Source organism: Nesoenas mayeri (genome assembly GCF_963082525.1).
Source record: "Nesoenas mayeri genome assembly, chromosome: 4".
Taxonomy (NCBI): Eukaryota; Metazoa; Chordata; class Aves; order Columbiformes; family Columbidae; genus Nesoenas; species Nesoenas mayeri.
In genome coordinates, this window is record NC_137540.1 from 18,810,878 (window position 1) to 18,878,191 (window position 67,314).

The following is a 67,314-nucleotide window of genomic DNA, read 5'->3' on the forward strand; positions in this document are numbered from 1 at the left end:
CTGCCCAGCTTACAAGAACTGGATTCTTCCTCTGAGAGGAAAACAAAGCCAGGATGCCTGGGACTCCCATCACCTGCAGACCACAAAAGGAGTTCATAACAAGTATCGGATTCAGAAGATAAGCTAATACAGAGCAGATGAAAGGCCCTCATTTTCAAGGCTTGGATCAGACTAACTGCTGGGTCAGAAATGAAAAGAGAAATGCTGATTTCTTCTGTTTTTCTCCGCAGCATCTCCTGTGGCAGGACACTGCCTGAAATGCATCTTGCCCACTTGCTACCCTCATGGCAAGACTCTGACTGGCTTTATGGTTCTGGCCAAACAATAAAATTTATTAAATAAGTCTCATTAAAAGTGTTGAAAATGTGCACTGCTTTTCCAAGTCCTTACATATCTTGCAGATGGAAGGAAGTTATAAAAGAGATGGGCAGCCTCTGGATGAAGGAGCGTGCTCCAGTAAATCCCCTGTGTGGGTGCGGGCAGTAGCGTCAGGGTCATGAATGCCAGGGAGGGATGGTGCCGCTGCCAGCTGGGGGTAGCGCTGCTCCTCGCTGGGTACAGAGAATTAGTGGCTCTGTACTGGGGGACACTGATCACCACCCAGCCCTTCATCTCTCTGATGTGAGGATGAAGTAGTTCTCAACGCCCTGAAGAAGTGTTCCCCTCCTCAATTTCACTAGCCCCTCTGTGGCCACTATGCTTCTGCAAAAGACCCTGTCAACTGCTACCATACCCCCTTTTTTCTATGCACCATTATCCAGTAGAAATGTATTTTGTTTAGCACCTTGAGAGGGAAGTTGGCTTGCACTCTCCTGCCTCTACCACAATAAGGCAACTTTTATTATCTGGATTCAAAGCAGGAAACCAGGGAAGAGCTGGCAAGGAGTCCTGGCCTCCCTCCCACCCCCAATCTGAGTGCTAGTAGGTAGCAGTGGGGAAAAAAAAAAAACAAACCACAAAACAAAGCGTAAAGAATGTAGTGCAACTTTACCATCCCAGCCCAAATTGGAGCTCTGGTTTCGCCCAGCTGAGTCTCTGTTCTGAAAAAGGCATCAATGAACCCACTGACAACGCACACTGTGCTGAAGGCTATCTGGAACAGACCCAGCACGACCATATTCCTCTGGTTAAAGATGAAATATCGATAGCGATCCATTCTGATTTGATCCACACATAAATCCCCACACAGGGAGGCTGGAAAGCAGCGCCGTGGCACTCGAGCGACGGGGAAAACGGCCTGTCCTGTGCAGGGAACAGAAGGGACAGGAGCATCAGCACTCAGCGAGCACAGGCTGACATCAGCTGGTGTGGTATGACAGGACCACACGCTCACCGGGGAGTACAGAGTTCATCTGCAGCAGCCAAAGCGAACAAAGGTGAGCGTCCTTGGAGAAACCCCTCATGCTGCTGCCAGGCAGGTGCCCAGGGCAACGTTTCTGCATAGAGCCATGTGATCTTCACTTCAGACCCCACCACTAACCTTTTTTTCTACCCAGAAAGGTGCTGGAGTTTGCTTGGATTTTGTTCCTTTTAGGGGACAAACTCGTACCTCCCTAGGAAACACCTGCTCCCCTGTGCGGTCACCAGGCAAACGGCTGGTACCTCCTGGGGCAGGACGCGCCCGCAGCGCGGCTGTCGGGGGTCTCGGTACCGAGACCCAGCTCTCCCCCTCGCTGCTGCCGTTCCCCAGGGAGCTGCCACAACCTCACAGGCCGAACCCCTCGGAGGCACCGAGGAGACAGGCCCGGGCCCCCGTCCCCGCCGCCGGCGGAACGCAGGAAGCGCCGCGGCAGAAACCCCCGCGGCCGCCGCCGGCTCCTCACCTGCGGCCGGGGCTCCTCTCCGCTCCTGTCCCGTCCTCTCCTGGCCTGCGGCGGGGGCCCGACCCGACCCGGCCCGGCCGGCACTCACCGGCGCTGCTCCGCGGCGGCTCCGGCCGCGCCACTCGGACCTGCGGAGGCAGTGCCGCCCGGCGGTGCGGAGCAGGTACGGGGAAGGGTGCGGAGCAGGTACGGGGAAGGGTGCGGAGCAGGTACGGGGGAAGCTGCGGAGCAGGTACGGAGAAAGCTGCGGAGCAGGTACGGGAGAAGCTGCGGAGCCGGTACGGGGAAAGGTGCGGAGCAGGTACGGGGGAAGCGGCGGAGCACGTACGGAAAAAGCGGCGGAGCAGGTACGGGGGAAGCTGCGGCCCCGCCTCCGAGGGGAAAAGAAAAAGTTCCGCGTTGCTGCCAAAAAAAACCCCAACGAAACAAAACGGCAAAACTGAACCAAAACCCGAAACAAACAAAAACCCCCACAAACACACCCCCAAAACAAACAAACAACAACAAACGAACAACACCTGCAAAGACTGGGAACTTTTGTCCTTTTTTGCTTCAGACTTAAGTGCTGCTTTGCACAACAGGTGTGGACAACACCTTACGTTGGGGAAACCCTCTCTGTCCGGACCATTAATGTCTTGTGTGATCATTTTATTTAGATTGATTGACAATGGCTCCTCTGACACATAGGAGTCCTCTCTGCCTTGGAAAGAAAGCACAAGTACCCACAAATCTGGTCCTAACAAGCACTGTACTCCTATTTTTTTTTTTTTTTAATCAATTCATAAGTTCTCTATCTTTAAAAAAACCCACAGCTTCTCCATGGTGTGGGTAAAGGATTGCACCACCAGTCTAGGACTGGAACACAACCACGCTGGGTGAAGCGAGCCCCCACAAACCCAGTGTCACCCTCCACACAGCCTGATGTGGAGATATGGCCAACACAAAGCAAGCACTCATGTTTGCAGCTTTAGGGCCACGGAGGTGCAACTGGCAATGCCAAGGCCAGGCATAACAGGGAGCAAAAAAGTCCCCTCCGCGCCCTTGTGGAGGGGGAAAGCGCAGCCTTTGCCCACCCACACGTGACACAAGGCGCCCTGAGGCACCACAGCAATGGCAGTGATCACAGAGGGCAGGGAGGGCACCCAGGTGCTGCCCCTTTCCTCGCAGCTCACCCAGCAGGAGGGTACAGTGAATTACGAGAGGAGGTTACCTGCCTGGAAGACACTGCTGCAGCTTGCTGCCATGCCTTCCTGCTGCCTGAGAGAAAAATACACCCGTGCACACTCATGTTTTAAAGTACAACTGTTAAAGACACTTTGGGACAAACATGCAGGATGTTCTTCCATATTACAACACAACTAAAGCCCATGTTATAGGCACTGAGAAGAGAGAAGCGAATAGGAAAAGCGGCAAAGTTGCCAGGAAAAAAACAAGGCAGTAGTGTCAGGAGTGTTCTGTTGTTAGTTCACTATTGATACAGTGCGGCCTAAATGTGTGTTAACTGTGCACCAAATCCCACTCCCACACACCAGCAATAAATGGCCACAAAGCACCCACAGAGTACACAAGCAAGGGGGAGAAATCAAAGGATGACCCACACCAAGACACACAAAAACAAGAACAGGCGATGGTTCTGTTGAATATTTTAATATCTGCATTGCCTTCATAGCGCAATTAAAGCAATCTTTAAAATTCACTTATTACAAATGTTTGTCAAGTCTATTTTTCCCCAGAAACATTTTTCTTACTTCCTTGCACATACACCCAAACACACTATAAAAACCTCATTCATAACATCAAAGGAAGGGCAATCATCATTCATGTAAACATCTTTCTTAGAGTTATCCATTTTTTAAAATTCATGAATAAACCTACAGATGTTCAGTAAGGCTCATAGTTCGAGTACAAATGTCATAAAACACCTATCAAGTACTGTATACAAGTTAAATACTCCGGGGTTAACTGTTAACACACGTGTAAGCTCACCCCAAGGATTATTCTTTAGCACTTAGTTCTTCAGAACAGACACCCAGTAATTATGGGCTAAAGAGTATTAAAACAGCAGAAGGCCCAGCGGAAATTGTTAAGTAATACACAATTTTAGTCTGGATCTGAGCTCAAGAGTTAAATTCAGTACAGTTACAGTAGGAAAAGTTTTCTAGGAGGAAATCTGCAGAAAGGAAGGATGGGTCCGTTTGTACAGTATCATGGAGGGACAAGTTGAGAGGTATGTCCTGAAGATGTGACCGGCCTTGCTACTGCAATTATTTATGACAGTCATGTATAATGCTGCATACATACTTTCCCAAACAGCAGAAATGACCATTTGTAATTGTAAAGATCATCTGTTGCATCCCCGCTTCAAAAATAAAATTGATCTACTCATTACATCTTACAAAAAGACATCCTTTTAAATTTGCTTTAGATCTTAGTGGAAGGTTTGTTGTTTTTTTTTAATATTCATTCTACCATGAAAATATTTCATACAAACATCATTTCACATACAAATATGTTAAAACTTGTGAAGAGGGTCTTTCCACACTCATGATTTTATGGCTTCAACACTTAATTGCTTAGAATTTTTGTGTATATATTTGTCCTGGAAAAAAAAAAGTAGTTACAGTCAAACTGGTAGAGAAATAGGGCAGGAGCTTCAGTTGCCTGAAGACAGAAGAGCGCCAAGAGGAGGGTCCATTCAACAGATAGCGACCCTAGTGTTCAAAACCTTTGATCTGGGGCAAGTAAACATGCACTCAATCTTGCACCTTTTAAAAAGAAAAAAAAAATCCCTTATAAGACTGCTTAGAAATGCTTTGTCCAAAAAAATATATTTCTCATGTTTCCAGTATACAAAGCAAAAGGAAGAAGTTCTCCCCAGGGTGCAGATGAGCACGAAGCCCACTTACATCCACAGGTAAAGCTGCTCCCACGCCTGCGTTCCTCGCCCAAATGCTCTCAGTGTATGTCAGCGGGTGTAAGTGAGGAAGAGGTGTGTAATGCAGCACCTCAGCATATAAGGAGACACTTCAGCAACATGGTTTTCAAAGCAACTGGGGTTTTTTTGTTGTTTTTCTGTTTTTTTAAGTGCTTGGAGGTGAATTCCTCAGGCACCCACAGCTGCAGCGATTCTGCTGTGCCAGAGGAAAAGCAAGCAGCAGGTCACCAGCTCTGTACAAGTTCTCACCTCACCGCAATGTCAGCGCTTTCCAAAAGGCTGTCAAATCGAGCAAAAGGATTAAAAAAAACAAATCGCAGAGGTCTCTGGGACAGAAGCGACACTGTACAGTTCCTGGCACAACCGAAGTGGTGAGCACCGGTTTTGACTGAAGGACAAGGGCACCCACAAACAGCAACAGGGACAGCTCACCCACAGCCGGGGCTCCCCCAGGGCTTGCTGCCGACTGGGAAGGAAACAGAAAAGTGACCATTTCCACCACCTCTCAGTTCCTTCCACCAGGAGACAGATGCTGGCTACTCTTCTCCTCCAGTGCCTGGCAGAGAGCAAGAAACCCCTGGCAGCGCTCTGGCTTCCACACCAGCGATGTGCTACAACAGCCCCGGGGAAGAAACCACAGCTGCTGCCAACCGTGTGCAACACGGAAAGGCTGGATTAAGGAGAAGGCTACCTCGTCACCCCTGAAATACACAGCCAAGCAAGGCTGAGCAACAGGCCTCCCAAACACCTCGACACCTGTGCCAGTCACCCAGCAAAAAGCACAGGCCATCCTAGGGGGTACTGTTGCAACTGTGTTTATGTAGGTTAATCTTTTTTAATTACTGAAAAAAAATAATCTTTTCCAGATTTGTAAAGGAAAATCAGGTAGATCCCAGAGAGTCAAATAATAGCACGAGACTCAACCTGAGATACCCCCCCCCAGGCCTAACCCCTTTTCCCTCTTATCCAGAGGAGTGACACAGCAGCAGGCAGCTCTCACCTGTAACTTCTCATGCTCCCTTGTCTCCAAGATTAACCACTTCTCCAGAAAACTAAGCTTCTGTATTCTCGGTGGCAAAACACAGTGCTGCTGTAGCAGGAAGATCCATTTATCTTTTTTTTTTTTTTAAAAAAAAAAGAGGCAGCAGCCTCTAACACAGGCTGACATAGGCTCTGTCTCATAAAAGAGCTCAGGTAACAAGCCTCTCATCACAGAGGAGCCTCATGCAGCACTGTAGACCAAAGGCAGATGCTGGGAACTGACCTGTACCTGAAAAAAGCAGCAATTCCACCTTCTCCTACGCCATTCTTTAGTCACAACAGGCACTCTGAGAGCCAGCTGCTCATCCAGGCTCATCTGATAGGCATCAGCTCTTCTTCCAGTTTCTGTGCCGACAGGACAGGTCTTTGCCCAGGCTCTAAGAAGCAGAGCTTCTTTACTTATTGCACATTCACCAATAATCAGCTGCATTCAACAAGCTCAAATGGATTGCTTTGCAAAATGACTACTTCACCTGCTCCAAAATGAAAACCATATTTTGGTGTGGGTCTCCTTTTACTATTGATAAATAGTTTTGCTAAGCTGGTCTTGCTACCTAGTGAGCCCCAGAAGCTGAGCTGCAATATGTTGACCAAGTTAAGGCATTATTTGGAGTTCTGTAACTAACCTGTGTTTGAACCTGTGGTTGCCAACACACACCTCTCAAAAGCCTCTGAAGAACACAAAAAGCCCTGAGCCCTTTCACTACCCAATGGTAAAAAACATCCCAACCATCCCCACTCTAATAGACCACAAAGAAAAAGAAAACAAAAGAAGAATTAAAAGGCCTGGTCCTGAATCAAGCCAAAGCAGCTTCATAATCACAACTTCTATAGAAGGTTGGTCACTGAAGAAGGGATCTGTAGGAGGACCAATAGATTTTAACAGAGCAGAGAGAAAAAGGACAGCAGAGCTAACAGGGACAATAGCCACAGCTGTGGCATACTACCAGGCTACAAGCATACACAGGAGTATCTGCTTGACTGCCACCAAATTAATGGCTTTTGAGAACACACAGAGAATACCTCAGTGCCTTTATTTTTTTCCCTAGAATTACCCGATTTTAGGATGCAACCATCTAACCTGAATACACAAAGAGCACCTATCTTGTATTTATCTCAAAAATCAGGAAATATGAACACTGACAAGTGTATTAACACATCAGCAACTCCACATGAGGAGGAGATAGCAGAGGAATTGGAGACTGATCGGGAATGAAGCTGAAAGAGCTCTAGAGATCAGAACATTTGAAGCACAATTCACTAGCAGGCACAAAGAGGCAAGCAGTCCAAAGACTGTGGAAGGAGCTACCACCCATTCACAGCAAGGTTCAGTCACATATCTTCCCTCTCCTCTTCCCTGCACATAAACATAAGCCTCCGCTTCGCAAACATCATGGTCCTGCCAGAGGAATCCACCAGAAGCACACAACAGCCTCCTGCCAGAGAGGCAGGTCTTCCTGCCAGGGCCTGAAACAGCCATGATCTCAGGGAAAGATGAGGACACGCATGTTTCTTTTTGAGGTCGATTTGCTGACGCCGTGCTGCCAACTGGCCTTCGATACCTTCCTCACCCAGGAGGCTCAGTTGTGTCTCTGCTGGCCCAGCCGGGTCCCTGAGCTGTCCCTTCTGCCGGCCACCTGCCCTGGACGAGAAGCGGAGTGTGAGGAGACGGGTGGCGTCGAAGCCCACGTTCGGATCACTGCTGAAGGGCGTCAAAAAGCCCTGAGCCTACTGCTCCCCAGCACAACCATGGAGCTTTTGCACCAGCTCAAATGGCAAGGTGCTGGGAAAAGTTTGTGATCAGCCAAAGGGACTAAATGGAGCCCCAGGTTAGAGAGGTTCTTATTTACCATTTCTAGCCCTGTGCAGGTAGCAAAGCGAGGATTCTGGGACTGCCCACCACAGCAACCTCACCCTTCTGCTTGTAGGTACCAACCCAACACACTCTCCGTGTCCAGCTCCACATGCAGCTGGACACCTCCGGCCCTTCAAGCAACCAACCGAAGTGTGTTGCCACAGAAATGTAGGTTTGATTCCCAAATAATTTATGTTACATATATACAAACTTTTTAAAACTACAGACATCTAAAGAAAGTGTTGCAAATGCATTTGAGTTTTTCCTAGGCTGCTAAACTCAAAAGAGAACATTGGAGTCCCAAAAGGGCTCCAGTATCCAGACCAAGATGATACACTATTTCTCTTTTATACAGCATTAGGCAAGACCAGTACAGTATCTGAAAAAATGCACAACTCCCCTACCCCTGAAAAAAACCCCAGAACACAGTCCTGCAGGTGAATATTCACAAGCCTCCCACTGTTGACTGCAACAAAGCTATGGATTGACTGCTGTTTCTAAATATGAGCAGTGAGTGATGTTTTTACATTCATTGTTTGTCTTTCAAAAACAATCTTTTCACATATATATTTTTAAAATCTTATTTTGATACCTCGTACTATATTAATTTACTGTCTCTCAAACCAATACTACTAAAAGACGGCTACAAGGCTATATTCTTTGTCAACTGAACACATACAAAAGATACAGCTCTCCTCAACCAAGTGCTACAGCCTGCCCTCAAATACAGACACCTCCCGTAGAGAGAATTCATGCGAGATTCAAGCATCGCACTGCTACGATTTTTTGCCTCGAGAACCGGCTGCTTTGACACAAAACAACTCACGGACACCAATGCAAGTAACGTGCCCGCCTTCCAGAACACGTGCTTCTGAAAGCCCTTCAAAAAGTGAATCTGTTTCTCCTTCCAGGAAATCTTCATGCAAAGAACAGCATCATCTGCATGTCATAATTATAAATTAAATAAGCCAGCCATAAAGGCTAGATAAATATTAGGTTTGAACATGTTGCTATGCTATTTAGAGAGCCACAGAGACTAACACACAGCACTCTCACATACACATACAAGCCTTTCCACTAGTTAGAAAGGATTTTCTCCTGCAAAAGAGGATTTGTAGAAAGAACAACGTTCAGACAAGAGGAAAGGGGAATTAAAACCCAGCCTCCTATATGCTAATAAATTAACTGCTCTATTGCAAGATTCAGATCAAAGGTTTAAAAAGGCAAAATTATGCTACTATTAGAGAATATCAAAATATTACTGTTATCATCACAAGTGGCATATATGCAAAATGCAGTTGCACAATAATGCCTAGGCAGATAGAGAGCAACACTAAGTCTGCCGACTAAAAGTGAACGATATACCCATTTTAGTTTCCTGTCTAGTCTTTTGGCATCTTTGCATATGGTGCAAAAGCATAAGCTACCAAAGAATATCACGTCTCGTATAGAATATTAAATAATTTCTCCAGATAAGTCTGGTGCAACTCTAGCTAATTTTAAATCTGCTATGAGTAACACAGTCAAACCTAGTTAGTATGCAAGAAACTTATCTCTTAACACAGAATGCAAAGTTATGATGCAACAGCATGAACAATCCCTGGTTGTCCAGTTTTCAGTATAAAGGTAGTGCATAGATCCAAGTTTCTATTTCAGTTTGCTGAACAGAGAAGCAGCTTCTGTTTCACTTTTGCTGGGCAGCCTGGAAAGCTTTCAGTTCCAGCTGGTACCACTCCGGTGCCTCCGGCCCGTTTTGCCCAACGGGGTTGTGATCGTATCCATAAGCCACTGTTAATTCTTCATCCTTCTCCACAGCCCTGATGGTACGGATACACTTGATAGGCCCAAAGCGAGGATGAACAAACCTAGACAAAGAAGAAACACTTTTGCTAGGCTTAGCTGTCAATTCACAGACCCTGTTAGCCCCTTTTTATTGCTCTAGAAGTCACTCACAGCTCACAGTAGGATCATAGAATCTGACAGCAGATTGCTTTGAGTCAGCCTTATGAAGGCATAAATAGGCAAAAATATCAACGTATTAAAATAGCTTTGTGTAGCTCTATTACTGGAAGTTTTTCAACAGTCCTGCAACATTGCTTGTTTGAAATAAATAAGCAAAACAAAGTTAATCACTGCCACATGCCTTGGGCTTGCGGTGGTAAACATCTGCGTGACAGAGAAACAGTATAGATTATGAGAGACTGGAGAGCGTGGAAAATCAGTCATCTCAATTTCCTCTGTACAGGTTACCTACCAAACAATCACAACATACTTCTGCACATCTTCTACCCCAGGGTCACACAGTAAAGGAAACTGGTTTATTTAAAGAAGGAAAACTATTTTCTAAATACATATCTTCACAGGTCTGTCTATTTATACATTGGTATGAAAATATTTATACCCTTGAGCGTATGTATACATCAAAAGTTTCCTAGTGCTCTGCACCAACTGCAGAGCAGCAAGATGCTTCAGAAATGACAGCACATTTGATGGTGCTGGTCAAGCATCTGTAGCCCAGCAAATACTGTGCGGTCCTAGCCAAGCTACTTACAAGCCCAGTTACAGCCTCCAAGCCCCCACTGCTGGGCTACAGCTTCCCCTCCCGAACACGGGACCCTACTTACGGGTCATAGATGCAGTTGGGAGTGAAAGAATGGTTGGCCTTGTGCCCCAGCGAAGCGCAGTACTTGGCGGCGTGGTTGTAGGGCTCTGGCACGTCTATGACTGTTTCGTCATCCAGGGATATTGTATTTCCATTGAGGGACCAGTCTCTGCTGTCTACCTAGTTTGCAAGGCAAAAATCCAGTGTGTGCATGGAGGGGTCAACTTTGACAGCAGTTTGAAAGCAAAAGTTCAAATATATGCAACTAAACCTGTCTATAAGTCATTAAAAAACCCACCACTTTTTAATAGAGACTTAGGTGAAAATGTACTTTCTTTCAATAAACTCATCATATGAAATCCTAAGGGTGGGTGTAAGATCCTACTATAAGAAGAGGATTTCAGAAGGAGCAGTGAAAATTCAGACTGACTTTTTTCTCTCCTTTACCTCCTGGTGTGTAATTCGCACTCCATTGTAGAAGGACATCACTGTACTGGCTTCTGCTGCTATTTTGGAAAATAATCCTTCTCCAGCACTGGAAATGAGAGAGACATCAACATACACCCTACAAGGAGAAACGGACATGGAATTAGTGATTTGCTACAGTTTTCATTTTCAAGAAGTATTATCACTACACTACTGGCATAAAGACTAATACTTCAGCATAATAATAAAATTAAACAATTCAAAACCTCCAAACACAACTCCTTCTCCTTCCTCTTCTCCATACATTCTCTGGATTTTGGCAAAGTAGAGATGGTGGGGATGACTTTATCTGTTAGTTTGGAAATTCATTTTTTCTAAGTGCCAATCACTCAGTGATGGGTTCAGCTCAATAACTCTCTCAATAACATACCAGAATCCCAGATGTTCCCACTAAGCTGAAGCTGTTGGTGTACATGCACTGATTATTACTCTACCCAGCAAGAGTTCTCAAGGTGAAGACTCAGATCTTCAAATACTTGGTGCAAATTAATGCCAGCATTTCACTAATTGCTTATTTAGGTATTTCCAAGTATCAGAAAAGGGCTATAACCGAGATAGTTACAGCGCAAGGTGTCTTAAAATCTAGGGAAAAAGTGTAACTGTGGAATAGCCATGGAGGAAGTAGAAATGTATCACTGACTGACTACAACAGGACGATTGCTGAGGAACGTGTTTTGACATCTCAGCGTTATCACAAACAGTATCTCACTTTCCTTCAGCTTGATGATTTAGTTTTGCCACTTTGCTACACCTGTAGGGATGGGAGAAAACTCTGTACAAGGCATGTCATCCAGTGAAACACACTGAATGCACCACACTGCAAACTGAAGCCAGTTACACATCTAGAAAATATGGAACAGCATACTTATTTGTTCAGAATGTTGCAGATGTGGCCTATTAGTAGTGTCCAGGACTTGACTGAACATGCCTTTTAAATGCTAAGAAGTTATCCTCATTTAATCTTTTAAAAAGGATTGGTGTGTTCTAATCACTAGAGTGCAATTTTATTGTGCAAATCAGAAAGACATTTGATTAAGTCAAATGCTGACTGATGTAGAGTACAAGTTCCATTTCACAAACCCTTACACAATTCTTTTACATTTTAAATGAGGAACGGTTTGCAAAATTAGGCCCTAAATATGTAACAGCAAAGAAACATGGACAATATTCAAAGAGAGACGAAAAAAAAGCCTACCTCTCTGACTCGTAAGGATCAGGAAGAAGTGCATTTGTAGAAATGCAGGATGAAGTAGATTTGTCAAAACTGTATACTGGGCCTAAAAAAAACCAGAATCAATAAAGCAAATAAACGGACTGGCAGTACTGAAAGCATGCAACCCTTAATGTAATCAAGACATTCAATAATTAAATTTTAAAGACTGCAAGAAATAAAAGTTATGCTTCCAAAAAAAAGGTATTAAATAGAACACACCTGGGAGAGGTTTTCAGGGAGATACCATTTCTTGATTATTTTTCCCTTTGACACACTAGAGTAGCACAGCAGACTATGACAAAAAGGTGATTTATATGTTCTTCAAGCTACCAACTTTTAAAGGAGGACAGGACAGACTTTCAAAATGGACTCTCCCAGAATCTCTGATTCAAAAGTAAAGCAAAATTTAAAAGGATGTAGTTAACACCGCATTAATTACAAAAAATCTTGGACTATTTCAAATATGAAATGTTTTCTACTTCAAATCCTGAAGAGACTTCGACCAGTAGATGATGTTCAGTAATCACAAAGTACACTTGCTACAGTAATTTATTTCCTGCCATTAATAAGCAACTCAGTGGTACAGCTCTAATGATAACATTACATCCCTTTGCAATCAGCTGCTTGGACTGCCCGAGAGATGGGTTAAGATGCAGAGGGAAATAAGATGGAGGGAAAAAAAAAACCAACCCAAACCAAACAAAAAAACAAACCAAACAAATGCAAAACCCAAACCAGAACAACACCAAAACCGAACAAACAAAAACACCAAAGAAACCCAACCAAAACCAAAACCAAACCTCAACAAACAGAATATTGCAAAGTTTGATAAGAGGCCATTGTCTCTGGTGTCAAAGATCTGTTCTGGCTGAAGGCAGCTTCATCCAGAGTGCAAATGAATCCTATTTACAAAGCACAACTGTACCCTCTCAGAAGATATGTTTTAAGTTAAATTTTGGTTTGCTATCACAACTGAGAGATTTAAATTAAAAAGTCACATGCATTTGACTCTCAAGCCCTTTTCACTGTTGTTGTTTCCTGTTAAGTGAGACAATCTCTGCTGGCTCAACAGTAAAGGTGTTGGTATAGTTCCTGTTGATTACTTAATGGCCCTGTCCACAGCTTAACCCACTCACCTCCAAAACATCACATACACCTCAGAGCAACAAAACCACTCCAGAAGCACCAGCCCTGGAGAAGGAGCATGGGCTATGTAGGTCAAGGGCACCACCCTGACACTAACCATTCCATAGCCACTTTATATCAACAGGTCTAGAGAGACTAAAAGGGGCTGGACAACCAGACTTATACAACAACTCAATCCAGTTCACTAATTCCAACCCCTGTGTCCTTTCAGCCCCACCATGCAGGTGCCAGAATACTCACTGTGCTAACACTCACTTGCACAAACCCAACTGACAGAGCCACAACCAAACCACAGCCTCCCTTTCCGCTTTTTGTTATTTTACTAACAAAACAAAGCCTGTAGCTGTGCCAGCGTTACCGTGTTGAGCAGGTTTTCCTGCTGGCACGCATGGCAGTGGCCATGGTGTGTGTGACAAGCAGGACCGTGCCCATCAGCGCAGGAGGGAAGGGTTACATACAGAACACGGTTCAGCAGCACCACCGCATGGGCCACTTCCCACTCGTTCCCAGAGCAAAGGAATCGCTCCACCTGCCTTTCTGTCCAACCCCATAATTTAGAAAAAGGGCTTCTCGCTAACAGACTTATTATCACATCTCATTGCAGCCAGACCTTAGAGCCTCTAATGGGAAAAACTGTAGAAAGAGTTGTTTGTGGCAAAGAGCTGACAGCAAGAACACAGGTTTCTGTGTTAGCTGAACTTACTGCCTGGTACTACTTCAAACTGAGGTTTCCCATCCTCCACAGAGGTCAGAGTTGCCAGTTTTGCTTCTATCATTTCTCCATCTATGAACCTTCCAGAATACGCAGTCTTTCCATCAGGATACACATAGGCTATTTTCTCTCCAGTCATCTCCCCTTCTTCATTCACTTCTCCCACAAGGCTGCCTCCATCCTGAAAGTATGGGCAAGAAACAAAAGGCAGAGCACTTAGTTATACTTCACTATCTTCAGTAAATTAAACAGACTTTCCCCGACTTTTTAAAAGAAGCAATCTAAGTTACAGTAAGGTCAGTTGTGAGCTCATGAAAAGGAGTGAGAAACAGACACGTGAAGAAGCCGGGTGAAGTCATTCCAGTCAGGATAAAACTGATAAAAGAAATTAACTGAGTTTTCTGTGTTGTTTGAAATAGGCAAAACCCAAGGTCTTTCCTTCCAAGTGACACGAACACTGAGCTTCAGCTGACAAAATTTTTAGGTGAACAATCTGTGAACCAAGGTCCAAAGCCACACATGAACTTTGAGTTTTCTTAGCACGATACTGTGCGCTAGAGGAAAGAAAAAATTAAAATGCTGCTTTGCTCGCTGCTAATTCATGGTACATCAAAAGACTTGAGCCTAATAAAAAAAACAGCAAAACCCCACAGTCGCTGGACAACTGGAGAGTTTCTCTGTCCCCAGCATCCCTCCACGATTTCAGGTGTTACTAGACAAGAACAACTCTTTGCTGAAAGCCATCATCAGCAACACTTTTCCTCTCTAAGCTTTACACATTTCAGCCCTGGGCTTTGCCATATGTGATTTGCCTGCAACTTCTGTTAGGTCTATTTGCAGAATGAGACGCACAGATTAGCACAGATCTAATGACTTCTCATGTCTATTTCAAAAAGGACAAGGAAACATCTCCAAATAGTGCCCTGGAGCAAAACTAGCAGGTGGGATGTGGAAACAGACTGGTTTAGATCAAGATCACTGTGCACGGACTCTGTTTCAGAGTGGGACCATTTTGTTCAATTCTGAGGATGAAAGAGCTTCAAAGACACCACAGTAAGGAAAGTGAATCTTAAGTCTGGGTAAAAATTTGTGCACATAGCATCATGCACAGAATCATGCATAAACAATTGCATGGCAAAGGTTTTTTTTGAACACCTTGCATCCTTTAGTCCGGCAAGATAATGACAAACACCCTCCAAAGATCCACATTCCCAGAAGGTACAGCAACACTTTGTGAGCTGGAAGACGAAACAGGAGACATATGACCTGAAGGGTCAGCTGTGTGTATTTCATACACTAGTACTGAAAAACTGCTACTTGTATGGCAGCATGCACCACACATTTGTTGATTATAACACACAGGCTTAATACTAGTGAAAACCAGTAAATAAAATGAACAGACAATGGTGAGCATTTGAAATGAATCTGCAGTTAAAATATGTACAATATGTAGCACAGAAATAGATTGGTTTTTTGACCAGCATCTTAATTACATGTAGATGTTTTCCCCAACAACAACATAAAAAACCCTAAAAACCAGTAGAACGACTATTGCCCTAACTAGCACAGCTGTAAAAGCACATCATATATTTCTCCAGAGTTTTCCAGAGGAATACCCAACTGTTTACTAAGAATCAGAAAGATCGAATTCTGGCTTGCTTAATGAGCAAAGCACTTGTCCACCCTCCAGCCAGAGGCACAGCTCTCACACCAGTTACATGTGATTTGTTGGGCAAAGCCAGGCTTCACAATATGCCCTGCAGAAGTGGACAAAGTCTCCTCTCCTGGTTAAATAAGAGCAGCAGGCCGCAATAGCTTGCAGGGCTCCTATGCCTCTCTTCTGCAGACAGCACTACAAAGTGGTAACGGGTTCAAACTGGAACACAGGAGGTTCCACTTAAATTTGAGAAGAAACTTCTCAGTGAGGGTGACAGAGCACTGAAACAGGCTGCTCAGGGAGGTTGTGGAGTCTCCTACTCTGCAGACATTCAAAACCCACCTGGACACCTTCCTGTGTAACCTCATCTGGGTGTTCCTGCTCCGGTGGGGGGATTGGACTGGATGATCTTTTGAGGTCCTTCCAATCCCTAATGTTCTGTGATTCTGTGAAATCACTCTCCCAGCCTTCCTGAGGAGATACACGTAAGTGCACCTCCCAGGGACAGGGTTCTCTGGAAGACGAAAATGGTGGAGGTATCTCACAGCCTTGCTAAATTCTGTCTACTGGGCAAAAATTCAACACTGAAAAAGGTTTAACTGTTTGCTGGATTATCCAAAATAAGAAATGCACAAAACTTCCACCTGGATTTTTGTGTGTTGACTTTTGGCTAGCTGGGTCACGGTATGTATTTGTTTCAGCTGGGGAGACAAGAAAGATAACATAATGGTGTGATTCTGCAATAAAGAGAGCAGGCAGTCAGGCTTACCGGGTAATAAATCCAGCAAACTCCATGTCGAATGTTGTCTTTATACTGCCCTTTGAATATGAGCCGCCCGTCACTGTCATACTCCTGGGCTGGTCCATTCAGCTCTCCATCCACATATGTGCCATGAAGGACCACTCCATCCTCGTAGGTGTAGATTCCCTGGCCTTGCAGAGCATCATCAACATAGTATCCCTCCAGGGTGCTGGTAAAAAGGGAAAGAAAACAGCAGTGGAAGACTATTTGTCTCTCTAGGAAGTGAATCCAAAGTCTCAACGTGCAGCACAGCACAACCCTGTTCCTCTGCTCATCATTCTACATACTATCAGTACAGAGGGGCTGGGGGGAAATGTTCCAGAAATTCAGGTCCTAGGAGGAGCCGAACTGTCAACGCTGCTGCTGGGTACCTTCCAGCCCTCCCTAAAACGTGCACCACTACTGCAACAATCACCAGGCATCACTGTCCCCCTTGTCTGAAACTCTAATGCATTTGCTAGTTTCAACCACATTTGAGAGGAACAAGGGCAAGGGGAGTAGGAAGGTAAGCCTGATTTCTCTGGAAAGCTGTGAAGGAAAACAGAAACTTGTTTCTGGGGACCTCCAAAAGGCAGAGAGCGACTTACACTGTCCTTTCACCAGGGTGCACTGCATGGACACTGCATTCTTCACCTGAATTACATTGCTGAGCCTTTTTTATAGGCTGGGGTGACAAATTAAAGCAGCAAATGGACTGCTTGTGGTCAAAGAAGAAATAATTACTCAAGCTGGCTACTCTCACATTAGAATTTTCTACCTCCTCTGTTTGGATCTTTGCTAACATCTCTCTGGTGAGATAAAAGTGAACGGCCACACAGGTGGACCATAATGGAGCATGCTACCAGTTCAGTTCAGTGTTAGCTCCCCAGTGGCACACTTACCAGCAACCTGTAATGGATTCACTACAAGCACTGCCTTTTCTCATGTATTCCTATTAAAGTGGAACACAACCTGTCAAACAGAACTAGCGGTGCACTTGGATTTGAACAAAGAGACACGATTTCAATTCAGTTTTGTCTTGCAAACCCTCTAGAAGCAATGCAATAATATCTCACAATCTGCTTCATTTCTTAATAAAGGCTGCTGAGAGAAACTACAAGGAATGAGAGCATAACTGTAGAAGAGAATCTGCTCAGTTATTTCTTTCTCAGGTTAGAATTATCATAAGGAAACGCACTGTTTAGCTTTTACCCCAGCACACTTGGTGAAGAGCCAGCTGCAGTGCACGTACTTTCACTGCATGCTCCTTTTTTCTGATGCAGATGTCTGCATCTACCACATAAGCCCAAGCAAGGTCTGGGAGCATGTGGCTCTACATGTTTTACAAAACGTATTTTCAAGAGCTGCAGGAGGCATGTTTTCTCAGAACTAACTCTCTGGCTTCTAAAGCTTCACTCTGTTTTCACATAACTTCGGCACGCTGGTTGAGGTCTCCACGGGAACATCCACTACAGTAAGAGAAGGTACATCACCCACGACGGACGGCGTGTTTACAAACATGACTTCAGCTTTGGTTTTCCACAGCTCCCTTCACAGCAATGCTGTTTTAACCATCCCCTTTCCTCGCACTGCACGGTCCCACAGCAATGCTCACACAGCCTCAACGCAAGGCTGATGCAGAGCGGGAAAGCGGGTTTACATTTCAGTTGGATGATGAATTTCTTGATCCAGCTTGCTGCAGGGCTGCATAGACAGCTACAGCAGCACAGCACATGAGGGAACCACCACGAATCTGTGCCCTGATTTGACTGTATTCGACCATTTGACAACACTTTTTCCTCCAGTTTATCACAGATTAACAGATTTTTAAATTCATTGTAGCTGACAACACATACAGAGTCCATATGTAGGTTTACTGAAAAGAAGCAGCTACCCCCAGTTTATGTAATGGAAGAGAACAAAAAACCTTGTTGGCTTCAATGGTATTATTTGAAGTTAACAAGCTGCTAAATTACAACAGTGCTTCAGCATCGGAAAAAAATATATTTTCCTTTACTGTAACTCAAATCTCTAGGTTTTCTTTAATTGTATTAGGCTCCAAATGATTCATCTTTCTACTCTCATATCATCTAAGGAAATAAAAAGAAAGGTACTTAAAGTAAAAAATCCATGTCTTTCAACCTTGCCTAAAAGGTCAGGTTCTCTCAAATTTCTATACTTCCTGCAGCTTTTTTGAGCTATTTCCCCCCGCCTCTCCTCTCCTTCTCTCTTTTTTTAAGTTCTCGAAGTATGGTATCTGCAGCCAAACACAATGCTTGCAACTACAACCAGCACAACAAGGAATAAATAGCTTCTGTGTCTTGCATAAACAAAATCTCAACAATACAAACCCTGAGCTTGCCCATATTTCTCTGGTTTGTTTCTCAGATTGTTTGTGATAATGTAAAGTTTTACTAAAGTCAAGATTTATTAGATGTACTGTCTTCCCATTATCTACCAGGCTTAGAGAGGATCAAGGATATAAACCAGAGATGAGAGCTGGGGCGGGGGGAATACTTACTGCATTATCCTTCCAGGTATTAAGTGTCATTGACAGACCTTGTTCTCTCACTCCCCGATCTCCCACCTTTCCCTCTCTATTGGAACATTCAGAACTTTTTCTTAAAAATAATACCATTCTCTACCATGATGTGAGAGATGTCAGTTTAGAAGAGTTTGTAGTTAAAGGAGAACAGCGGCTGTATCTCAGTGCCAAACACGACTCTCATGCCCAGTCACTGCACAAAGTGTTTTGTGAGGCGCAGTCCAGCAAAGCTCAGCATCGATGAAAGCTCAAGTACAAGATCCGAAACAGGGAGTATGCCAGAGGTAACACTCCTCTCCCTGAAAGAATACGTTGGGTTCTGTTATATTTTTGAAGGAGGAGGAAAAAACAAGTGATATTTCATTCCAGGTTTCCACTCTCTTAAATAACCAACAGGAAGCGGGCAGCTATTCCAATAAAGGGAAAAGTTTTTGTAGAGGCAAACAAGGCAGCTAACCCTATTTCCCAACACTCAAAAAATGGGAACGCTTACATTGCTGCCAGTCCAGTGGCTGACAGGACTCAACTATTCCCAGCAGCCCAGCTGTCAGCCTTTACCAGCAGCCTGTAAGGAAAACAGATCCAGGAACACTGAAACCAGGGAACTCACTGCACTGAAGCGCACAATGCTGTAAGCGGAGAGGTGTTTTGAGAATTCTTTGGCATTCATTTCTGTTCTTTATAAACACTCAGCCTTGCCCACGGCACGGTTAATGGAAACAGCATATCCTGTTCCATGCTAAACGATTCTTCCTTCAACATGCCACGACACCTGAACCATCCACTTATTCTTGCTACCTGGGTGTAGGCAGGTAAATTGCAGCTTCTTTAGCAACTAGAGTCACAGCTCGCTTAACTCTGCTTTAGCTAAATTTAAATGAGCTTAGAGCAGTTTATAAAAACATCCCATTTTCCAAAAGCATATAACAGACTATTTTTGTATATTTTCATTTTCCTAGTTCCTGCAGTCATACAGTAGCCAACTGTTCCATTTTTTAAGGGTTATGAAATTAAAATAAAAAAAAGTTGGCAACACTGAAGCTGTACAGAAAAGGCTCAGCACAGGCGGCAGCAGCCTGAGTTTTCCCACAGAGCACTGCCTGTACCCTGGATTACTTGGAGGAGCAGCTCTACAAACAAAATAGTGGGTCACTTTCTCTGCCTGTACAATCAGCAACTGCTCTGCTGAGATCATCAACAAGCACAGAAGCCTTACGTACATGTGTCCATAGAGACGCTGTCTGCTAACTTAAAAAAAAGGCCATTTTAGAGAGGTCAGCTGCTGAGCAGTACTGATTTTCAGTTACCCACGCAAGATTTAATAAGCCCATTACCAACAACAGTGGGGATTCTTCTTTGTCGGAGTTTGGAGGTCTGATCAGTTCCTGCATAACTGAATAAATATATTATCTTTCTCATGAAAAAAACCCCACGATTCTCAGCACGAAGCAATTGCAAAGGCAAGAACAGACAAGGAGCTGACTCACTGAGAGCACAATACCTCCGCTCCTGCTCACAAGTTCTCTGAGCAGGAGGAGAGTAGACCCGGCACGACTGTCAGTTTAACGGCTGCTATTCATAGTGCCACCAACAGCTGCAAAACCATGAAGAATCGTGTCATTTTATACATCTGCTGCTCTTTTGGAGGAAGTTCTGAGCAACTGCAGAGAGAAATGCTGTAGTTGGGGGAAGATGCACAAGGTGCTTATAACAAACATCTGAGAAGAAAACACATGCATAGATACAGATAAGCCCAATTTCACTGTCACAATTCCCAGTGAAGAGAGGGGCTTTTCTGAAGATAAATCAGGCCACAAGCAACTTGAAGAGGATTAGGCAGAGCTGGAAACAAAACCATATTTAACTCGGCCCTTTAACCTCTAAACAATTCCCGAGACTGAGCAGAGGGTAAGCATCTCTCCCAGGGTCCCACGTCTGTGCGTGGGGTCTGGCACAGTCCACCTGCAGTCTCTATATACAGGGCTATACAAAGAATTCTATATACATTCTATATACATTCTATATACTCTATATACAAAGAATTCTACGTGCAGTTATGGACTCAAACTTTGCAGTCCAAGTCGTCGTCTGCATGGTTTCCACTAGCTCTGACCATCTCCCAGTTCTTATGGTTTCTAATTAGTTCATGACTTTAGAGGGCTAAAAGTGCTCACGCTGCTGCATTCTCCCACCAGGGAGCAACTCCGGGCATTGCGTTACACACAAAGCTCCCAAGCCCCCAAAGGTACCCTGTCAGCACTATGCCTACAGTAGCAATACAGGAAACTTTCCAGCTAGTTTTTAATGACAAAGCTTATCCAGAAACTCAGCAGCATACAATCAGTGCAAGCAGGAGGCGGAACATAGAAGATAAATTGAAGAGTCAGTGTCTACCTTCCATCGAAAAAGAAGAACTTGCCACGGCCATTCTTTTCTCCATGCACGAAGTTTCCCTCAAATCTGTCAGTCGATGAATAGGTGACTGTACAGAATCCATGTGGCAACCCATCATCATCTAGATGCCCTGAAATAAAGTCCAGACAAAGAGCAAAGGAACATATTAAGCATTATATAAATTTGCAAACCTGTTCTGATTATACAGGTACTTGAAATGCAGTAGCTCCCTAATGCAAAACAGTAAGACACTTCTGTTAGGAACAGTGATCAGAGATTCTGTACAACTAAAGTTTGTACTGGGGTAACACACTTCGCTTAAAAGAAAAAATAAAAAGGGTCAGGATAAAAGAAGAAGTATGAGAGACAGCAGAGAGAAGGGAAGAATAAGCAAAAAGACATGTTTCTAGAAGAAACAAGGTTCACACTATTCTAACTTGTGTTTATATGTCTTAAAAAAAACCACCAATAATTATTTATCTAAAATATGTATTTCCTGGTGAGAAGATAATAGATTCAGACTTAAACCACTGAGTAAGAAAGGGTTTGTTTGTGTGTTTTTTTTCTTTTGATAAGTATGTCTTACAACAATGTGGGTGTGCCACCTTGTAGCTATACACACAGGAATTTAAAGAAATGAAAGCAGGTAATATCTGTAGTACTATGCACTTTCAATATGCCAGTCAAGTTGCTATTTCATATTTTAAACGTTGCTCTCCACTGCCTTTCTGACGTGTTCACATTACATCCTCCAGGCCATTCCCTCTCCCAGCCATATCAGTTTTCCCCATTTCAGCTGTTGCACATGGGGAAAGCAGAGGGGCGACACACTTGGATCCCCACCTGCACAGGTCTGTATTTTACGGAATACAACGGTCAACTCTGATTAATTTAAAGCACGATAAAGCTCATATTGTATCTCCATCTGCCTCTTCAAAGCCAAAGGAAAATGAAAGAAGCATGGCTTAAATAATTGTTATAGTCTAGTTTACCTGCGTGAAGTTGGAGTCCTTAGCGCTGCACTAGGAGAACATCGCTCCAGTTGCAGAACCAAGATGCTGGAGCTCAGCAGGGCTGCTTCCAGCACAGCCATACACAAGGTGCGGGAGTAACACGCTCCCATTGTCACATCTTAGCAGGTATAAATTTTTCATGAAAACTGATGAATAAATAAAAGCTAGCGTATATTTCCGTTCTTCCACATTTGTAAATAAAAACTGACCACCGATCCCCTGAGTGTCTTGGTGAGGCACACAAAGCCTACTAGAGATGAGAGACAGCACACGCATCTACTTCTGCAGGCTTCAGGTCAGGCTCTTCCCTGACCAAATTTGCCCTCAACTGAAAAGGTTCAACACACACCTGGAGAGGCAGTGATCACAGCCCAGGCTGATGGAGGCAACAAGTGGCACTTCAGCGTTACCAAACCTTGAGTCCTACGCACAGAGAGAAAACTAGGGGTGCGGACAGCAGCGGGAAATGTCATCCACCTATGTGGCTTCAGAAAGCCAACTATTCATGCCCTGATTGCAACAGGTCCAGAGGGTTCTGTGGGCACAAGGGTACCCAGAGGAGAGATGCATGTTCATGTGTTCTTCTCACATCACCGTAAGTTGCTGCTTCCTTGGGATGCTTCACAGACCCTCAGGGACATCACAGACACGGCATGATAAGGATGTGGGGCAACATCTGGTCAAGAAGTCCTCTCCTATGAGGTGCAGAACCTGCCCTAACCTTTTCATGCCAGAATCATTGACAGAAGAATGGTGTGCAGCACAGGATACTTTGTCAGGATATATTTCCAAGCTTTTGTCTACCTTGAAGTAAAATTTCATTAAAAAAAAGAAGGGAAGGAGACAAAGATAGAGGAAGGGAAAAAAGAGCTAAGAAAATGTTCCTCAGAGTAACCAAGTAACGCTGTGCAGTTTCACTATCCATCTCCTGTACTTTTTACATTAAGTATGGAAATGCACCCAGAAAGAAGGCAGACAGGATAAAATAATGGTGAAATATCTAAACTCATCCAAAATTCCCTCCTTCCCATGTGTGCTCCCCAAAGTTTGTCCCACACCTGCTCTGGCACTTGCCCAGTGCCCTGTGCAAGTCATTGCAAATCGCTGAGCTGGCAGAAAATTCCTCCCTTCCTTGCTGTTTGGGGGGCTGAGCCCACACCCCACAGCCACAGCAAAGCTGGGTGGCTGGGAGCCCAGCTGTCCCTTGGGACTAGCAACCCACCTCGCTTCCAGTTCAGCCACCTCACAAAACATCACCGAGCTCTTAAATGAAGTTCCCTAGACTGAAAAGAGTTAAAAGCTTGAAAAGCTAATAAAAATCAGTTGACACTTCTTACTGTCCAAGCTGCAAGAAGCAACAGAGTAAAACGAGAAAGCAAAAGTAGAGGGCTGGGAAAAAAGCTGCATCACTAAAGGGCTTTTAATAACTTTAAAGATAAAACCATTAGAACAAAAAGGGCAGCGTACTGCTGTCTCCAAAAAGAAGAAAGGCTTTTTTTCCTCCAATTCAGTCAGGACATCCCTTTTTGTAGACGAGAAAAGTTTTAGGAGTTATGTCAATTTAACTAAAAGCTCATTGAAATTTCTGATGTGGACACACCTTTTAGAACAAAACCGACCATGTGAGCAATTATGGTTTTAATTAAAGGCTTCAGATTTACCCATATAAGAAGGGTATAGTGGTGTAAGTTCACAAACCCTAATCAGTACAGTACCAATTTTCCCTTCACTACAGGAGAAAAATTTTCATAAAAAATTTGGATTTTAAAAAATATACTGGTACATTACACTATTTAAAACAAACAAACAAACAAACATACTTGCAACTTTGTTGTCTGTGACTATTCAGTTTTGTCAAGATTTTGCTGGAATGCAAAGCCCAACACAAAAGCTGCCATGCTTGTACACAGCATGCATGTCAGGACTTTTGCATGGTACAATACAGACTATCCCAGAGATTTAAATGGTCAGCTGTGATCCATTAGCCTCTATACAGAGTCTTAATCTCAGCCATAGTACAAAGAACCCAATTCTTCTAATATGCTAGAGATTTTCCCCTATTGGAAAAAACAAAATACCTCCCCCCCCCCGCCAGCTTCCAACAAGAGACATTCAGTCTGTCTTAGTCAATAGAGGGGAAAAAAGTAATTTCAAGTTTAATTACATAGATGCAACTTTTCCTATGCGGCTGAGGCCTTAGGCTCTAATTCTGTTCCAGATGAACTCAATGGAAAAAATACTTATTATTTCTGTGGGAGCAAAGCAGAATGTTACACTTCCCTTTCTCGCCTCTCTCCTCTCACAAATAGAAAATAAACCCGAAGTGTGTAGTCATATTTTTCAATTACTGTAAATCCTCACTTTCATTACTTTTTAAAGCATCTCTCAAGATCTCCTCTTAAGCTCCGACTGTGAACTTTTCACGAAAAGGAATTACACTGACAGGGGGTAGTTCACAATGCAGCCTGATGAGGCTTACCAGTAACACTGATCTACACAAACCAAAGATAAATGCCCTTTATTGTCAGCATTGCTATTACTTAACAGAAGACATACAGTGTGCATCATCAATAAAAGATTCTGGCCACAAAGATGCCAGATGGATGCCTTCGGAGCAACAATGACAAACAACCCCTCCCCTCACAATGCCTATAAAAAAACACCTGTTGATTTCTGTCACATTTCTGTCTCCCTTTGGGTAAATGCAAAAACACTCAGCCAGCCTACTCACCCCCCAGAGCAGCACCCTGCTTCTGTGTCACTCAGAAATACACTTTCAGATACACTGCTGAATAACATGTACTTTAAAAACTTGCTTCCTTAGCCCACAGAAACACTAAGCAAATCCACAATAGAGTAGAACACTTTACCTGGGATATAAGGATCAAAACTATGACTCCTTGCCCAAGACACAATTGTAAGCCATAGATTTGAGGAGCAAGGAGGAAAGAAAGTGGAAAAGACATCTGTTAGCATGCAGGGCATATCCCATCCATAGCACCCTGCATTTGAAGAATCTCACTCCCCTCACAATCATGTTTTATACAACAAAGCTTTCATTTGGCTCTGTTACCACACGCCTGTTCCATAAATCCAGATCCTAGCAGCAGCTGCTTAGCTCGCATCTATTGCTAAATTATGCTGCCGTGCTCGATGTCTTCTTCGGAGAAACGCGCTTTGAGGCCTAATCCTCCTGCCACAAGATACAAACAGCCCACCACAGAACGATGAGAATTACTGGCATCTTGTCATAAGCAGCTCCTTACTTTGTGTGCTTAATCCCAACAGCTGAAAATCCAGGGCTGCTCCTTCTGGCAGGACTGTGCCCGGCGAGGAGCCCCGGGAGCAGGCGCTTTCACGTACCACTGGGTGCTCTGTTCAAGAGCCACACAAGGCAAAGCTGAACCACACTCCTGGGTGCTTCGGGATGACGGCATGTTGCTGATTTACATCGCTGCGCGCCAAGGTTTCCGTCGGGGATGCCTTCCAGAGGCGTGTGCCTCATTTTCAAAACTCTTGAAGGGTTAGTCCTCCACTCATCAAAGGCTAGCACGAAAGGAGGTGTATATTGCCCAGGAGACGGGCCTTACCGCTCCAGTTTGGATGACTCCACTCCAGCTCTGCTGCCCACATACACAACTACTGTCACTTCTTCCACCTGCTGTTTTCCCTTTTCGGCATGCACTAACATAACCGCAGCCCTAGAGAACGATTCTCTCGCCTCCAGAGTATTTATCAAGGCCAGGTATACCTTGATACTAGTTAACCACTTCAAGAGGAGCCACCACGGTCAGCAGCCCACACGGTGGCCCAGGTGCTAGTATTCAGCACGGAATCACAGAATCATTTTGGTTGGGAAAGGCCCTTAAGATCACCGAGCCCTGGCTCTAGCAGTACAGCATGTCCGGAAGGGGAAGGGATGCGCAGCCCCGGTACTGTGCCACAGCAGAGGCAGCGGGCACCGCAAGCACAGAGCAGCGGGGCGGCCCGTCGTGCGAACCCCGGGGCACGGACGGCGGGCGGAGGGGCCACCGCCTATACGGGGGCCACACCAGCAACGGCACAGCGCGGCCGTTTTTTGTTTGTTTTTGCACACTCGGAGCACAGTAAACGTCACCAGCGGGCTCCGGGGCTGGAGCTTCCCACTGGGGCTGGCACGCAGCGGGCGGCAGCCGAGCTCCGACACCGGCCCCGCACGGGCTGCCCCCGCCGGCCCCACCGCGCAGCGCTGCCCAGGCAGCAGCGCCCCCGCCGCCGGTCACACTCCGCCACGTGCAGCGCGGCCGTTGCATAAGCCCGCTGATGTCATGCGCTGCCGCCGGCCCCGGCCGCCCCTCTAGGACCGCCACCTGCCCGGGCCCCCGGGCACCGGGCACCGCCTGGCGCCCACGGGGCCGACTCCCCCGCTCTCGCACGCCCGCCGGTGCCGGCGACCCCCATCCCCCACGGCAGGTACCTTCCACGGTCTCCTCCAGCGTCTCCTCGTCGCTGTCCATGGCGGCGGCGGCGGCGGCGGCAGCGGCGGGCGGGGCGCAGCCGCGGGAACCCGGGCCGGGGCGCGCGCGCTGCCCCGCCTCTCACCGCCCCGTCGGGGTGGGGCCAACTCGTGTTCCCGCCCACCTGTGCCGGGAGGGGCGTGGCCGGGGCGCGCGGTGCCCGCCCGGCGGCCGGAGGGCAGCGGGTTGGAGGCGGAGCCGCCCCCGCCCCGCCGCAAGATGGCGGCTGGCGGAGGGAGGGGCGGTGTGAGTGGGGCATTCGGCGCGGGTCAGCCGCCCCAAGGCACCCCAGGGGAAGCGGTGGGGCGCGGTTGCCCCCGCGAACGCGTGTGGGGCTCACACGGTGCACAGGAGAAAAGCGTTTATTTCTACTGAAGAATGTCGGTGACACGGAACAGAGCAGCACAGGCGGCTGGAAAACCCCCAGCCCAGGTCTGCACCAGGCTAGCACAGCACCCTTGCAATGCTGCTCCAAATTTGTCCTTACACCGAGGCGACCTCCTTGCAGAACCCTCACAATCACCCAGAAACCTCTTCTCTGTCCACCACACCCAGAAACACTCTTACCTGATGCTCTTGGCATCGGGGGATTTAACTGCCACGGCACAGGGGCTCTTGGATTTCAGTTTGGGGGGAAGGGTGAGAACGCCAAGCAGTGGCTGCAGTTGGTGAGCTCTTACCAGGGGCCATGGGGACGGTGCTGTGTCACCGAGTGCCTCAGTGTACCTGCAAGGGATCTCACGCTCCCCCGCAGCCTGACAAGAGGCAGGAATCACCTTAAAGGAAAGTCAGAGTGTTTCTAGGTCTTCAGCTGGCGGGCTGGGGCGCACAGGAGGTATCTCCTTCGTCCTACCGGAGGTGACCCAGACAGTCGGGGGCTGGAGCACACGCTCTGCAAAGTGGGGCTGAGGTAACGGGTCTTGTTCAGCCTGGAGAGGAGGTGGCTTCAGGGACACCCACCACTTAGAGCAGCTCTACCAAGAAAACAGGCTTCTCACAGTGGTGGGAGGGCCAGAGGCAACAGGCGTTACTGAAAACAACAGGAGTTCAGTGACCCTCTCCATGAGGACAGCTGAGCAGGGGAGTGGGCTGCCGAGACGCTCTGCATCTCCATCCTTGGGGGGCTTTAAAGACCAACCCTTACAAAGCCCTGAGCAGCCTTATCTGACCCCGCTGTGAGCAGTGGGTTGGAGTAGGGACCTCCTGGGGTCCCTTTCTACCTGAAAGGCTGAGTGAGTCTACACCGGGTCAGCCATGTGGTGCGGCCAGCGCTGCTGAAGTCGGGCACAGCATCACACCAGCAGAACCAGACAGCTGCGGCTTAGCGAAACCGAATAACTAGATATGTCTGCAGAAAGAAAATTTGGAAACGAGAGTAATGAGGTTAGCATTTGACCTAATTGACATGAGAACTTATAAAATATTAATCTCGGGAGCTTTGGGAAGGATTTGAGACATACAGAAAGCTTGAGCAGAACAGAAGGGCTTGCTTCTGTATCATTGATGGTTAATTTAACTAAGGAACAGTCAGTTTCGCTGTTTAGGAGAGAGGATTTGTGGTTTAAAGCTGATATACTTAAAACAGTTCTGGTCTCAACCCACCAAAGAAGAAACTGCGGCATTAGAACAAGGCATAGTCATTGTTTCCCTTAGATCTGCAGGTTTACTGTACTCAAGCACAGTAATATTGTGCTTAAGCACAAAAGGAACTCCTGTGCAATGTATCTGTTTTGTTTCACTGTGAGTCTCAAGAGATTGATATACATAGTGTTGGCGTTATCAAAGGAGACGTACTTAACCTGCTAACATATCTGGTAAGCAAACAGGACATGAGTCTCTGGGGCAGGAGCTGGAACACGCAGTAGTTACCCTTTTCCCTTTGCAATAACAAGTGCTCAGGAGGTACAACAGAAAGCAAGGAAAAAAGCACTGCTGTGACCTACACATACAAATATGAACGTGCAGATCAACAGGGCCTTTAAATGTGGTAGCTCATTGGGATGTGGGATGGCAGCATTCATACTACAAGCAGACCCTCTTCCCTTACCATTTGGCCAAAAATCGTAGTAAAAATGCTAAGGTTACAGGTTCTCCAAATGTAAGAAATAGTCGTCTGACTGCCACATGCCCTGCTCTTTGTACAAGCTATTCTCCTGCCTTTAATTGCATAACCACATATTCCTTTTCCAGAGGGCCTGTGCCCTGCTGTACAATTACAGTGCTGCCTTTTACCCATTCATTCTGCATACAGCCTCACGCTTTGCTTATTCTATTTACTGTCTAACACCTCCACTGCATTCAAGGGTAACACTTATGAGATTCTGCTCTTCCTCCTCCACAGCATCCAGCTTCCTCAAACATTAATTAATTTATTTTTGCAGCATAGCGATGGCCCTGCGCATGTTATCACTTCTACAGCAGGAGAAAGAAGAGACTCTGGCTGAAACTGTTGAAGTGTCTGGCAAATATCAAGTACTGGATTGTTGTCAAGAGTTCTTGGCATTACAGATGTTCAGAGCATAATTTCCATTAACTTCAAATACAGCTGTAAGAACAGCATAGCAACACTGAATGAAAATGATGGTAAACACACTGTTCTAGCATTTCATGGTGGATATTAAGTTGGGAAAAAAAAAAATTAACATCAAACTAGGAAAAACTCTCCTCACACCCGTTACCCACAGCCAGGCTGCTCCATGAGAGCTCAGCCGTATGCTGAGCTATTCCCAAGTGTCTCCTGTAGAGCAGAAGACAAGTGGCAATCAGCTGCCAACAGCCCGGTTCAGCCAACTTGCCTGCCACAGGAGCGGTCCCAAGTGAACGCTCAGTAGGCTGCACTGTTTAAGGGTCTCATCAGTGTAGATGTTATCACTTGTTTTGGCATACTGCAGGGGCACCTCTAGGCTGGTGTTCAGCGTTCTTAGCTGTCTAAACAGACAAGCAGACATGTTGGGATTCACAGTATGTCTTCACACCATTAAGCATTGTTCAAGCTTTTTCCAGCTGCTAGTGACTGGTTGCCTCTGTTATTTTCTTCTAAAGCCTGATGCTACCTTGCCCTCCATAAATGTTAATGCTGCATCCAACAGTCTAATCTTATAATTGTTTCTGCAATCCCTTACCTATTATTTAACGCCAGCTTCTGGGAAGAAAAAATAAAAGCCTAAATCTCCCTGCACTACTCCAGCTGTGGAAAGGATCCTTTGGAAACAAGGACGTGGACATGTAGTGAAAGAGAGCAGCAAAACACAGAACAACGTGGTGAGGTTGGACAAATAGTGTCCTTTCCTTTACTTCTTTTGCATTTCAGTTTGGAAGGGCAGTAACATTCTCTTTTAACATAAGGTCATAAGACTCCTAATTAAAGCAACAAAGTATCACAGTGTCTCTTTGCTATGCTCCTCAGGTCACAGAATTAATGTAGGAGCTGGCAGTGCCAGGACGTTGTCACCCATGGGGAGGAGGTGATGGTGCGAGGAGTGACTGTTTTGCCAGGGGACCTTGGAGCTGCTTGCTGAGAACACCAAGAGGAATCCAGAGGTTTGGTCAGTCTAGGGAGATTTTAGAAGGGAGCATCTTTGTTGATTTAAAATCTCTGCTCGTCCCTTACGGTCTGCCCAGCTCTCCCCCTCTGTCCTCCCCTGGTCCTTTTCCGTTCCCTCGGCACAGAGCCCTGCCAGCTCTCCCCAGCCTGCCTGGGTGCCCAGCTCCGCTGCCCTTTCTGCCTCCTGCAACCTCAGCAGAGCTCAGGTACAGCCTGCCACCTCCTAACAAATGGGGTTTGCCGTCTCTAAGTAGGACAAGCTTTATTAAGAGAGAAAAGGGAATGGTCGTTTCCTAAAACTACTTGAAATGCTAAAATAAGAAATAACTTTTTCAGTACTCCAGGCTGTTGCTTATTTCAGCTACAATGCTACGTGTTTACAAGATAACTCTGTTTTTCGAAGGACAGTACTTGAAGGCTTAAATTGAGGCACAGTGGTTTGTTCTTTGGTGATTCCTGAACTGAGGAAAATGTTTGTTCAGACATTTATAACGCAGAAATTAAAACTTTTGCATCTCTATTACAAAGAAGCAATGTAATCTCTTAATCCAATTTACATTCAAAACACACTAATTTTATTCTTACTGCTGAAGTTGGTTATCAAGACAAAGCAGCTATGGTTGACATTTCTGGTCAGGGCTATAACAGCTTGGGTATCTGCTGAGGGGCTCTAGCATTATGAATCTGCTAAAACATGTAATGTCAGCAGATGTGGAGGCAGCCATTTGTGTCCAATTTTTGCAGGAGGCTCCCAAATTTCTGGCTACTGTGGACAATCAGGCCCCCAGGGCTGTCTGGGTATGAACACCCTGGGACGACAGGTTTGACGAGATGGCTGGACAAAAGTTTTCTCCAGTCTTTCTGCAGTGGAAGGGTAAGAGCTACCCCAACTAAGGCTGCAGAAACTGGGCTTTTAGAACCCCAGAGCCTGGATAAGTCTGGAAGTATCTTACTAAGCCGAGGGAGACCAGACCTCCCGCTGGGATGAAAGTCCACCTGAGTTTGTGCCTAGCTCAAGCCAGGCCTTGCTGATGACTGTATAGTTCAAACTGCAAGCTGTGGACTCTGCCGCAGGATACTGACTGAGAAGCTGGGCAGCAAAAAGCATTGTTTTGTGTTGAATCACAGGGACTTGCAAGTGGATTTATTTCAATTTCTACTTCCAAGACTGCACTTTCACATTCAAGGGAGGGAAAAAAAATCACTGAGCCTAAGGAAAGGCAGGAGATCAGCTCTGCAGCCTAGCAATATTGAGACACACTCAAATATGGAAGAGATAAGTTTGTGTTCAACTTGTTTATCCTGAATGAATATTGAGTTATTTCCTTGGGAATGTTTCACTAGATAGGAGAGACTGACAGAGCGTCATCCTGAATGCCTTATTTTCAAGACATTTTTTTACATCTGGTTTAATGGAGATTGGGCTGTTTATTCATGCAACCCGAGAATCTCTTGCCTCCTCCATACCTCACTGGCTACTTGAGGTAGTTTACCAGATTCAGTGAAAGCCATTTGCAGGTGTGAATTGTATGCGCAGCCTGAGCTCACTAAGTTGAAGGATTTATGTGGGTGATTTCCTGCAGTAGGTTGTACTGCTTCCCATTGATGGAGAAATACAGATAATGGATACCAGGGGAAGAAATAAATATACATTCTCAAATTCTTTCATCATAATATCATAGTACGCGCAAATGATGCTTGAGGCGTGGAGTATACAGATGAATATCCTTCAGGGTAGAGACTCTGTGCCTCATGCTGCTTACAGAGCCAAATGCCCTTCTCCCTAGCTGCTCATCAATATGGACAGACATCCCTCTGCAATTGAGTGCTCTACAAAAGATTACTGTGTTTAAGTGACACTCCTGAGTCGATAGCCTATAGATCCTAGTACCATCAATATACATCTTTTCTCTATGGTTTCCTGCTGCATGCATCATATACTAAATTCATCTGAGATGGTTACTAAGGTGTCAGAATTTTATCTTCTGTATTTCAGTTCTTTCCTTAGAGATAATGGGGGAATAAGGCAGATAAATTTCACATTACTACAGAGTTGCTCTTGAGATTCTTCCCGAGTTTCTTTCCAACAAAAAGTGCCTGCATCTTGCTATCTCCCAGTCATTTTCCTGGCTGTAACAAAACATCTGAATTCAGTATTGGAAGCACAAAGAAGCATTCACATTAAGTAATGGAGTAAACAGCGAGGACAGGTTCCAGTACAAAGCTAAGTTTGAACTTTTAGTCCATAAATTCTCATTATGGCTCATCAGTAGTAGAAGCTTTGTGTAACAGATAAGGTTTCTTTGGTGCATGCCTTTCTTACCATCCCCTTCCCTAACATTTGAAATCACCTCTCGTGCCAAAGATTGGCGAAGCTTATCATATTTCCCAGCCCTTCAAATATATGCATTATCTAGAAGCTGTTCTGTTTTCTAAATCAAATTGCACCCTAATCTAGTGCTGAAGAAGCTCTGCATCCACCAGATGATGTCCACAAACTGCAGCATCTTGTCAGCAATGACATTCAAGCTATACTCTGTTCTCTTGCTTAGCCTCAGAAACTTGTAGTACTCTTTCACAGGCCACAAGAGTTTAGATAGGTAGGAGCAAACCAAGGATTAATGAAGATGGAAGCACAGGAAGAAGCTACACACAGAGATGGGGGAAACATGTTGGAGAGTTCTCTCCTAAAGACAGGGATAGGATATGACTTTCTGTCTCTACAGTGTCACTTTACTAAGTTGACCGATGGGTTTATGCACGTGATTTACATTGCATCAAATTGTCCCATATTTAGACTTTTGAGAGAGGTAAACCAAAAGGGGAGCACACACGCCCAAAATTTTATTAATAAGCTTGTTTGAATCCAGTTTCCTCATCAGCCAAATAATTAGTGGCTGGCTCCACATAGTGGTTTCTCATGTAATTCCACTGAGTAGGGGCTTGGTATTTGGTATTTTCTCTCTCAAAATAGCATTTCATTAGTTTTCCAGTGAGATGCCATTTGCAAGCCTGAACAGTCTCATAGCGTTTGTGAGCCCCTCAGCAGCAGAACAGTGAGAGCTGGCTGGAGTCCTTCTGGCCACTGCCAGTCCCACTGGTGGCTGGAGGGACCAGAAAGATGGTTGTGCCCTTGTGTGCATCACTGAGTGTGGCATCGGGTGTCTGCAGAGACAGGGATAGTGTATCAGTGGGTGAGTTGGCCCTCTATAACCTTAAGGGTGTACTGGAATTTCTTAAAAAGAAAATAACAGAGAGCTAAAAGCATGGAAATATTAATATTATACCAACCCAAGTCAGTGTCTGGCACTCCCAAACTATGCTATGACCTTGGCTTAGAGGTCTTATGGCAGACAAGTTTTTGACACATGGTTACAGAAAACTACTCTGCCAGAACTCTTACTTCATTCCCCACTCCGGAGTCTCCTTCTTGGTAGAGAAAAATCTCATAAAAAATTAAAAACCTCTTTTCTACTGAAGATGTCTTATTTTCCTCAACTCACAGCTATTTAGCAGCGATCTGAGACATACAAACCATACAAACTTATCACTCATGCTCCTTGAGTCTTACAAGCATGACTGATTATATCAAGCATTTCTGTGTGTGTCAGAGAGCCGTTTACCTGGCCTTTTAAGGTGCTACAATGCCAAAGATACGTCTTTCAGAGGCCAACCTACCTATCTCCTCATTCAAGTCATCTTTCAAAAATGGGCCATTTTTAAAGAAGAGGACTGAAAGAAGAAGAAAAAGGCACGTGCCTGTTTTTATTCCCAGCTTCCAGCTTTGCGGGTGACCCTTTTTCTGCACAGCACCTGCCTGTTGCTAAGCCAAAGCCTGAGTTACTGACAGTGCTGCAACACTGCTCCATATACAGTTCACTAGAGCTGAATCCTGGAGCTTTACAAGAACCCTCTGCAAGGGAAAAAGGCCAAATGGAGACTCAGATCTTGCTGTTTGTTGGTTTGTTTCTACAAACCCCTTGCCAATATTTATGTGCCCGTCGGAAAGCAAGGATTAGTTTTCACCACTGAGCGAGGATTGTTAAAGACAAATCTGCTAAAAGTATCTCATTTCAGAAGGAGTTGTGGTGAGCAAGATGTTGTACTGTAAAGACCTTGTTAGTGTGTGTGATGTGCACAGCTGTGTCATTTTGTGTCCCTTTGTTAAGCTATGACACCCAGTACTACTCAGAGGCTCTGATTTCAGGTGCGTAAGCATCTCTGGCAGCCTGAGAGGAAGCCAAGCTGATTCAAGCAAATAAGGCTGGACTTGTGTACTGTAAAAAGCATGGCTAAACTCTAATCAGAAACTTTCTGACATTCACTAACAACGAGATGGGTTCCTGTCTGCTTCCAGTTTTGAAATCTGTTCTGTGGGATGTGTGGGGTTAACGTGTAGCTTTCCATTAAAACACTGTCCAATAACTGGTACCAGTCATAATTTCTGGGAACTGTATATGCTTCTGGGACCAGCCAGTGAGAATGGGGACTCTGATGCTCCTTTGAGGGTGCAAGCACATGAGACTCCATCTGCTGGGTCTTCAGCTTACAGCACAAACTCTCTTCTTGCACTGAATGTCCTGCTGCTTCTGGAAAGCTCTGTCTCACAGTGCAGTGACCAGGAGTCTGTAGGTGCGGTGAGCAGGCTCTTCCTTGGCCTTTCTCTGCATGAGCCGGTTGCAAAAATAAACAAGGCACTACACAGGTGTTTAAGAGTACAGTGTGGGAAAGGAGAGAAGAGGGAGAGAAAAAGATTCATCCCTCCTGAGCATGTATAATGTATAAAGGTAAACTCAGTAAACCCCGAAAAGATCTGCTGGGGTTGGACAAAATCTTCTCTTAGAACCATTCACCAAATAGCGTGTGTCCTCTTGAGACCCAACTGACAGTTTAGGTCACACAGCAAGACTGTGGTATGCAAAAAACTCTGTGTATGCCCATGAAATGGGACCTCAGACTTCAAGATGTAAGGAGTCACAACTGCCAACAGGTAACACAGCAAGCAACAGAGTGGTGACCTGATGTCACACAGGATGAATAACATGAGATGGTTAATCTGCATGTGTGCATATGGATACTAGTCTTTTAAGCTTTTGTTTCTACCACAGTGATTTTTCATCATCTTTTCTGCCTCAGTTGAAAAACAGATGGGGATGCTTAGCACTTGCATTTTCTGTTGATAGAAGTAACATGCTGTAAGTGTGTGCATGAAACATCCCAAACATCTATCCCTACAAAAAATCAGATTTTTATAACCCCATCTTTTTAAAGACAGCTGATGATGAAACTTGTATACTCAAGGTGAGGTTCAGCATAGTACAACACTCACTCTCTAATCACATCCTTTCAATTCATTGAAACAGAAGCTATGCAGACCTCAGCAAAACAAAAATAATTTCTTCCAGATATTTTGAGAGGCATAGCTAGTGTTTAGAATGGTGCTGTCAGAAGAAAATAAGAACCTGTATGTTTTTATTTAATCTTTGGCCTACAAATCTCTGTTAAAATGCTCAAGAAAGTCTCATGTATACATCAGGTACTATGATAGGTTGGCCAGCAAAATGCAGCAGTGAATCTGCAACCCCCGGGGGCAGCTGTGTGTGCAGAGTCCACGTGAAAAGCTGTTTTTGTTTCTCGCCACCAGCAGTCCAGCCATGTAGGAGAGCACTCTGTGTCAACCTAAACTCTCCATGCTGTTGTTGAAAACACACCTCAACGACACACAACTTATTTGGCATCTTGTGTCAGTGTGGGTTAGTAGTGCCCTCCTATCGCCCATGCTCCAAGGTAGGCAAGGTCTTTGAGCCAACCGATCTTGGGTAGAGTTTTTCCTGGCAGCTTTTTCCTTCAACATACACAAGCCTTCTTTTGAAATTGTCAGGGCTGCTCTGACATTGTGCAAACTCACAGTTAATGTTAGATCAGCCGTGCCCTGCATTGGCAGAAAAGTAAAGCCACTGCTCTGGAACAGCTGTGCACACTACTCGCTTTCAAACATTGCTGAGAGCACTTGCTGCTTTTTTTTTTCTTTTTTAATAGTGATGCTTTCAAATGTATGCTGCTAATGTAGTAGTGGATGTTTTACACACCCATCTAGTGCACACAGAAGGGCTGCATTCTGATCAGTTTGCATAGGGAGGCGTGGAATTCTGTCAGTAAAACCATCAAAATAAGCCCTGTGCTCAGAGTGCCCATCTCTTGTTAGCAAGAACATCCACACATCCACCTGCACAGAGACGGTGCTCCAAATAACTCAAAATTTGGGTTAACTCTCAATCAAAAATGTAGATGTTGAATCTCTTTCTTCCTCTGAAATGCCAGGTTGGCATTATCACTGGACCTGGGGGCAGGCAAAATGCTGCTTTGATGATGGATCTATTCTTGGCTGTGTGACAGACCCCCCCAGGGAGCCTGCTACAAGTCATTTCAGGCAGTGCTTTCCATAACATTTTGCCCTGGCTCAGACCTACTTACTATCCTTGACTTCTGCTTGTGCAGGAGTAAATAATTTCTAGGTACTTCTGAAAAGCCTATGCGTAACCTTCCTGCAAGCCTGACTGAAGCCTGCAGCTTGATGTGCTCCTCACTGACAGTGAAGCTACTCTCTCCCTTCCCGTATCTCAGTGTATCCACAACACACATGCTGTAGATGTGAGATCCCATCCACATACCTGTTTTGAAGCTAAATTAATGTTTGCAAATCATTAAGATCCTCAGTTATATAAATCTGGAATACTGCTGGTAGCTCAGCACTTCTTTGGCTGCAGATCTGCCAGAAGAGTCCAGAAAGGTGGGGTGGGCAGATGCACATCCATGGAAATGCATACCTTGGCTGAGCTTTCACCTGCTGCCTCTTTTATCTTGGTCAGTCCCGTTCCATTAGTTACCCACTGCGGCAAGCAAAGCCAAGTGCTGCACTGATATATCCCTTACCATTCAGAAAGCTTAGGGCCAGCCTTGGCAATTCTGCTGGCCAATGCTTCAGGGAAAACTGGCAATATAACTCATCAAATGATATGAGTCATTCTCCGTGTATTCCTAGAAGGATTATGACTGACGGTAATTGCTTGTAATGAACAGGCACCCATCTTTTCCAAAAGATTAACTTCCACTGCGCATGGGTGAGGTGATCTGCACAGGTTTATATCATATTCCCTGCTTATGCCCAGCTCGATTTTAAGATGGATCTCCTTCCTTGAAAAAGCTCATAAAACCCCTAGCTTTTGTCTATTTCTAAAGCCCCAGTGGTTTTGTTAGACAGATGCATGGCTACAGCAAAACGTTATTTAATGTATAAAATGAAAAGCAACTGGCTCAATAGCCCTCAGAGCAGGGAGAGGACTCTGCTGGCAAGGAAAGAAGCTGTTCTGGGGAGTGGAGGTAAGAGACCTGCGTACCATTAGAAAGGCCGCAGCACAAATACGGGAGAATTACAAACCCTGACTGTGTAGGAGGGATAAAGTAATGCACACCCCAGCTCGTTCTGGCCATCCTTCCTCTGGAGCACTGCCCCGATATACATAAGAACAAATGTTCTTTGCAGGACCTGTCATGAGGGGGACCTTTAGCTAACATAAAACAGGAATGCTGGCGTAACTTCTGAAGCTCCTTATCTCCTTATGAGGGTGCTGAAAGCCAGCAGCTACTGCACATTCACATACTCGCTACCATCCCTTCTGCAGCGCCCCACAGAGCAGAGAGTGGAGCACAACCCTTGGTGTGCTTTTCAATCCCATGTGGCATTCACAGCTGCAGGGAAAAGGGCAGGAGTGAGAAGCAACCGGTGTGGCTACAGGCGCAGAGAGGCTGTAGATACAACTCACGGGTGCTCAGTGCTGCTGGAGACAGCTACCGACAGCTGCAGATCTGCACAACCAAGCAGCTTATCAAATTATACCTGGGCCTGCATCCTCCCCAGTAATCAAGGCTCTGCTGGCAGTTCCGATTACAAACTCTCTTTATCATGGGTTGATAACTAAGCTGTAAGCACTCAGACTATGGCAGCACACTGTGACAGCAAAGTCTTGAAGCATTTTGTTCTTAAAACATGTGTTATTTCTGTGTTGATTTTTTTAAGAACAGAGACTGCAAACAGTAAGAGAAACAATCAAAACCCCACCAACAATACACTCGGAAGCTCACTAGGCTCATAAAATGGAAATCTGACCTGCTTTATGAAAGTTATTTCAGTATTTTTGCATTTGAATTTAAAAATGTTCTTTATCATTCACTGAGCGCTTCATATTACCTGTTATTACCTGCTTCTCTATTATCACAATGGTCCGACTTAAGTCAGATTAAAAACAAAATAGTTAATAGAGAGCAATCACAATTTGCCATGTCTATCAAGTCTAGTTTTGAAAAGTGTCTACAGATTCATTAGGCAGACTGACTTTCACATTGCAAGCAAGGTGACCGACCTCCCCCTGGCCTCCCTCTTGCTTCCTGGCTGTTTTGTCCCTTCACTGAGAGGAGCCCTGGCAGGCAGAGGACAGAAGCTGTGCCCCAGCATAAGCAAGTGGTTATGATTATTTCAGCAATTTCGGTTTTGCTAACAGTTATTTGGGGCCACCGCTTTTCCATCCTTAGAGGTTAAGTGTGGAAGGTGACACGAGGTGTTTCTGCAGCTGTGCAGACACACACACATGTGCACAAGTGTACTTCTTTACAGTAAGGACTGGGACTAAAGTATTTAAAGGATCAACCTAATAAGCTTTGGAGATTCTCTATGTTATGGTGGCTCTAGAACATGCTTATTTTTCCACTCCTACAAAGTGCTGTAGCAATTACCAAGAGAGGTGTGTATTCAAACTAGTTAATACAGACTTCAGTTTGTGCTAAACCTCATTATTTGCCTGAAATATTTAATAGGAATAAAATAACAGTAGTGTTTTGCAACTGGATTCAGTAATAGCAGTGGCATCTAATTAGTTCCTGTCACCAGAGGGCATTGGAGGACAAGCTGATTTTTAGAAAACACAGGGCCTATCCCTTCAGTTAAATCAGTGAAGATTAATGAAGCCCGTGGGACGGAGACTGCCCTCTTGTTGATACAAAATGAGCAACTCTGGCACAAGCAAACAGGGAACTGGGCCCTGGCTTTGCCCCATGCAGAGCTGCAGACTAAGGGGCATCTCTTTGATTGTCCCCCTGCATCTGTGCACACATCTGAGGATGAGCTTGAGCACAAATCAGGAATGTGACTAAGTGGTGCTTCAGAGATTGCTGGGCAGCCAGGTCACAAGTACGTTGGGATGACTCTTGAGGTGCCAACTGCTCGTCAAGAAAAATAATGTTAATACTTGGCAATCAGCATCTTGGGTCACCTGGTGCAACACAGTGGGTTAATTCAGAAAGCAGAGCGCAAGAGAGGCAAAAAAGCACTTGGTGACCTTCCTTCTGGAAGGAGCTGAGCAAGGGGTTGTGGGGTGAATCTGAACTATCAGACCCTGGCTCTCCAGCCCATACCAGCTATCTGGGAGCACTCCTATGGTGTACATGGAGACTACAAGGCTCTTCTGGGCTCCAGCAGTTTCCTTCTAATTCCTAGTCTGATTCATTAAATTAATTTCTATGTTAAATACAGGCTTACAGCAGGATTTTCCTAGACTGCCTCACTTGACTGAAGGTACTTCTTCAGATTAGCAAAGGCATAAAACCAATCTGAGCCTGGAAACAGTGTGAAAAGTACTCGCTTTTTTCCAGTGCCAAAACGGCAAATACATTTCAGTTAGCAGAAAGAGATACCGTCCATTAGAATCAAACGACAAGGCTTTCTATGCATTATGAACACTTTGCTTTTAAATGGGAGGGCACAGGCCAAGTGGCCCTGGTCTATTATCACTGTAAGATACGCTCATTTAGAAACTACGACTGTGGCAAATGCATGCCCCACGTCAGATCCACAAGGCTATGAGACCATTGACTTTACGAGAGAAGGAATAGTGCTGTGTAACAGTCAAAGGCAACTAAGTCTAAAGCAGGGGTTCTTGTGGGTCAGCTCAACACCCTAATAATAATGTTCCAGGTTATATCACGCAATAGTTTAATTTGAATTATAGTCTACTTCCTTGTTTTTCCTTTAGACATGCATTTTTAAAATCCCAGTTCTTGCTTCTCTTCATTATTGCATTACGCTAGGCAACTGTAACAGTCAAGTGAAAGAGGGAAAACAACGTGGTGTATTCATTTATTTGCTATTTTAGATGTAAAGCCTTGTCAACTAGTCTGCAAAATACAATAATCAATGTATGGACCTTTCCAGCACATCACATATGCAAAAGACAGCAGGTATACATTGCCAAAAATGCTAACTTGTTCATTTTTCTTGAGAAGCCAGCTGGTGTCCAAAAGATGAGTACTGGAAGTTGTCACATTGACATTGGTTTGGATCATGGGAAAGAAAAGAATCTGTCTTAAAGCTCTTATAGAGAATGCTCCCAAGTCGTCCATGAAATTTAAAATAAAGATGATCTGACATGAATTTATGACTTGTGTTGATACAGGGACACGCTTCAAAACAAAATGTGTCCCCTTCTCTGTCCTGTATAAGTTGCCTTATTCTTCTTAAAGCTTTTAATCTGGAAAAACAGTTTCTCATGGGTACTACATCCTTACATTTTTAATATCATCAGTAGAACAGACTCAAAATTACAAAAAGCAGGGAATAAACAAAGCAATGCATAAGGTGGAATACCTGGTTTTTTTGCATGGATCTGAACACTTTCACTTGTGTGCTCTTAGCAGGAAAATTCTTTCAAGAAAGGCCAAATTTTAGTTTATTTTGAAACTTAATTTTTGCATCTTAAACAAAGTCAAAATAAATTTATTCTCCAAGTAGAAGAAGTAGTGTTTTAATTGCAAAATAGAAGAATGCTTGGAATATTCATTTTTTTGGCCATTTAAGAGTTGACCACCTTCTGCTCCCCTTTGCAGAAGTGCAGAATTTAAAGTGACAGGTAAAACCAGAGCCAGAATCTTAACATAATACTAAGTTAACAAGTGCCAAAAAATGAAATTTTTTTAAAGAAATAAAACCACAATCATGCCCATAGGAAATTTAAAAGGGATATGTTTCCAAAATGACATGAAAACCTTTTGTTTACTTTTGAACAAACATAAATCATGAATGACAGTGAAACAGTACAACTTGCAATATATTCTCTGCTCATTGTCATGCTATGCTGTTTCAGGCTATGAGTATTTTATAAGAAAACATTTCTTATACAATCTTGTCCACGGATGGTAATGAACACATAGCTTTAACCATCAGGGAAACTATGCACAATTTATATGTTGATGCACTTGAAGGTTAAGATAATGGAAATGCTGCTTTCCTACTTACAACTCCAAATTTTGACAGATGCGCATTCCCCTACCATTTTCTTTATTATACTATTTATTTTCTCCAGTCATTTTTCTTTTAGATTACTTGAGCAAGACTTCCTAAAGGCACGGTACCAGTCAGAGAAAACAGACCAAAACTTGTCTTTTGGTCCTCCTCGAGGGCAGTGCTGCCCACTTCTCTCAACTCCTCAGTGTTTATGAAATATATATGCACCAACTCCCGTGTGCTGAAGCTTTTCCACATCTTCAGCAAAGGGCAGCAAGGACAGGAGCAGCTTGCACATGCTATTGATTAGCCAAAGAACCAGGCCACTGAAACCCAAGGAAGCGCGTAACTCTGCTAAGGTGCAGGCAGAAATGGGACACGTATTTTATATCGATAACACGTAACGAGCAGTTTCCCACAAGCATCCCTGTGCTCCTCAGGAAAATAGCTAATGGATTTTAAGAGCTGAGGGGGCTTTTTTCTGTTGGAAGGGTGTGAGAGTGCTGTGGAATGGAAGGAAATACAATTGCCATGTGCAGCAGGATGAAGTGCTACACACTCATGTCAGAGGCCCCAGATCTCAATGGAAGATATTTATAACTCTGCTTCTGACGAAGATGAAAGTAGTTCTTACGCTGAGAAAAGGAACAAAAAGCGTTACCTAAAAATAAATGTCCCAAGTCAATGCCACCTATTTCTACATTCCCTCTTTCAGAGCTGGTTAAATGAACTATATCGAGAAACATTTGGGTTGTTCAAAGAGTAATAAGGCCATTCTGGAATTTGAATGGCTTTTACTCTCAAGCTCTACTAATTTATCAGCAGTTTTCCATACTCTGCAATAAAATCTCTCACTGAGTTGAGAAGGGCAATTCAGTCAGGACAAGGATGTTAGCTGATCCAGACAACGACCAGGGTAAGGTGACTGATAGGAGTACGCATTAATTGCACTCCCACATTACTTCTTTTAACTCCTGCTAGCCTCTGTATGAGCATCACCAGGTTACGATTTGAGCTATCACTCCTTCCTCGCTTCTGTTTCCACCAGAAAACCCAGAGGAGTTTGCAGGATGAAGATGACTGAAAACTGCCCACGACTGTGTTATGCTCATTCAAAAATTTCAAAGCACTCTTCAAATGGCTTTGCCGAGTTTCACAAAATCCCTGTTTTGGAAGCTTTTGCACCTGCCTGGGTTGCAGAGCCACTGCTGAGTAGGTGGAGCTGGGAAACTCTCTTGGATCTCTCAGCCTGACCATGGAGCAGTCTGTGCTTAGAAGGGATGCAAATTAAACAAACAACAACACATTCTCCCACCAAACAGCACCCCCACCTCCCCATACAATATACCTTTTCTCCTAGTCACTGCAGATTCAGAAAAGAAATGGCTGACAGTGGGTCATTACTGCAGGTCACTTCTGTCCTGGTGTGATTTCAGAGAACTTCCTCCTAAGCAAACAGCCCATCTAGGCTAAGTGAGCCTGAGTTGGAACTCGTTTTCTTTCTCTGAGGAACAGCTGGGCCATAGTGTCCTCTCCCTTTTCTACTGGTGTAATCCCATAGAATTGCAAGCTGCCCCCCTTCTTGCAGGTATGCCTCTCTGTTCCAGCACCTTGGCACTGGGCCTTCATTTCTATAAAGGTATTCATTTCAAGGCCTTTTGAAGGTCTTCATTCTACATATAAAGCTCTCTTAAAAAGTCTGTTCTTAATAACCCCAGCTGTGGGAAAACTGGATTTAAAAGTGGATTCAGAGTCTCCACCTAGGAGCTTTTAGACTGAGATTTTGATTTTGAATCTCAGTCATCACAGTGTGATCCCAGCAGCTGAGCAGGAGTGAGCGAGCGGCATGTGGTTTGAGTTGCTGGCTGGGGGTTGGAGCTGGGGCTAAACTACGACAAGTGCAAAAGCATCAATGTCAGCCCAGCCAGCTGCTTCCCGTGCTTCAACTACCTCTAGCAATCCCAAACTTCTCACTGGAGTCCAGCAGTAAGGAGAGCGGGTCATTTTGTCTTCATGCCTTTCCAACCCTGGGACTTCAGACAAGGCTGCAGAAGGGGTCTGCCAGCAGCAGCAATAGCCATCACAACATCTCCATGTGTTAGGAGCAAGCAGGCAAGTGATGCAGCAGATTTCAGCCTTGCCAGCAAAACTCAGCTGTGTCTTCTTCAGCTTTTGGGTTAGCATGCTGTTGGCAACTGCAGGTGCAAGAACTTGAGTGTAATTTAGGCTGTGGCCTTTCTGAGCTGCATGGACACAACTGCCCTGGCTGAAGTCCTTCTGGGTGCAAAAGGGGGTACCAAAGGCAATTGGGCAAGTGTTGGGCAAGACTCTTGGCAAGGCTGGCAAGACTGGCAAGAACCCTGGGAGCAGAAGCATGACAAGCAGTTGCCGTGAAGGACAGTGGCAAGTAGGAGCTTGCCCTGTGTCTGGTTTCCAATTTTGCCTCCAGAGAAAAGACTGGCCACAGAGGCAGCACAAGTCAGCATGCTAGAAATTTGGGAGATCTGCCCTTGGTGGGATGATATGATCCCCATCCTATGGGCCTTCAACTGAAAAAAGCCACAGATAAGGAAAAAAAAACCACACAAGGAAAAACAAACAAAATAAAATCCAAACCAAAACACAGCAATGAAAATAAGGAACAACCCCAGGGAGAATGCTATCATCAGCAAGTACCACAAATCCTTATGAGATACCAAAACAGAAGCCCCTGAAGTAAATTCTAGGACCTCCCCACCAACCCAGACCCCAAATCCACTCCAGCGTATCCATGTGATGACCCAAACACACTCTAGAACCAACAAGTAATCTAGAACAAGTAAGCTAGAAGCCCCTCTGGAGCAGAGAAGTGATCTAAACCCCACTCTAGAAAAACGACAGAAAAAAAGGCGACTAGAACCCAATCTAGAACTGCGAGTAAAGAAACTGCTAGAACAGAAATCAAACCTCTACTCAGCAAGAAGTGAGCAGATGTGGATCAGGCAACATGCCTTAAAGCTGCAGTCAGAAACCATCAGTGCATTCCATTCAAACAGGTAAGAAATACACAAACAATAACCAGATATACAACCTAAAGAGCACAGTGGCAAACTAGCATACCAACCCTGTATGTACGTATCCACCATGAAGTCAGCACAGTCGGTCAGTCAGAAGAAGAGCTGAACGAGGCAAAAATTTACAACTTCACGTTTTTAACTCTGCTGTACATCAGAGGTGGCTTTTATGCTCCTCCACAGTCTGTGCCCTCGTGAGGTGGACATTCCTGTTCTGGGTTAGCTCCTGTGCTGATGCTGCTTGACAATCACATGCTGAACAAGACCACCAACTTGTTTGCCAGCTGGATACATGCAGGCAGCCTTAGTTCACAAAGAGCTAATTTCTTGAAGCCTCTACCCAGGAAATGAAAAGGATTCCTCCATTCGAGCTAGCAGAGGGCACACACCAGTCGTTCTGGCGTACCCCAGCAGAGGGCAATGACACATGTACATATATATGCATGTGTCACTGCATAGCACTGCTACTATACACAACAAAGTTCTCTCCTGCCCTTCAGATCTTGTCACAAATTAGGGAATCAGTCCGTGTGAACACATGGAATATAACCTATCTGGAACTGAATCAAGGCCCAGCAGATGATCTGTCAGCACATAACTAGCCAGCAGCATGAACAAAGCTTTCCAGATGTGTCCTGAGTGAAAAAGCCTGTCAGGTAGGGAAAGGCCTCGGCAGGATTTTCGTTGTAAGATCAGAAAACGCAGGTGGTCTGGCTTTCCTGCTGTGCTCTTTTAGAGAAAACAGAGAACTGAAGTTATATTTCTTTCTTGGCACATCACAGATGTGAAGCAGAAGGACTAGGCTGGAATGGTTAGTGTTGAGGATGAAAGGGCAAGCAGATATGGTAGAGACTCAGACGTCAGGAAAAAAACCCTCATTGCTTTATATTGTTCATGGAAATGTTTTCATTTTGAAATCCTAATTTTAGCCTTAATGTCCTTTTGAAAGGGACAGAAGCAGAATTTGTTAAATGTGCGCATACCTAAACCCGAGACCCACAATTTAAGGCAGTTAATCCAGACACTGTTACACTGGATCTTTGCACTTCTGAGTACAAACCTGTGGACATCTCAATTTGGGGCTGAAAACTAGAGGTGTCCAAAACTAGCAACTGCTTTAGAAAACACGAGGAAACGTTTAAGAATCCTCTCATGGCAATAATAATAAATAACAAGAAAACAGCGACAGGCGCAACTGCTGCTGCAATATTGCTCTCATTTGCCGTGCTTGCATCAGCAGGCAATGCAAGGGGATGTGACCGTCAGAGGAGAGAGAAATATGTTGCCAAGCAACATGACACCCTGGCTGAGGACCCCTCCCCTGCCTGGGAGCAGACAAAGCTTCCCGGGCCTCCCGCCTTTGCTGTACAACCCCTCTGAACGCTGCGAGAGCCCAGAGCCAGCGGCCACCCGGGAAGAGCGGAGGGAGCAGCCCTGGACATGGGCAGAGAGGGCGTGAGAGCAGAGCCTCTAATGGGTGAGGAGAAGCTGGACCTGTCTGGGGCTGGGAAGAGATGGAGGAGCATGGAAGAAGATACTCCGCTTTTTTCGTCTTTTCAAAACACGCCTGTGCAAATATGGCACTCACAATCTCAGCTGCTTTGTTTTTTATCTTCTCAAGGGAGCTGGAGTCGTGGTCTCTGCATGCTCTGCTACCTGCCACATGGGAGGACGGTGCAGAGGCTGGAGTTTAAAGTTCAAGGATGGCAGCCAGGTACCCGCTCCAGTTCCTGCCTCAGCCATTAACCTCCTCTGCTAGCACGGCTGAGTCACACAAGATTTTCAAGTAAATATCCAGGAATCAGGCATACCACCTGATAGAAATCTGGGAGCAGCCAGATGTGTAACTACAGCAGGCACCTTGGAAAACTGTCGGTTTTTCAGTTATGACGATGACTGGGGCTGCTACATTCCTCTGGTAGCTGAGGGCAAGCGTTCAGCGAGCAGCGTTCTGACACAGAGAGCCAATATGTACCAACAGCATCTCTGAGAAGTTGAAGATGTGGTCAATAAACAAAAAACACAGAGTTGTGAATGTCTGTAACACAAGCTGCTCTGGAGAGCTGGCCAGGCTGGGGCCCTCACTCACCAGCTACATGAGCAAATTCTAGGATCTTCCTTATCTCCAGAAGGCATCAGATAAGGCTGAGCATGAGCACAATTTACCTCCCACCTCCTAAGCATAGATGATTTCCACAAAGATGAAATTAAACATCCTTCTGTATGGTTGGAAAGACTCCCTGGAGTTGAACTGGTTCACTAATTAAAATAGCTCTTTGTCCTTCGTTAGCAAGTTAAAAAATAGCAAGTGCTACGTTGTCACAAATACAGTAAATATTGTGAAGGGAGACAAGAGATGCATGACCAACACATCTTCAAATCTCTTGCTAAACCTCTATTAATACTCTGCATTCTAGGTATCAGAGCACTCACGCTGGCCTGGGGATCTGCTTCCAGTTGGTCAATAGCAGCAGGAAAATCTTTAAACCTCCTTTGATCCAGACATAAGTCATGCAGGATCTGCATCTCGCAGACCAGCCCTTGGTTCTCCCAAGACCACCTGCTGCAAACCGGAGATACCGTTCCCACAGCCAGTGGGACTGTGTGACACGGGACGTATTCTAACGTCTGGAAGCACTGGCTCCCAGTTCCACCACTAATTAATAAGCTGTTACTTATTGCTGAAATGCTACTAGTTTGTACTATACAGGCAGTCAGGCATGATGAAAGTACTGGTCCACAGCAGCTTTAGGCTGTGAATGAGGCACAGCACGTAAGCCACACTGATTTCTATAGGGTGAGGAATCTGGGAGAGTTACTTCTAACCTTCAGACATAATAATGTGTACTGACCAAAGAAAAGTGACTCTCCTCAAACACTGTGTTCTGCAAGGCCCACCACATCCCATCTAGGCTGGTACCTTTTCCAGCACATGTTAAATCTCTCACAGGGAAAGTCAAATGGAAAAATGGGAAAAAGCTTTGTATAGTGCATTTCCTCCTCTTCTGCCGAATGGGAGAGGCAGGGTTTGCAGAATTCCCTTCTTGTGTTGAGCTGTACCTCTTCTCTAGAGATTTACTGCTTGTTCCAGAAACACTCAGGTTAGGAGGAAGAAGAGGTCTGAGACATGGGAGGTGAGGAATATTTGGCCCCTACTCATCTGTATGCCCCAGGTGTTCTCTGATCACCATATACACACAGATTTTTTACACTGCAGTGCAGATATGCTCGTGTGTGCACCATTTTCCTGTATGGGTTCTGATAATCTCTCCCAAGCCGTTGCACTTCTGAGCTCCTCAGAGCTGAGAACAGGTGAAGACATTTTAAGAAACAACCAACCAACCAACCAAAAAAACCAACAAACCCAAAACCAAAAAAAAAACCAAAACAAAACCACAGTTTTTTTAACAGAAAAACACTATTTTAACAAACAAAAACTCCACACCATGATTACATGAAGGTAGTTCTTATAAAAATCTAGAGTCCTCTTTTTGCTGCTGCTTCGAAAGTCTGCTATGATTACAATGGGATATAATGCAAGATTGGTACAGTTTATGTTTTATAAACATGTGTAAAAATATATTATGCTCTATTGCAATCCAGAATTGCATCCTGGATATGTTCTTGCAATGTCCAAAGTAAAAAATGTAATGATATCCCAAGGCCATAAGGAAATCCAAGAAGCCTGTAGCCATGTGGGGATTCATGTGCACATAGCAACTCACATTAACACTGACAGGAGTTAAAGCACATCAATCAGTTGTACACCCAGATGAGAACACCATGAACCAATTCTTTCCTGACTTACATCCAGTATTGATGGAGGTGACATAAGGCTGCAGAAGATGCAGATCAGGGAAGAATCCAAACCTCTGGCTACTGCTGTGTTTGATCCTTTCAATTCTGCTCTGCCACCACCATCAAAAAGAGCCAGATCTCATTCCACCGCTGTCCAGAGGATGGGATGGAAAACAAGGATCTGTTTTATCATTTGGTAGCGCTGCCACAAAGCAGGGGATTCTGCACAGCCAGACCTTAAAATGAACTGGGTGAAATGGACTGTTCATCTGTTCTCTGATGCACCAGGCAAAGTATATATGAAACAACAACAGACATGGGTTACAACTAGTATTTAGGAGATAGAAATAGGAACATTTGAAGGAATAGAGCTATTTTCTTCCTCTTTCACCTGTTTCATGGTTCTGATAAATTTAAGGCCTGAGTATGACCCAATGCCACACAGGCCCGTGTTCTTTGTAATATATTGTAGAGAAGCAGAGTCAATTAATAAAACACAGAGCTCACTCCTGTACTGCTGTAGCTAAACTGCTTTTGATACATGAGCTAGCCTCAGACACTGTAACAGTCCTGATTTACCCTATAAACACTTCCAGTGAAAGATACACCAGATATATTTTCCCTTGCAGCCAGAGAAGCCCCTTGCTCTGCAGAGCCTGTCTCCGAGAGGTGTTTAAAAATAAAAGATGCTGCACTGCCATTTGTGACTGGCCTTGAAGAAGCTGCGCCCCAGCACAGACTGAACGCCGCCCTTTGCAGAGCCTTTTTTCAGCTCTCCCAGAGACGAAAAGTGAGCAGCTTGGATAGTGCAACTCCATTAAAAGAGCTTATTTGATGTCTAGTTTTGTGCTTAAAATGCTTTTGGTCTCACTACCTCAAGCGTCTGCTCTCTTGTGACAGCAGTTCTGCCACCCTGCTGGGATTTGCCTGCGCTGTTGGTCAACAGGAGCTTCTCTACAGAGAGAGGAGCCAGCGTCTTAGGGAAGGTCCACCCGAGACCCATAGGTCAGCCAGACGTGGGACCACTAATTTGCCTTAAATCCTGGGGCTATGCAGACTCCCAGCTCTGATATGCAGCTGCTACATGAAACTGCCAAGTCCCGTCCCTACCCCTGCCTCAGTTTCTGCTGCTGTAAATTACATTGGGAGAAACTTGTTTTACCTGTAAAGCACACATACACAGCATGGTGCGGGATAAAATACCACTGTTTCCAAATGGGAAAGGCCTGAGTCTGCTAAGATACCACTGCTGTCTCTGACTTAACATTACATTTCACAGCTCAGAACCTCTATTCTTGCTTTGAACAGCTGCAGAAAATACATCCATTTACAACAACAGAGATAAGCAAAGCACATATGAAGTACATGCAGGTGGAAAAAGTGCAAAAATCAAATTACATTCCTCTGGAGCAAGCTGAGGAATGAGCCACAGACAAGCTGTCAATATGTCCTGACATAACTGGAGAAACCTTTAGTTGATCCGGGCAACCATTTATATATTCAGGCTTACACACATCATAAAAGCTCTGGGCATCTGAGATACTACTGTATTTCCACAATCATAAATAAAGCCAACCTTGTTTTGTGTGTCATCAGACTTTCTATTCTGGGTTACATAGGGAGGATACATAACACTAGATCAAGTCACCTGTGGACTACATATGACCAAGAGCAATATAAATCTGTAGGCAACTACAAACTCTATACTACAAGTGGAAAGAGAATAGTCTTAAGCAGACTCCAGCTCAGCCATAATGGCCATGTAACGTGACATTTCTGTGGATTTAACCCCCTGCCCTAGATTGTATTCCTACCCATTTTTAAGTCAATCTTTCTTGGATTTTGCATGTCCATTGTCATTTTGAAATTCACATCCTCCGAATAAAGTCAGAAACAAACTCCAGTAAGTCAGTTTAAGCTGGTCTTAACATGTTTAGCTCTTGTGGTTTTAACTTTTCAAACTGATTTTGCAAACGTTTCAGTGACCGGCTCTGTCAGACTTCTCCTTCACTTGACTTATGAGCAGGGGGACAATGCTTTGAACACCTCTGAGCCAGCCCCTAAAAACATAGAGAAACTGTGTGGTCAGAAACCCAAACCCATACCATAGCAAGAACCGCAATTAAAGCTCATAAATCAACAGTTAAACAGCTACTAAGCAGAAACATCCAACGACTGTTATTACAATATATCTACTCTTCCAATCTTTAGAAAGAACTACATACTGACTTAATACCCAAGAAATAACCTTTAAAATTTGGCAAGGTAAAATAACTGATGTAAAGTCCTTTTCATGTTAGTCTTTAGAATTAACAAATTTTACTGAAGTCAATGAAATACCTCACTCTAATGTCAGTTGGAGACAAAGTGGATAGATAATCCTGGAGTCACGACAAACACTACACTGGCTTAGTTCCAGCAGTCTTATGGGATCATAAAGCCTAATGGCATTAAGCTTCCTCTTAGGGCTAGCTGATGAAAAAGTGTCCCTTGAGAGAATCTCTCCCAGCTTTAGGACTAGGCATAAGCTATAGGCAATATACTCCAGGCAGTAAAATGGACATATTTCTTTCTTTCTTTCTCAGTTGTTTCACCCTTTGAACTATCCTGAACAGTTCTTTTCTGCATGCTGACTACTTGTAAATGGCTGTCATGCTGTCCGTAAGAGCCTAAGTTGTACAAGTTCAGCAAAACCAGTAAATCAAGTGTAGGGACAGTACAAAGCTCTGCTCCCCCCTCGCGTCTCCTGCACCTGCTGCTTTAGAATGGTGCTGCTAGAGATGGATACAAACCTCGCCGCGCTGGACCCCATACAAACGCAGAACAAAAAGTCTTCGCCCCCAAAGAGGCTGCAACTGAAATCTAAGACATAAAAGAACAGCTGAATCCACAGAGGCAGGAAAGGCTGGTTTTGTTCTCCCTCTGTTTTCACACAGGTGAGAGGCAGGCAGAGCCGGCTGACTCCATTTGAACTTTTTCAGGAATGAAAAATGGCCATAATTTTGCGCTCTTGTTTTAAAAAGCGAGGCTGTTTTATTTCCAAGGCAGACCTTTGTGGCAACGCTGAAAAGCGCTATAATTCTCCCAACTGTTGTGTTTCCTTATTGCTCCCTCAAGCTGTCTGTGCCGCGCTCACATCCTGCTCGCACGCAGAAGCTGCTGGGAACATGGCTGGTGATCTCATTTTCCTTGCGGCCGTCTCTCTGCTTTCCGCCTTCCAGCAATGTAAGAGCCACGGGGCTGGGGCTTGGGGAGGCTGCCACCGCTTCTGGAGCACTGCAAATTATGTTATGGCAAACTGGCTGCTCCGTAGCTTTAATTTTTGAGAACTTCTAAGTTAGATTTTTCTCACCGAAGCATTGTTTACCCTCTCCGTCGTCTAAGAGGGAGCTGGCTCAGTGGGGCAGAGTACTTTTCCCTGTGGGAGAAACCAATTTGTTTTCAATTCTATTATGTTTGCTGACTTTTTGGAATTGTGCTATTGTGACAGCTTGTAACTAGCTGTAAAGTTACCCCAAAGCCACATTGTGTCTTGGTTTTGACTCTTATTTAGGCACCTATACAACTGAAAACCTCAAAAGTGAGAGTGAGTTTGTGAAATGAAATACACCAGTGCTGGAATGAAAGTGCTTTAAAAACTGTTTCCTGAATTAGAGATGTATACTAAATATCTGAAATGAAAGAAGAAAGCAAACCCTTACCACAGGTAGCAAAAGTATCGTATTTTCCATATCATGTTCTCATAATTTCCTCTTACATTTCTTTAAGATTGAAATGGATTTATTTTATCCCATGCCGAGAGAAAGGAGAAAGGGAAAAAGGTGGGCAAGTGTGAGCTGCTCTTTTTGTTGTGTATTAGTCTAAAACTGCAGTGGCATTTTTAATGCCCATCATTATTTTCTTTGAAATATGTTGATTCATGAAGTTGTGTTTACACCAGGAAACAAGATATATTTTTAATGCATTTGTGCTATATGAGGATGAGATTAAGAGCAAGTTAAAAATAATTACTTCGCCTTTTTCCAAATATCTATAACACTGCCAACTTATCTAGCAACCTATCTATGCGGAATGAGTGTTTATTTTTTCTCAAAGCCTCAGCTACTGAAATAACATTTGTACCCAGAAAAAAAAAAGGAAAAAGCTTGAGAATGTGACCCTTCCAAGTTAAAAGAAGCCAAACACAACAGAAGGCAAATTAAAAGCACCTAAAACTCACATTTTCTTTTTCTGTCATCAGATCAGCTACAATGTACCCTTGTGATCTTCACAGAACATTTCTGTCTGGTGGCAAATTTTACCATTAACTTCTATGCAGGTTCAACTTGCCCACCTTAATTTTTAATGTAAAAGTGTGAAGGATTGAAAACCAACCAACCATACATACATACATTATCTGGAAAAGTACTGCAGTTTGAAAACTGAAGGAATTGTACAGATACTGAAACTGGAAAGGGGAGGAGAAAACACAACCATTCTTGTGATGGTTAATCCATATTAGTTGATCTTAGTTAAAATCACAGAATATACAAGATAACCTGGGTTTTAATGCACTCTGGCAGTCTGATATCAAGCCCGAAGAGAAATCTGTGTAAGAATCTGATCTACTGATCTGATTTAAATGACGGTTTGCCTTGCTTTCAGCACACTTGGTAGCACAGGCAAACTAACAGAGATTAATTTATGGGAGTTCACGGGCACTGGAAGCGTGTGCTATAACCAGTTCAGGCAGGGGGAGCAGCCCAGCATGAACTGATTGCTGTGAACAAAATACACACAATATGCTGTTTGCTCCTCTGTTTGTTCTTCTGAGCCTCCTGTCCCGAGTCAGGGAGGTGCTCACGGGCAATACCACCTCCCTGAAGCAATGCTGGAAGTCAGGTTTCGCTTTGCAGTCACCAGAGGTACAAGATTTAGTGTCTCAAAGCCATGAGTTGTTCAAAGAATCAGGTCAGTCAAAGATTAAGCTGTGCAAGAAATGCTGCGGGATAGAAAGAACCGACAGAAACAATGCAGGAAGAGGTTTCCAGTCACAAATCCTGCTTTAAGCAGCTCTGATTGGCTTGAGAGATTAGTGTTTTGTAGACTGATGGGAAAACAAGGGAATCCAATGAAGAGACAGAGTGAATCCCAGACATTGATATAAGAGAGAACGGGGAGGACGGGGGTCCAACTACATAGTCTATTTTGAAGGATCTCTCTGAACTAGCACCTTCTAAAGATCATTCTTAATAATCCCATGACCCAGCAAGACATTATTGAGAAGTATTTGTTTTTTTCTTAAGGTAGTTAGGCCAGGCTGCACAAATTAGCACACACTATCATACACTGCAATACAGATATCAGCTTCTCTACAGACTTTTTAACACAAATAAAATGTTTGAGAGTAATGTGCCTTGAAAGCCTGCTTTGTCCTATGTTTTCAGAGTAAAGATATTAACTCAGTAACCATAAATGCCACCTGAAGATGAAAGCGAGAAAAGCAAAAAAGGCAAACAAAGGCAAGTCAAGCCTCAGTCATGTAATTTAGCCTGCTAGAACTGTATGACTTGATACAGGGGGAAGAAAAGGCAATGGAAATCTTTACTTACTCCTGCTGCAGTGCCTTCTGGAGCCCTCACGACTGTACCTCCAGTAGGTGAGGCAGAAGAGCTCTCCCATTGCTTTATTATTTACTTTAGCCCTCGTAACACCATAATCACGAAAGTTAAATTTGGAGTTACATTGCTACTTTCCATTCATCGGCAAGGAATTGAAAGGCAAGTTGTATACAGTTAACAAAAAATACAGTAATTATTGCACTCCTGAGCTCTTTCCAAGTCCCTGGTTGGCACCTGTCTTGTTCTGCACACCGGGCTCACATTTTCTTTTAAGGTGACAGACATGACTTGAATTGTCCCCATATACAGTGCCACAGCTTGTTTTTCATTGGCATGTAAAAGCCCACTTGTCCCTAATTGAAGCAAAGTTCCCATTGATCACAGTGGAAGCCACTTAAGAAGTGGATTTTATGATGGTTGGCCATACTATCACAACCTGATTGCTGTTTTTGCGTATGGTTAACTGGAGTCTCCCATGTACAAATCTCTGCCCCTCAAACTAGAGCCTTGCTGACCAAGCAGTACTGAGGGTGAACAGCATTACAGCTGAGGCCAGGGTTGTACCGTGGCCTTGATGATTTGGTTTGCACTATAATAAATAAACAGGAATTATTTGGGCCCTACGTTGCCTTAACCTTTGTATTTCCCCTGGTAAGTTTATTTTGTTCACATCTGTTCAAGGCTTCTCTCTATCTTTTTTTTTTCCCTAAAAGAAGCTAAGTCAGGTACAGTGACCTGCCTTGGCTTGCCTTAATTTCTCAGTAGAAAACAAAGTGGTCCCAGATTTTGAGGGTGACAGAAGCCAAAAAGCAGCTTTTCAGTTAAGTTTTCCAGGAAAATATTTCTCAAAAATAACTCTTGTGCTTCCATGAGCTCCAGTCTCCCTGAGGCACGTTCCCTGAACCCTCCCTGCTACCATTTGGCCCTTCTGAAAGGGCTGCAAGGTGGCAAATAAACAGATGAATCACCAGGCATAACAAGACATGTGGGTGGGAGTGGAGGAGGTCTTGCTGGATGCAAATACAATGAAAAGTCCTGTAAACCTACCTTACAGAGAGATATCTGAGATGCTTTGACTGCTTTCCGGAGAGGAAGGTTAAGAGGTCGCTTGAACACACCACATAATTACTTATATGGGGAGAAGACAGATGGGAAAAGGCCTTTTTGGGAAAAGGCTTTGGCCACAAGGCTGAGACATATGAGGTGCAGGGGGCAGCACCACTAATATCTCTAGTTGTGTTTTGATGGAACTGCTCCCAGAAGGGAGGACAGAAGGTGTGCTCTAGGCTTGCCCATTAGTCACGTCTCTTTAGTGAACTCAGGGGGGTGTCTGGCTTCTGGATCCAGATAAACTTTAACTAAAGGGTAGATAGCAAGCTGCCCATCACAGGGTGGATATGACACGGCCAGAAAAATAACTCCAAGTACCCTGAGAGTTTTAAAGTCAAACAGGTGGCTGGCCAATAGCTCTGCTGCGTACAGGAAAGTGCTGTCTGTATATCACCTTTCGTCCTTGTGAGCCTCTTAAACTTTTAAAGGGAGACTTCTGCAATGAGTATGTCGATAAAATGAGGTATACGTATATACATCAGAAGTGACCTCAGAAATGCAGAGATAGTGTTTGATAAGTTTGGGGTTTTATGGTAAGTACCTGACACTTTGTCACTCTACAGTGTATAATCTAGCTTTTAGGTGGCACTGTATCAGTCCTAAAACGATGCTTTTTGCAAGACAGGGAAGCACCAGCAGCTCCGATCGGCACAGCTGCTCCAACAGGCAGCTCTCAGCTCTGCAGCAGATGAGGTGGGGAGCAGCGAACAGTTGCAGCTCTTTGCTCTTTCAAACAGGCAGAATTTTGAGAGTCCCAGACAATAACAACAGATGGAAAAGCATGTGCTATAAGACATGGCTAAATGACTTTTAAAAGGTGGCTACCAGATTTTTGTTTCCAATGATTGCAGCGCTGCCCCATACTCTAAAGCATTACAGGTCTTAATGTCACTAAGACAAAATAACCACATGCTATTCAAACAAGCCGGGAAGCAGCCTCCGTCAGGGCAGTTTGGCTACCGAGATAGTGCAAAGGCAGCGCTCGGCCATTGCAGTGTGACTGGACTGCTCCTAGGCTCTGCAGTTCTACAATTCCGATGAGATGGGAGGATGTTTAAGTCATAGCTAGCTTAGAAAATGCAAAAAGAGAAAGAATATATTTCTGAAATAGCAGTTTTTCCCCTTCCTCATAAGTCACTCCTGAAGATTAGATCTAAACTTTTGTAAGGAGAAACTACTTTATCTGATACTGGTGTCTTTCCATTAAAGAAAATGGAAAGGGCTGAAGAACAATGATCTCTATTTAAAAAAATCACTGACATGTAAGGGACTCAGCTGAGCTGAGGAGTGGTGTAAGTTGTGAGCCCTTATTTTTGCTTACAGGTTATTTTGCTTGGCTGGTGGGGAAATCAAGAATGAAGCACAAGATCATGCCCCCAGCTGTCACTGGAGCTCCAGAATTTGAGAGGACATTTCGTGCACAGTAAGTTCGGAGATCACTAAGATGGTGGCAATGAATAACAATTGAGTCCAGAAGATAAGCAAAAACATTGTCTTAAGACATTACCTTCTTCTTTCCATCCTTTTCTCAAACAAAAGAAAAATAATGAGCAAAACACTTTTCAAATGGTTCAGCTATTATTTTCATGATAATGGGACAACAAGTTCAGCTCATTTAAAACAGTCACCACTCAAATTCTGATCAAACTGGGCACGCAGATTACCCAAACCTAAGTAGGGGCTGAGAGCTGTAACTGTAACTTAGAGAATTCAGGTGTTCTGGATTTAGTGAGCTGTGCTGGCAGTTCTTGGACTGCGGGTAACACTGAAAGAGCAAACATCTCTCTTCACAGAGAATAACTGCAGGATAACCTGTCTAAGAAGACAATGTTTTCCTAACAGGCTGAAGTTTGTGATTAGCTAACAACCCTATGCAGAAGTATTTATGTTTGTTTCAAACAATCCCATCTGCTGTAACTGTAACTGTAACGGATAACAACAATGAGACTAGAATATATGAAGCAATATATTAAATAACAGAATATGTTAGATATAGAAGTTTGCCTAATTCATTAAAAAGAAATTAATTCAGAACAACCCAGAAAAGATATCCCAACAAAACATGGGTGAGAGAACTCATGATGTCCACAAATAAAGGTGTTACAGCCCTCACCATAAGATGTATCGCGTGCTGTCTGTGGCCTCAGCAGAGCAATCCACACTGCCTGTGCAGGGCTCTGCGCTTCCTCTTGCAGTCCTGGGAATGCTGGCCCACAAAACTTGCAGAGTTACGGAGCATGGAGATGAGTGATCAACATCACATCCATGTGTTGGGATTCCTGCCTCCTTCTGCTGCACTTGATTTAAGATTATTTGTCCCATTTATTTCCATGCGGTTGGGATCCAGATCCTTGTCTAAGTTTAAATACCAGGAAAATATTTGAAATAGTTTGTATTTGAGATTACAAAGAGAGAGTTTTTAAGAGTGCCTAATTCTGCCTTGACTGTGCTCCCACTGGATTCGGTAGCATCAGCTTCAGTGGAAACAAAATGAGGCCAAAGCTGATTCTCCTTTAAAATCCACCCCATAGTTCTTTTCCTTTCCAGACTGACGTTCTTACAAATTTATTCTGCAGACAAAACTGTGTGGAGTTTTACCCAATATTCCTTACTGTCCTCTGGACTGCAGGATGGTTTTTTAATCAAGGTAAACACTTTTCGTTTTTATCTTGGGCTGAGAAGTTTTACATAAGTTTTTAAAGTGCTTTGTTCTTTCAGGAGGCAGATCACAGTAGACATCTTTTCCCTTTCTTTTAATTGCATTACCTTAGCATAGCCTTCCTAGAGGAATGCTCAGTGACACTGAAATCCCTACTTAGTCACGGCATTTCACATAGCCCTTCCAGCTTTTGCTTCTCTCTGTCAACCAAGGAGCCACTACATGGCACATTTATTATTTTTCGGGGTGAATCATTCAGGAAAGCAGCTCCTGGATGCTTCCCACTAACAATTATTTGCACACCATGGGATGATTCCAACAGGACACCAAGCACAGCTGTCATCCCTGGGGTGCAGGCAGCCTGAAAAGGCTCAAGTAGAGCACTCATTCCTGGGACTGGACCCCCAGCCAAGGGAGATGGAGCTCAAACCATCAAACCTTCAGGTTTTTAGATCTCAGACGAGTGACACCACCACTGGGCTATGACTCAGTTGTTTGTTTGGGAACATAGCACTGAAACGCAGTCTTAACATGGGTATCTCCAGTCATAGGTATTGTACTTCAGGTGGGCAGTGAGGACTCGTGAAAACCTGTGACCCTTTCTCAGGCATCTGGCAGGGGGTCAGTATTTGGCCAAATGATCTGAGCTCAGATGCCACATAGCTTTCATACCTCTCACTCTGTTGGGCTTTCCAATCGGGTCTGTGATGTCTGCTAACAGCAATGGGGTGAACACTAGTAGGACTAGAACTCCTGACAGAGCCTAACTCTTGCATTCTGCTTTCCTAACCCTTCCCCAGCTGTAATTTTAGAAGCATTAAGTCTGAGGGCTGCAGAGCAGATAACTAGGTCATGCCTGCTATACTTCTCCTTCCTGAGTGACTAGCTTTCTTCTACATGTTCTATAATAAGTTTGCTCCAAATCAGTAACTTTGGTTTGGGGCTCTCTTACAGCCAGACTTCCACCTCCATTATAAATCCGGTGTAGGTCCAAAGCAGCACCACATGAGTCAACAATTTGGGTATAAGATAGTACATGTTCTTGTAGACAGACACTTGAACTGAGGAAAACCACAGTTACTAACAAGCACCACAGACACCTGCTGTCACATGTATGAAATAAAGGATTATGTTAACCTCCCCTTTAAGTCATTTTTTCAGCTGAGCATCTCCCATAGGTATGTTACAGGAGTTAACCCAGAACACAGTAAAAGCTGTCCTCTGTAATCCTCTCTCGCACAGTTTGAAAGAACACAAAATTAACTAGCACTGCTTAGTCCTGGATAATATGACTGACTTATGCACCCTGCTCCATCTATCAAATGGAGATAACTTTATACTCTTCCCACGGGGAGGTCAGAAAGCTAACTTCACTACAGGTTTCTCTCATGTCTTTGGATAAAAGCTGCTATATAAATGCAAAGCAGGTTATTAACAACATAAATAAGGTTCTCCTTCTGAAACAAACACTCTCCTTTAACACAAATTGCCATAACAGCTCACAAGCCACAATGCTCCATCCCACTGTCCTGTGGGGAGGGGGTACAGATTCCTGTCAGTTCTTGAGACCTCCTTTTCAGGGAATGCTTTTAAGGTCTTTTTGGATAGTCCTATGTCCACCCCTACCTGTAAACCCATATCAAGAGCATCCCGTAGTGAATGTTCATGAATACATCCATCTCCTTTGAATGATTCTTTCCCAGGATAACTTCCCAGGATATGGGTAGGTGTGAAAATCCCCAGAGCCATATAACTAGAGGACACAACTAACATGGTTAACTGCCTGCGATCCTAATTTTTTAGTTTTCTGTTTTTCACCGCCATTACTATTTTCTTTCTTAGAATTAGCTTCCTTCCTGGGTGTGCTGTACGTGTTTGCCCGCTACAAGTACTTCCATGGTTACGTACAGTCTGTGAAAGGAAGGTAAGGAGTTACCAGCTGGGGGCAGGTGGAAAGCTCCAGGCTGTGGTCTGAAGCCGGGCTGAGAGCCAAGGACTGGCAGTGGGAAGTGACTATAATTGAATCCAACATGTGTAAAGTGTCAGCAAGAGGTCGAAGCAGAAACCCTCAGGGAAGAGAGCTGGCTGTGACAGCAGGAGCCTGGGTTGAGACGTGCACATGCTACAGGTCACGAGAGAGAAAAGGTTTGATGCCCACCTTGTGGGTGCCCACTTTGTTCTGAGCATGTTGGCAACCAGAGCTGGAGAAGTCTGAAAGCAGCAGCACAGTTTTGCAGCTCAGGTCTGCTGTGGGATGGGAGAGCGCTCGGGCAAGGCTTGCGCAGTGCCTGCCTGTCTGCTGTTTTCATTCCTCCTCAGTTTGTCACATTAGGACCTTTACTCTAGCCATACGAAATGCACTAAAGGAAGCAAGCAAATCCAGCCTTGTAGGCTGATGAACTTTCACCCAATAGATAAGAGAACACAGCTTCAGACAAGCATACATTAACGAACATTAAGTGCGCAGCGTCTCGTAATGCAAATTCTGCTTCAACAAACATGCATACTGGTGAAACACCCCTCCACTACACACACTTAAACACACAGTTTATTTCTTGTTTCACTGAAGTCACTGCACTGTTTTCTGTGTCCTCACCTAAGGCTCCTCTTCCAGCACACTTATCAGTCTCGGAAAAAAAATAGCATGATATATGCTTGTCATAAAATTAAAAGACTTGAAATGTATATTTCTAGAGGAAGATACAGAACAATCAGACCATTTTTGCAGTGAATAATCCTGCAGCAGCAAAAGAGCATACTATTTTCCATAGCTTGTGTACTGTTATTATCATTCTCCTTCACTGCAGTCTCCACCAATCTGTTGCCCTCTTTGGAAGAGTTGTTGCTTAAGAGAAGGGAGAAGCTATGTTTTCTTCCAGAGCAAATATATGGAGATAATATTATATGCCCCAGTAAGACATGCAGTAATTCAAATGATGCAGTGAACACCAACCAGAAGACTAGCAATTATTAAGGAAGCAAACCAGTCTAAATAAATGAACAAGCATAGCATAATGGACTTTTATTTAATCAACAAACTAAAAAGTCCTTTGTCTCAGAAATCTTTCCCATGCTTTACTTCAGCACTCTTAGACCAATGGGTTCAGCCTCTCAAGGCAGTCTAAGAACAGTGGCTGGTTTCACTGCCAGACAGAGCTTTACACTCTGGGGAAACTCTGATTTCTTTGCCTTGAAGAGGGTGCTGAGACAGCCTGGCAGCCCTAGGCAATGGCTTTGCTGGGGAGACCTGCCCCTGCAGGCCTGGCTGGTGCTGAGCTCCCTCCAGCTCAACACAAGCTGGACATGCAGAACCCAGTGCCAAAACATACAGTACATCCCCAGCTGCCCGAGTAGCAAGGAGGTAATTAGTCTTCACACTGATTCCCAGCTGTCATCACCAATTACATCTGTGCTAGTTATATAGACAAACCTGGTCTGGGTGCTCAAAGAGCTGGTTACAACATACTAGTGCACTTGACTACATGAATTGCAGTTCAGATTTGCTAAGGCTAGACTTTTTAAGAACACAACAGGAACATGTGCCTTCTACTTGGTTTCTGTGCTGGAGAGGTCTTTGTAAGTGAGCTGTATCCTTTAGCCGTCCCCTCTGCCTGGCTCTGACTGATACTTAGAAGGGCTAAGCTCAAGGCTTCTCCTGCTCTCCTGAAATGGAGGAAATCTCATACTTCACCCTTTTCAAATCCACACCTAGATGGGGCATGCACAGAAAGGCTACTTCAATAATTCTTAAGCACCAGTGTGACTCTCATGCTCCCCCCACCCCCAGAGGTGCCTAAGCAAGGTACCACTTGAGCTGACAAGCTCCCCTCCAACACTAGCGTGATGGGATTCTCCAAAGAGACCTTTCATTGCTTGCTTTGCTGGCAGAGGCCAACCCAGCAGCAACTCCCTATCACACCAGAATCTGCACCAAGGCAACTGAGAACAGCCCCAGGAGAGCGTGCACGGATGGGCAGCTCCCTGCTCACACTGCCCAAACAGCGAGTCTATGTTCCCAAGCTGAAGGGCTCTCGCAGCCTCTTCTGTGGGAGCTTTCCATTTTGTACAATTAAAATAACCTGATCCTCTCCCATCCCCAGCAAGTGCCCTAATCACTGATTTTTAGGATCGACACTCTTTCTTTCCAGTCCAAAAATCCATCTCCAAGCCAAAGTGATAAGCAGAAGCAGATCTCCCAGCTCAGCGGAGAGTACCTGACCCAGAGGTGTGGATGTGAGACACACACCTCTCCCCCAGTCCTGAGGGCTTCTCTCCCAAACTCCTACACCTCAAGTTGCAGTGAGGTGCTCAAGCTTGTCTGTGGCGTTACCTACAGGTCTTCATGGGATAAGGTAGCTCATCCTGGAGGAAGTTCCTAACTTCCACATGAAAATTTAGAGACGTTGGGGGAGTTTTCCCACAGAGAGGATATTAGAAATCTCTCTTCTCCCTAGCAAAAGTCACGTGTGGGGATGGTTTATTACCAAAAAAACCCAAGGCAGCATCACAGAAGTTATCCTTCCTGATTCTATGCACCTCTTCTTAACTGGTGTGGACAAGCAGTTTCACTGTAAACACACCATGTCCAGCTTGTAACAGTATTTTTCTGCTCTTCACTTTTAGGTTAATAGGTTTTTATTTGAATTTGCTGATTCTGATTTGCTTGATAACCCTGGGTGCAGCTGGCATTGTTAACAGCTTTCTGGATGAATACCTGGACTTCAGCATTATGAAGAGATTACGCAAATTATTCTGAAAACTGTTTTGTTTGGGGTTTTTTTAATAAAATAAAATAACATGGATGCTTTCCCTGAACAACAGAAGATGCTTGTGAATAAAGCAACAGAGCTCTTTACTAACAGCCCATTGCAATGTAAAATGCGTGCTTCTCCTGAGATGTTTACACTTTCTCATTTCCCTGCTTGAAAAAGAGTTGGTAAGACAGAATGTCATGTCACCTGCGTTTGCAATTAAATATTCTCTTTTAAGTACAGTATTGTAAATCCTAAACAAATTACATAAAACTAAACCCATTAATTCACTGATTTAGTTGCAACTTGAACTACAAGCAACAGCCCATCTCACCCAATGTCCTTCAGCTTTGCCAATGCCTCTGTAGTCTTCCTTCACTCTTCTTCATTTCCCCCAGCAGCGTCACTCATTCTGCACCTATGTAAAAAAAAGCTTCCATGCAATACGCTGTTGCGGGGTCCCAGTTTTCCAGGAATATCCAATCCCACTGCATGAGGCTGTTTAAGCATATCTGGAAACACTGCTTTCTTCAGGAAAACATTTAAAGCTGCTCTTGACCCTACGTTTCTGTGAAGGCCTCTTGATTTTATACACGTGTTTACAATTCGACACATGCTCAAACACTCTTCTTGTAGAAGTGGGACCCTCCTGTAGGCAGATCCCAGTCCTTACACAAATCCTCTTGAAAACAGGCGGTCCCCACAATGCAGCACTTGCGAGAGGGAGAGTCAGCCTAGACAAAGAGAAGGCACAGATGCTCGTCTAACAATTGGGTCTATTGCATTGTGTCCCGGCAAGGCACAGATGGCTGGAGTGAGTGTGGGAGAGACGAAACAAACATCTCAGCATGGCCACAGCTCTGGGAATCACAGAAAGACAATGAAAAGCAAACTGACTATGAAAACAGTTTTCTGCTAAAATGGGGGAAAACCAATGGATTAGCGCCGTGAGCTCCAAGCGTGCTGGTGGTCAGTTTAAACTGTGTAGAACAGAGAAGCAAGGCCATGCCTATTTTGATAACTCCTGATTATTCAAATTATTTAGGCAATGCTGAATATACTCGTGCTGGAGCCAGCAGGCAGAAGTTTTCTTTCTCATGCCTCTGAAGACACGATCTGGCCAAAAGTACTGCACATTTACAGTGGTGTTTAGTCGGGTCTATATAATGAACAAGTTTATGGTCTAAAAGTGCACTAAGGTTTATAACCTGAGCACAAAATAGTTGAGTGCTGGCTCAGGTTCATAATAATCTTTCATATGAAAAAAGGTAGACACACGTGCATAAGTTAGCTTATGATTAAAAGAGACAACTTATCACCTGCAAGCAGCAGAAGCTGAAATGTCATTTGAACAAGAACCGAAAGAAGTACAACAGTGCAAGTCTTGGGTCTGCTAATGGCTGCCAAAGGGAGAAGGACAGACTGTGACGGCAAACAGGCTGGAGCTGACACAGCTGCGGGAAGGGCAACTCTGGCACTTGCCTCCAGAGAGAAAGTACAACAGGGCCAGATTTAACAACCACAGGAATCACCGGGAATCCTTCCACCAACTTTCCTCCTGCGGGCTGAAAGACAGAAAATCCACCTACCCACCTGCCAGTGGTGCCTCGAGACAGCCATGGGCAGCGGGAAGTGCTGCCGCCAGAAGGAAACCAGAGACGAAGGGCTAAGACTTGAAACACACAAAGGAGAAGGCCGAAAGGTCACTAGCTGTGTTCAACTAGGTCTTCGTGTCTGAAATTATTCCATTCCAAGCTTACCTGTTGTCATGGTCTGGTGTGTTTTATAGACAGCTTCCCATATCTCATCTTTTCCACAGATAGGGATAAAGTGCTTTTGCACAGAGACAATCTCACATGCTGAAAAATGCGGCTGTGAGGCTGCAAAACATCTAGCAGATAAACATAAACCCAAACTTTTAGGAGGTGCACCAGCTAACAAGAGGCCTAGAGCTGAGGATGCCACCTGTCTTCTGAGTCACTGCTTTTTCCCCAGTAAGCCAGGACAGAATGCCTATGATTGAAAAGTGTTAACGCCTGAGTCTTCCATAATTAAAAACAAACTATACCTATAACAGATGTACACTGTCAGTAGGAGTATTTAGTTTAGTGAGAACCACACAATTTCCTGCCTGCTGATCGAGGAGTTAGTACCAGGCTGCATGTTCAGCATACGCAGTGAATGGATGCAAATGTTCATCTGCCAGTCACAATCAGAAATGACGATGGTCCCTGCTGCAGCTCCAAAGCCAGTTGGTACCTAGGAGCCTCTTGCTGAAAGCACCTTTTCTCAGCACGCTCACATCCAGCACATGCTGAAGTAACTTTGGCAGGCTGCTCTGATCTGGCCCCAGCTCCTTCTTCATGCCCTATTATCCACATTTAAAATGGTAAAGGACTAACATTAAGGAGAGAAGGGGAACCTCACCTTAAAGGTGGTATGTGGAGCTGAGCCACATGACACCCTGAACAGCAAGCAGTGCAAACAGACGTCCCATGTCTGATCCCACACAACTCCCCGGTAGGCTGTAGACACGGAGACATCACTGTCGAGATTGGAAGGCTACATGGCATGTTTATCTTGAACAGGTCATACCAATTCAACAAGTCTACATGCACTTTCCAAAAGGCTTCTGACAACACAATTCTCACACTGTAGTAATAGCAGGTGACAGTAATAGGCTGGGGAGCTACTCTAAATATTTATCTTCATGCTTCCCCAGTTTCCTCAACTTTTCTTTGTAACTTCTATGTCCAACCCTACATCTCCCTTCTTCCACCCCACCTCGCCACCCCAGATCTTAGCCACAGGACTCCTACGTACATCCCAGGCTCTCCATCTTCTCTGCCCCCCTAAAGGCACTTCCCTACTCCCTTCTCAGCACACATGGAGTAAACACTCAAGTTTGGGGCTGCCACCTCTAATGGGTCCAGTTGCAGACCAACTCCCCTCAGCAACCGCCTGAGTGCAGACCTTCCCTCAGCACACAGGCGGGTTTGATAACTCACCTTGCTCCACGAAACGGGCAAAATGACCCCAAAGGCAGGCATACACCTGAGTAAGTCCCTCCCACCCAGCAGCTCATCACAGCGGGATGCAGGGGCAGATACTCAGTTGTGCAAGAGGGGTGGCCTGGTTCCGGCTACACCCTGCCCATAACGCCCCAGCTCCAAGAGGTGATCCTATAAACCAGAGAGGTGATCCTATAAACCAGCACGGTATATGACTCAGATAACCATCTTTTATTTGGGTTTTTTTTTGTTTGTTTGTTTGCTTTTGTTTTTCTTTAAAAGTGGTATGTTAACATCAGGACTTTTTCTACATTTTCAGAGCTCTGTACAGGTCTTAAAAGGAAATAAGCAATGCTTAATGTACAAAGTAAAACCAGAAAACTAGAAAAATCTGAATAAAATGGAGCAAGTTGCTGTCAGGGATACAGTACAAATTAGTAATCAGATGTCATCTGAAGTGCAATACCACTGCAGTAAGGATGAGTTAAGGAATGAAATAAAAATACTCTATTTTAAACAAACAGTATATATATATATATTTTTATATGTATATATTTTACAGATAGTAGACCCAGTGATATCTGTAGAATCGTAAAAACATATTTACAAATAACTTTTTTTTTAACATTACATATACATCAGCACCATAGTAAGAAAGAAAGAAAAAAAAACCAAAAACAAAAACACACAAAAAACCCCCAACCCCAAAACTATTAAAATCTACCTCTCTAGTACTTGGTCCCAGTATGGAGTATTTGGAGGAAGCTTTACAAAGACAAGAGAGACTCAGTCTTCGTCACCATGGACTTGCCCTTGGTGGCTGCGCGGTGGTTCCCAGCCCTGCGCTGGCGGGTGATGCCCGGTCCCTGGCACCCGAGGCAGGGGTGGCTGCACCACTGTCCCCCAGCCCCGTGTGGCTCTGCGGTGTGGGGCAGGACAGCTACGTGCTGCACCAGCTCGTTGCTGCCTGGCCCACCGGTGCTCTCAGACACGCTCACACGGACACGCATACGCACGACACCCTCGTCCCTTCGGGGTACCATTTGTCCCACTGTTTGCCTATCCCCTCTGTTCAGGCTGGTCCGGCCAAGAACCGCTTACCCACAAGACAGACTGAAAACTTTGGCTGGTGCTCCCTGCCGCTGAATTAGGGCCCAACCCGGCTCCTGCTGAAGCAGCGAGCAGGCAAACCCTTATTGTCTTCAGTAGGAATGGGAATAGGTCCTTGCACTGTATTTTAAAAAGGGATTGGCTAAAAGAGGTGTAACTAAAGCATTTAAAAATAAAAATAATAATTCAGGAGTCAGGGTGAACTGGATTTATAGCTCACCTTGAGCAGCTATTGCAGGTTAAAAATGCACCTTGTCCTTCCTACATGATAGCATTTCAAACAGGCACCTCCCCTGGTCTAGGTAAGTCTTGCAAGGGCTTAACTGCACAAAAGGGAACCATCTGGGTACTGACACGATCCCAGGCCCATTTTGCTCCCACTCCTTAATGCGGTGCATATCTGTGCTCCGTAGGGAAAGGCAGGCCTTGGAAATGCAAGGTGCCAAGCCCCTCAGCTCCCGTGGGTTTCAGCAGCTCAGCACCCCACACCACCCGGCCCAAGGAAAGCAGTGCACAAGGAGGTAATCTGTACTTGGGTAGCTGGTACTTGTACACTGGAGATGCTTTCGCTACAGAGCACTTCTTATGGCTCACAGAGGCTAGCATTAGGCCAGAGGCTCCCAAACGTTTTGGACTGTGGATCATGT

General features: G+C 44.6%; 2 protein-coding genes across 4 annotated transcripts; one reads left to right on the plus strand and one right to left on the minus strand.

Moving 5' to 3' along the window:
• Positions 1 to 3,472: 3,472 nt before the first annotated feature.
• SETD7 (SET domain containing 7, histone lysine methyltransferase) lies at positions 3,473 to 26,776 on the minus strand. 3 transcript variants are annotated; one of them, XM_080343102.1, is made up of 8 exons: positions 26,660 to 26,776; positions 21,191 to 21,320; positions 16,240 to 16,441; positions 13,805 to 13,994; positions 11,938 to 12,019; positions 10,704 to 10,821; positions 10,279 to 10,436; positions 3,473 to 9,519 (listed from the first exon to the last, which is right to left on the minus strand). In XM_080343102.1, the coding sequence occupies exons 1-8, from the start codon at positions 26,697 to 26,699 to the stop codon at positions 9,339 to 9,341; spliced, it is 1,101 nt and encodes a 366-aa protein (XP_080199228.1). In that variant the 5' UTR covers positions 26,700 to 26,776; the 3' UTR covers positions 3,473 to 9,338. The 3 variants fall into 3 exon arrangements, 2 of the variants coding, with proteins under 2 accessions (XP_080199228.1, XP_080199229.1); XR_013922043.1 differs by lacking the exons at positions 3,473 to 9,519; positions 13,805 to 13,994 and having other exon boundaries at positions 10,299 to 10,436; XM_080343103.1 differs by lacking the exons at positions 3,473 to 9,519; positions 10,279 to 10,436; positions 10,704 to 10,821; positions 11,938 to 12,019; positions 13,805 to 13,994 and adding an exon at positions 15,887 to 15,984.
• A 24,817-nt stretch (positions 26,777 to 51,593) lies between these two features.
• On the plus strand, positions 51,594 to 62,551 carry MGST2 (microsomal glutathione S-transferase 2; the record flags this gene model as incomplete). The annotated part of the gene is made up of 5 exons (XM_080343731.1): positions 51,594 to 51,651; positions 56,460 to 56,559; positions 57,713 to 57,783; positions 59,638 to 59,719; positions 62,419 to 62,551. 5 exons carry the CDS (start codon positions 51,594 to 51,596, stop codon positions 62,549 to 62,551), a joined length of 444 nt encoding a protein of 147 aa, XP_080199857.1.
• Positions 62,552 to 67,314: the final 4,763 nt, after the last annotated feature.

What these genes read in the sequence shown, in the direction of transcription:
- SETD7 (XM_080343102.1), bottom strand. Translation starts at nt 26,699, where the DNA reads ATGGACAGCGACGAGGAGACGCTGGAGGAGACCGTGGAAG. An exon ending in GTTTGAAGTAGTACCAGGCA is followed by an intron (nt 12,020 to 13,804) that starts GTAAGTTCAGCT and finishes GGTTTTTTTTAG; the next exon opens with GCCCAGTATACAGTTTTGAC. An exon ending in TGCGAATTACACACCAGGAG is followed by an intron (nt 10,437 to 10,703) that starts GTAAAGGAGAGA and finishes CTTGCAAACTAG; the next exon opens with GTAGACAGCAGAGACTGGTC.